General features: G+C 50.4%; 1 protein-coding gene across 1 annotated transcript; it reads right to left on the bottom strand.

Annotated features, from left to right (window-relative positions):
• Nucleotides 1–28,723: 28,723 nt before the first annotated feature.
• On the bottom strand, nucleotides 28,724–47,369 carry LOC139832584 (uncharacterized). Its single transcript, XM_071822374.1, has 5 exons — nucleotides 47,137–47,369; nucleotides 46,836–47,058; nucleotides 45,391–45,699; nucleotides 44,831–45,099; nucleotides 28,724–29,080 (listed from the first exon to the last, which is right to left on the bottom strand). The coding sequence occupies exons 1-5, from the start codon at nucleotides 47,350–47,352 to the stop codon at nucleotides 28,724–28,726; spliced, it is 1,374 nt and encodes a 457-aa protein (XP_071678475.1). The 5' UTR covers nucleotides 47,353–47,369.
• Nucleotides 47,370–71,809: the final 24,440 nt, after the last annotated feature.

The raw sequence follows: 71,809 nt of genomic DNA, 5'->3' as shown, positions 1-71,809 counted from the left end.
CATGTGTGCGCACAAGGAGATTCACAAGGAATCCATGCACCTCATCGTGGTTGGTATGCTTGGGTTTGATGGTGCTGCGGTAGATGCGGTTCATGATATCATAGACAGGTAGGAGGCCCTTGGTGCTTCCACACAACATCCTCCCTCGAATGTAGAGATCGGCCATCTTCTCCTTGGCCATGGGCTTGGCTTGGAGATGAATGCGAAAGGTGTTGGAGTTGTCTTCGGGAAGCTCATAACCAATGCATCGAGCAAAGTCTTGCCATGAGGCCTCCATCACATGCTCCTTTGTCATCCACTTCAAGGAGCGATAGCCTCCTTCATCCTCAAGAAAGACAACCGTGGCATAGAACTGGCAAATCACCTCCCGGGAGAAATCGTGAGAGAAGGTCATTATAGGAATAAGGCCTTGTTCATCACATATCTCAAGTGCTTCTCCAAAATAGTCGAGGTCGGAGTTGAGCTTGTCCATGCTTATGGAGTATTGGGGGCAACACTTGAACTCTTTGGCCCCATAGACCTCAGTGTAGATCCTCTCTTGATTGATATGATGAAAATAAGAATTGGGACACTGACGAGCATTTCTTGGGACCAAATAAGGATTGGCCCCCCGCACTTCCATGAACTGCCCTTTCTTGACATCTAGCATTGATCGTTGAGGTCCCCTTGCCCCTGCTACTGCTTCTCTTTGTCTCTTGGTGGTCCTTGTAGGCATGATCTCCTCGTGCTCTTCATCGCGATGACGACGAGAGGATGGCTTGACCTTGCCACCACGGGTCTTTGGTGCTCCGGAGGACATGGCGGAGAAGAGGTTGGGGAAGCTTCTCCACGGAGGAGATTTGGCCGGTGGCGGCTGGAAAAGGAGATCGGGGCTGATCTCCTCGAGGTCTTGAGCTTGGGGAGGCCTTTTGACTTGAGGTGGAAGAGGAGAAGTGGGGATTTGGGGAAGACCCGACCCCAACCGGTACCTCTTGTCAAAAGGAGCAAGCGGTAGTACCGCTCCTAAAAGCGGTAGTACCGCTTACCGGTACTTGCCCGGTACTTAGAGCGGTAGTACCGTTCTGGGGATAACTGTTCAGTTTCATCAGAGAACTGCCCCAGAGCGGCAGTACCACCCCAAGAAGCGGTAGTACCGTCCTCCAAATTCAAAGACTTTAGATTTTGGTGTAGACTTGTGCTTTTAGACTGAGTTGGCTTAAGAGATAGATGATGTATTAGGATTAGATTACTGAACTGTTAAGGTACTACCCAACCAAGCTTGCAAGAATCAAAGCTAGATAAGCCAAGCTTGGGTGAATCTCCCGAGAAGAAACAAAGAGAAAAGAAGAAACGACAAACAAAAACAAGAAGAGAAAAGAAAAAGAAAACAAAAAGAACAAAAACTCCTCGAGGAGGAGGTTTGGTGGCCGAAGCCACCGTGTAAGAGTTTGGTAGTGTGAGGTCGCGTAGAGATCTAGGACTCACGACTACAACTCAACATGAAGCTCATAGTCACTTGATTGATGAATGGCATATGCTTTGGGTTTCTTTGTGCATCATGGGGGGAGGGATAGCTCAATAATTTAAACCGCACTCCCCCTATGTTCATGCGTGCTTTACATCTAGACATAAGGCACACAAGAGTGGTATAGGAATCCACTCATGACACAATGTCTGTAACACCCCTCTTTTAGCTAAACCTAATTAGGGTTTGATTGTGCATCATGAGCATCATGATTATTTTTCCTAAGAAAATTGCATAAGGAAATGATTTTGAAAACCCTAATGTTGGTTTGAATCTATCTCAAATTCAAATTCTCCAAAGTGTTTCCAAAAGTTTTCAAACAAAATACATGGCCATAAGTTTATTTTGAAGGCCATGGATAGTTTCCAAATTTTAAAGAAGTTTGAAACTTCAAACAGTTTTCAAATACCAAAAAGAGTTTGGAAACAAAAATAGAAACAAATTTTGGAAAAAAGAGAGAGAAACCCTCTCTCCCTTCCCTGGGCCGCAGCCCAACTCTTCCCCCTCTCTCCCCTCCCTACACAGCCCAGTAGGCCGGCCCAGCTCCACCTCTTTTGGCCCAACCCCACCCCTAGGGGGGTATTTTGCAAAACACCCCATCGTCTTCAACCCCACGATGGGGGAAGCAGCTCGGTGGTAGCACCTCCGCTGCCGGCCGGCGTCAAGATCCTCGCCGCCGCCCCCTAGCGCCTATAAAGACCCCTCTGCCGCCGCAACGAACTCTAGGAACCCCCTTTTCCCTTTCTCCCTCGGTTTCTTTCCCGAAATAGAAACCCTAGCCCTCGCAGTAGGTCCGGCCGACGTCTATCGCCGCCGCTACGGCCACCCCCGAGCTCCGCCGTGATGCCTGGGAGCTCCACCTCACCGCCCCGACCCTCCTGGCCGAAGGAATCAGCCCGGGAGGCCCCCAATCGACGGGGACATCCCCGTCTTCCCCGTCACCGGCCGCCTCCTCCACCGAAGCTCGCCGTCGCTCCGGTCATCCCCGGCCACCGGCGACCTCTCCAACGCGCCTAGGGTGAGCTTCTGCTTCTCCCCATGCCCTCGCCTCGCCCCCTAACCCTCTCTAGCTCCACCCCACGTGCACCTGCCCCCGGCCGCCGCTCGAGCTCGCCGCCGGCCGGGCTCCGGCGACCAAAGGCGGGCGGCGCCACCACCAATCGCTTGCCCGCGTCGAGGCGCTCCTTTTCCCCCCTACCCGCGCATGCAATCGCGGGCTAAATCGCTCGATTGAGCTCAGCCCGAGCTCAATTTTGAGCTCATGGCCGGCTGACGTCAGCATGACGTCATGCTGACGCCATATTTCTTTTTCTTATTTTCTTATATTAATTTATGTATTTCTTTAAATAGGAAATCTTATGACAGGTGGACCCCATTTGTCAGGATTTTAATAATTAAGAAATAATTTAGAAAAGAATAAAATTATGACATGTGGGTCCAAATTGTTAAACTTTTTATGATTTTGTATAATTTTCAGAAATTGATTTAAAATGATTTAAACTTGGGAAATTCATAACTAATTCTTTTTAAATCAGAAAAATATGTATAATATATCAAAAATTTCAGAAAAATGAGATCTACATTTTGGTAGCAAAATCATGCATTGTTAAACAACTTTAAACCCTAGTTGCTTTAGAAGAACCTAATCAACCCCTCTGAGGTTTTCGGAACTGCTAACCCTAGTTCGCCGAAACCCAGTTAAATTGATGATGTCTTAGGGTTATTTCAGTACCTAATTAACATGTCATGTCATCATCCTTGTATGCGCATTGCATTATGCCATGTGTTGATTGTGATTCTACCTTTCCGGTATTTGCTTCTTCGCGATCGATAGAGCAAGTGCCCGACACGATGAAGATCGACAACGACGAAGATCAATACTTGTCCATCGACAAAAAAGTCAAGCATGGGATCATCGAAGATCCACATTGGTTTGTCAGGGACAAAGGCAAGCCCTAGCCTGGTTCATATTATGATTTCGAAATGCTTTTACTTCTGGTTACTACATATTGCACTCGTTTCCAATATGTTTTATCGGCAGGTATAGTTATCCTATGTGTGTTGCATTTACCATCCTTGTAGCCGAAATACTCTGATCCACTGCTCCCAGCAAGACTAGGTTTGAGCTTGTGTGCATCGCTAGAGCCGTTGTATCGAATATGCTTAGCCATGCTTAGTTGATGAATTCTGATCCATCCGGTTGATGAATCAGAGCTGCGATTGAACCTAGTATGGCAGGATGACGTGGTAAGATCAGTGATGATAATTAAACATGCTTAAAGGCTTGGATGTGCCGCCACATGGGGATGTGGTGATTTGACTCGTTCTCGCCGATACTAGGACCTGATGTTCTCGCCTTCGGAACCAAGACTGAGCGTACAGCCACACGGGGCCCATGGGAACCCCTTGGCCCGAACTTGCCTAGCTTACCCATGAGTCAATTAGTTTGCGAGTTCCATTTGGCATTCTGCATGGCGAAGGCGTGGAAAAGGTTTTCAAAGGTGCATCATACAGGGATGTGGCTAGGGTGAAGGATGCTGGAGGCATTGAACTGGATCCCCTGCGCACAATGACCGGGACCGCCTCGGAGAATGGCTACCTACGATGACGGAGCTCCCCAGTTAGATTGACTCATGGAATAGGCGAAGCAAGGGAAAGGTTTTGGTCGACCACCCTCTGCCGGCACACCAAGGAAGTGTGTAACGTACGGCGCTAAGAGTCGGTCGGCGCGTGTGGGTAAAGTTGTACACCCCTGCAGGGTAAATCTTTTCGAAAAGCCGTGTCCACGGTTACGGATGACTTGGTGATGGATTCTGTGATCATAGACAACTTGAACCTAATCGTAAAACTTGGAATCAATGTGTGATAAGGATCCCTCCTCAGGGTATCGAGGGGGTGCTCCTAGTTGATAGGTTCAGCTGATGATGAAGATTCGGTGGATTCAATATGATGATCAGTAGAACTAGTGATATCGCTCTCTTATCCCCTTTTAAAATGATCTGAATAGACGAGCTTCTGCTCCCTCTTGTTTATAAAGGAAAACTGGCTTTCCGCAAAATAAGCTCCACATAAAGCCTCGCATACCAGCTTTGCTAAAAGGCTGTACTAAGTCTTGCTGAGTCCCTATACTCAGCTTTTCATGCTTTGTTTCAGACGAAGACTCTCCAACAAATGGTGTTTTCTAGGTCGACATCGACGAGTAGCTTGGGATTCCCAGGTGGCAGCCTGGAATCTATGGGCTGGGACATCGCTGTTATGCTCCTGGCCTCTTAGGCCTTCTGCTATCTTGCTATTTAGAATAGCATAACTTCGCTTTCGTTGATTGATGAAATGTCAGGTCAGTGACCTCTGCTTGTAATACTTTGGGTCTTTCGCTCACTTATGAGCATGTATTACTCTTTGAGTCGTAGAGTCACTGTTGTGTTACCGATTCTCACCCTGTAGGCCTCAGAGATCTAGGTTAGGCTTATGCCAGATGGTGATCTGGGTTTGTCTAGCCCTGACCTCCGGGGTCGCCACAGGTTTTGGTATCAGAGCAGGACTGCCTGTAGGAAAACCCTTTCTATTGGTCGATGTTGAGTCTAGTGGTTGTGAAAACTATTTGAAAGCTAAAAGTATTTGCAAAAATCTTATTAGGATTCTTTTTACTCCTTATCCGGTATCGCTCTAATTCAGAGTCACACCTTACCTTGTGTTGATTTGAATAAGTTTTAATATATCTTCTGGTCTTTCAAAACTTAGGTGCTTCAATAGCAGGTCGTTTCTTAACTAGTTGACCTAGTGTTGAGTTCTCTAAAATCGTGTGTATTCTTTGTTCTCTCTTTGTTGTGTTTCAATCGAGAGATTACTTTCCATCATGATCTCTCTAATTTGTGGGTTCCACATAATTCTGTTCTAGGCTTCGAGGTTTCCTTTCACCTCGGATGTCTCCCTTCCTTTTTCTGGAATATTTTTGAAGCTAGCTATGGCTTCTTGAAGTTACACCATGATTACTACCTAGTAGTGTCCTCTGTGTCACTCAGATAGTAGTTACTCCTTCCTCTATCTTTTAAACCTTGGACTTGAACCGAAGGTCCCGGATTGTGTTGGGTTCTTTTGAACCTCAGTACATGATGCTGACCTTTAACCCAAGATCCATTCCATTGACACCTGTTGTCCATGGTCAAACCATTCATCAGGATGGCTAACTTCAAATCCACCTAGCCCTCAAGTCTTTGGTCATTGTCGTGATTGAATTACGGCAACAAAAGATCTTTCCTATCGTTAGCTATGGCAGAGGTTATTTTATGGAACCAAATGGATCACGACAAGAGTGCTCTTTGTGAGTCTCACATATATGTCTGTGACTCTTCCACACCTCCCTTTTTAGCATGAGTTTTATAAGAGTGCAATCTTGTGCATCTACATCTCAGGATTTCTGATCTTGATCATGTTCCCTCTCTTAGTTCATTTCCGACCTTTGTCTGCTAGTTAGCAACCAAGTTGTAATTGTACATTGGAATTTTCTAGTGCATGTTACACTTGTGGTCTTCCAAGACATTTCACTCCGATGTCGGGAGAAACAAAGTCCAGTACCTTGTCCATTTCTAGGACTCAGTCAAAGTGTTGAAATCGGCAAAATGTGAGGTTTATGCACTTCCTGTTTTGTTCTACCTTAGAGTATCACACCCTTCTATATAATGAGGCTATGTTGAGTCTCATGGGCTTATCGATGAAATGATGCTCTTACATATCTTTACTCGCCCTTCCTCCGAGCTGTTCGTGCTTGGGAATGTTGGGGTGTTTGTATTGATGTGGCCATCTGAGATTCGTAGTAATTCTTATTGCTTTGGAATCCAAGGACAGTTGTGTCATTCTTAGCATGACTGGTTAACTGTCAACACCCGGATTTTTAAGTCCAGATGCCTATTATGTCATACATCGCAATCCCAGGAATATTGTTGTTGCAAGGCATAATAGTTAAGTATCACAGTCATCATTCATTACAAACCATAAGTCTTACAAATTTGGAATCACATGATCCATATTACACGAATAGTTGATCTATTGATCAACGAACAAACACAAGTTCATAGTTCATAGCGGAAGCGTAAGATACAAGGACTCTCGAGTCCACAGGCCAACGCTTGACGTTGGAAGACTCCTAGTTGTCGTAGGCGTCCTGCTGGTCGTCTCCTTGTTCATCTTCATACTCTGGCCATTTGAATAGCCAGGGACAAAGCCGTGAGTACGTTGAGTACTCGCAAACTAATACTAAAGTAAGTGCTAGACATTCTAGTATGGTTCGCTAAGCTCTAGTTTATTTGCATAAAGCTAGTTTTAGTTCACAATATTTGAGAAAAGCTTATTCAAGTGCTAACTAACTCAAGTGGGAACATTAGTGTCATTCCCACCATTCAAGTGGTGATTTCAATTCAATTCACCACAAGTCATTTCACCATCATCCTTTTCAAAATTATTTTCAAAGATATGACCTCGGAAACTGTATGGCCTTTCCAACCGTCCGTAACCGTGGACGCGGCTATTCGAATAGGTTTACACTCTGCAGAGGTTGCACACTTGTGCCACAACATTTGATTTCATCCGTCGGGATTACCCCGAATCATCGTAACACAGTACGCGGATCATCAACCATAACCTTTCACTTACGAATCCTAGTATGAGCACCTCTCCCCATGAGCTTGGCCTCCCAGTGAAGACCAACTGTCAACCTGGGAACTGCACAGGGCTTGGCCGTACAATTCACCTCAATTTCACATCATTTCTCAACAACGGAGGCAGCCTCAAGCGTAACCCCTATGACGTGTGTTCAGAGGGAACCCATACTAAGACACATAAACTTCCAGTTAAGCCCTACCCATAATCAGGTATTGTGGGGGTACTTAATAATTGGAAAGGTATCGCATTCAAACCAACATCATTGTTTATCAAAAATCACCATCTTCTCTTGTTCATATTCACCTTCAAAAATCATTCAATGGAATGCATCATCATTCCAAGGTTTCAAATTCATTTCAAATTCACATTGTTCCCATCTAGAGTAGTCAAGTTTTATTCATTAGCACTAGCTCTAAATCATGAGGGGTGCTACCTTGCTTTGCTTGGTTGAGACCAACTTCACTACTCTAGTAACCAACTTGTACTTTGACCAAAGTTAACTATAAAAGTAACTCATTGAGAAAACAAGTAAAAACTTGTAATGTAAAAACTTGGGATAGGCTTATGTAAGAAGAGGTAAGAATCATGGTGCCTTGCCCCAAGGGGCTTTGCACTTTGCAAGAATATTAGCTTGCCTTGGTAGTTCTCAAACTGTTCCTCCTCCTCCTCTTGGTAGCAACCTTCTTCTTCGGCGTACTCTCCGGTGCTACCGTCTAAATTTGAATACGAGTATAATTACTCACTAATTCAATGGTTATTCCATACATCACATATAAACACACAAACTATTCTATGCACACAAATAACTTAACTAGGGTGCATGGGTTGTGTTACTTAAATAGAATTCACTTCTTTTTATTTCATAGGTAAATGATAGTTTCCATAGGGTTCTTGAGAAATAAATTCCTCTCATTGAAATCTTCTTAAGATTTAATTTCTCAGACAATCATGTATGAACTCATATTGACCTAAGTCAAATGTTCATCATCATCATTTGAGAAAAGGATTTAGATGAGGTAGAACACCTCATACCATTTTAATAACCCTACATATGATTTAAATCTCAAGCAATTCATATAAGAGAGTTTGAGACCAGGGGTCCAAACATCCCATGAATTCATATGAGACAAGTTTAAGTGAAGTATAAGACTTCACATGATTTACTTTAATAGTTTTGGACAATATCAACTAGTTAAACTAGCCATAATATCCATTCATTAAACTAGGGCATGATCATGCAAAGTGACCACACCATTTTATTGCATAAACAATTAGTGTAAGTCAAATGTGAGCTATTAGAGTTGGAATTAACTTAATATCTATTTTGGTTGATTTTTAAGAATTATTTGAATAGGGAAAAGTCCCTGTCTTGTTATTTTTATCACATTTATTCTACAAAGAATCTGGCCATGGGGCCAGTGGCATGTGGTAGATAATTTCTCTAGCTTTCCAACAATATAAAGTTCATCAAATTTGGTTTAGCCAATTTAACTCTATTGAATTTCAAAGTGGCAGCAGTATTGAAATTCATTTGTAAATATTTAAACTGGATTTGAATTAACAGGCCGGCGGGAAAGCTAGTTGGGCTAAAAGATTTGAAAACGGCCCAAACCAACCCAGTCCAGCCCAACCACGGTCCACAGACGCGCGGCGCGCTGACAGGGTGGGGTCCGCGCGTCAGTGACTCAGCGTCACCGAAGCGGTCCGTTTTAAAGTGGATCGTTGGATTAGAACGAGATCAAACGGCTGTGGTTCATCGTCCCGCCGGCGAGAGAGGAGTTCACCGGCGGCTCAGGTAGGGGGTCGGAGGGCTTACGGTGGCTCCAGCTAGGGTTGGCAGTGTGCTCGGGGAAGTGGTGGACGACGGCGAGGCGGCTGGTAGCAGTGGCGGAGCTCGAGGTGGTCTGGTTCGCCGTCGATTTCTGCAGGGCTTCCGCGGCGGCGATCTTGCAATTGGCCCTCCTCCGGCGACGATTGAGTGAGTGGAGTGGTGGTGGAGAAGCAGTGAGAGGTGGAGAGCAAGGTGGTGTGCTTGGTTCTGTCCAGGGAACTCCCTATTTATAGGATTGAGCAAGGGTTGCGGGGCAGTGAGGTGGTCGACATGGGCGCGGCGTCTCCGGCGGCTGGTCGAGCTAGGCGAGGCTATGGCGATGCTCTACGGGTCCAGGCGATGCTACTGGCAGCGACAGCGTGGTCGGGGAGCGTCGGAATCGCTCGCGTTGCTTCCGTGTCTGGCGGCGGTGCTCGCGGGATCTTCTTCCCCGTCCACGGCGGCGGCGGTCTAGGGTCTGGTCGAGCTGTTGTCTGGCGGCTTCCAGGTGGCGAGTGGAGGCTCAACACGTTGAGAGCGGGTCCAGGGCGTGAGCGAGTTGATGGCGCGGCGCGTGTACTGTGACGTCCGCGCGCATGTCCACGCGCGACGTCACCGACATGGTGAGCGCGTCCAGGGCGCGTGTCGGCCGGCGTGTGTCGTCCTCGAGCGTGACAATGGCGATGCTAGGGTGGCGTAGGAGGTGCGTTGGCGCACGGTGGCGAGGTGGCCATGGCAGGGAAGCAAGGGGAGAGAGGGGAGGGCGTCGGGCTCGGCGACATGGTCGGCATGGCCATGCCCTAGCTTGCTCTCTCCTCTCCTTAGCTTCACTATGCATCCATTAGGGTTTAAGGGGACCAGGGGACACAATGTGGTAGGTTAGGGTAGTTTAGGTGTAATAGAATCACTATTTGCAATAGTTGCAAATAGTGCCCGATTTTGCAAATTGCAAAAATCTCCAAATTTGAAATAATTCAAAAGGTGAAAGTTCTTGAAAAGTGAGTGATGATATAAGTTGTAATTGACCAGAGAGGATTTGAGGTGGTGGTGGAAATTTAGAATTTCATGAATTGGCCAAAATGGCTAAGTGTAGAATGTTGCATATGTGAAAAAGTTGTGACTTTGGATGAGCCTTGCTCATGATCCAAGATGATTTTGGCATGATGATCTTCACCAAAGTTGTTCACCTTGATGTTGACTTTGAAATGGTGCAAAGAGTTAGCAAGAGTTGGTTTGGGAAAATTGAATGGCAAGGGCTCAAAGTGGTGATCAGACTAGAATTGTCAAAATTGACCATTATCATATGTGAGCTAGATTTGTGTTTGAATTTCCTTTGAATTGTGAATCTTTGATTCCAAAAGTTGTAATAAGTGTTTAGTAACACCATTCAATTAATGGTGAAGACCAAATAGGTCTAGGGTCAAAATTTATAAAAATGCCATAGGGCATATGTGAGGGTTTTTTAGGGTTTTGCTTTTTATGGATTTTCTTCCTCTTTGATTTATTTGGTTGGTGATCTTAATATGATCACATTAGGGTTTTAGAGCACCTCAGATACAAGTAATAACAATCATCATGGCATATCACTCAAATGCACAAGTCCTATGCATGGTACTATATGCAAATTAAAAAGTTTTTGTTGGTTTGAAATTTTGCCTTTTTCTGGAATTCTCTAACTTTCTTTTTATTGAAATTTGGGGTGTTACAAACCCTTCCCCCTTACAAAAGATCTCGTCCCGAGATCGAAAAGAAAGTTAGGTACTAAAGAGATCTGGGTACTCCTTCTTCATGAAGTCTTCGCGTTCCCATGTGGCTTCATCCTCGGTATGATTGCTCCATTGGATCTTCAGAAACTTGATGCTTCGGGTGCGGGTGGTTCGGTAGGCTTCTTCCAGGATGCGAATCGGCACTTCGCAGTAAGTCAGATCCTTGTTGATATCCACCGATCGGTGATCGATGTTCTTGAACACTTCGGTCTTCTCAGGAACTTCAAGGCACTTCCGGAGGAGTGATATGTGAAACACGTCGTGCACAGCCGACATTTCTTCAGGCAACTCCAGTTGATAAGATACTTCACCTTGGCGGCTGAGGACTTTGAAGGGTCCGACATAGCGGGGTGAAAGCTTTCCTTTTAGTTGAAACCTTTGCATCCTTTCAAGGGGGATACCTTGAGATAGACGAAGTCTCCGATCTCGAAGGTCATCTCCCGACGTCTCTTGTCGGCGTAGCTCTTCTGTCTGGATTGCGCCATCTTGAGGTACTCGCGGATCTTGTGTACTTTCTCTTCGGCTTCACGAAGAACATCTGGGCCAAAAACTTGGCTCTCTCCGACTTCTGACCAGTTTAGGGGGGTACGGCACTTCCTTCCGTACAAGGCTTCAAAGGGGGCCATCTGTAGGCTGGCTTGATAGCTATTGTTGTAAGAGAATTCTGCGTAAGGTAGGCAGTCTTCCCACTTGGATCCGTATTCCAGTACGCATGCTCTAAGCATGTCTTCCAGTATCTGGTTTACTCTCTCAGTCTGTCCGTCGGTCTGAGGGTGATAGGCGGTGCTGAAGTTTAGGCGAGTGCCTAGTCCTTCATGCACTTTCTGCCAGAACCTTGAGGTGAACTGTGATCCTCTATCTGACACTATCAATTTGGGGGTTCCGTGCAGAGCGACTATTCTGTAGATGTAAAGTTCAGCTAGCTTTGGGCCTTGATAGGTGGTTTTGACGGCGATGAAATGGGCGACTTTGGTCAATCTATCGACCACTACCCATATGGAATCATTGCCTTTGCTGGATTTGGGCAGTCCGGTGATAAAGTCCATTCCTACGGAGTCCCATTTCCATTCTGGAATCTGGAGGGGTTGTAACAGTCCGGCGGGTCGTTGATGTTCTGCCTTGACTCTCTGACAGATGTCACACTTGGAGATATAGCTACCGATCTCTCTCTTCATTCCGTGCCACCAGAATTGTTCTTTTAGGTCTTGGTACATCTTGGTACCTCCGGGGTGGATTGAGTAAAGGGTGTCATGGGCTTCTTGCAGGATGACTTGTTTCAAGTCAGAGTCCGATGGTACGCAGAGACGTTCTTTGTACCAAAGAACTCCGGCTTCGTCTATGGTGAATCCGGGGGCTTTTCCTGCGGCTATCTGTTTCTTGATTCCGTCAATGCTAGCATTGTCCTTCTGGGCTTCCTTGATCTGACCAACCAAGGTGGGTTGCAGTTCTATGCTGGCTAGGAATCCTTCACTCACAAGTTCAAGTCTGAACTGTTCAAACTCTTGATGCAAGCTGGGCTGTTCGGTTGCGAGCATGGAGTTCAACTGGCACGGCAGTCGACTCAAAGCATCCGCTACCACATTGGCCTTGCCGGGGTGGTAGTGAATCTCCATGTCGTAATCCTTGATCAATTCGATCCATCGGCGTTGTCTCATGTTCAACTCTTTCTGGGTGAATATGTATTTGAGGCTTTTGTGGTCGGAGTAGATTTCACATCGATTACCCATGAGGTAATGATGCCAAACTTTCAAGGCTAAGACCACGGCTGCAAGCTCGAGGTCATGGGTTGGGTAGTTCTGTTCATGTCGCTTGAGTTGTCTTGAAAGGTAGGATACAACCTTGACTTCTTGCATAAGCACGCATCCAAGTCCAGTCTTGGAGGCGTCGCAATATACGTCAAAGGGCTTTGCGATATCTGGCATGATCAGGATTGGGGCTGTTGTCACTCTACTCTTGAGCTGTTGAAAGCTCTCTTCGCATTTGTCGGTCCACTCAAACTTTCTGTCCTTTTTTAGCAGTTGGGTCATTGGTCGAGCGATGCTCGAAAAACCTTCTACAAATCTGTGGTAGTATCCGGCTAATCCAAGAAAAGCGCGGACCTCGGTTTGTGTGGTTGGGGCTTGCCATTCCATAACAGTTTTGATTTTGGCGGGATCTACGACAATTCCTCCTGCAGACAAGATGTGTCCCAGGAATCCAACTTCTTCCAGCCAAAACTCACACTTGCTAAACTTGGCATACAACTTGTGTTGTCTAAGGGTTTCTAGGACAATCTCCAAATGCTGTTCATGTTCCTCTTCGGACTTGGAGTAGACGAGGATGTCGTCGATGAAGACAATGACAAACTTGTCCAAAAAGTTCATGAAGATCTTATTCATGAGATTCATGAAATAAGCGGGGGCATTGGTCAGTCCAAACGACATGACGTTGTACTCATACAACCCATATCTGGTGGTAAAGGCAGTTTTTGGTATGTCGGTGGCTCGGATCTTTAGTTGGTGGTATCCAGTTCTAAGGTCGATCTTGGAGAAAACTTTGGATCCGGTGAGTTGATCGAACAAGTCTTCTATCTTGGGTAGGGGGTATTTGTTTTTGATGGTGACATCGTTAAGCTTACGATAGTCCGTGCATAAACGATTTGCACCATCTTTCTTGTCGACAAACAAGACGGGGGATCTCCAGGGGGATGCACTTGGTCTAATCAAACCTTTGGCTAACATGTCATCTATTTGCTTCTTCAGTTCCACGAGCTCGGTTGCGTTCATGCTGTAGGCTCTCTGGGCTATGGGTCCAGTTCCGGGGATTAGCTCGATGATAAACTCGATATCCCTATCCGGGGGCATACCGGGTAGATCATCCGGAAACACATCAGGGTAGCGACAAACGACCCTGATTTGATCTAGAGTTGGCTTGGATACGCTTTGGTTGCAGGTAAATTTCCTGGGTAGTTTTTCAGAGACGTGCTCAACTACGATACCGGTGCTGCTAGTCATGGTTATGGCTTTCTTGGCACAGTCTATCAATCCGTTGTGCTTGGACATCCAGTCCATTCCTAGGACAACTTCCAAACCCTTGGTTCCAAGTATGATTAGATTTGCAAAGAAATCTACATCATGGATTTTGATTGGCACATTTTTGCAAAATTTTCTGGCTTTGGTGGTTGATCCGGGGATTTGAACTATCATAACATGCTTCAAACTGAGAGGTTGAATTTTACTTGTTGATGCAAAGTCTTCGGTGACAAAAAAATGAGATGCTCCGGAATCAAACAACACTCTGGCAGGGATGTGGTTGACAGAAAACATACCCAGTACAACATCTGGTGCTTCCTGGGCTTCTTCAGCGTTCATGTGGTAGAGGCGGCCGTTGCGGTTGTTGGGGTTGTTGGGGGCGAACTTCTTGCCGGTGGAGACACGGCGTTGCTGCTGAGCAGGTGCAGCGGTGTTGCCGGCGAGCTTGGCAAGACGCTTGGGACACTCGTTGGAGTAGTGCCCCACTACACCACACTCATAGCAAGTGATAGTGGTCTTGTCCTGCTTGTTCGCAACGGGAACGGCATTGCTTCCGGTTCTGGGGGCGGTGTTGGTGTTGTTGTTGTTGTTGTTGTTAGGGGCTCGGGGTGGAGCGCGGTTGTAGTTGTTGTTGTTGTTGTAGTTGTTGTTGTAGCCCCCTGGCTTGGAGTTTCCTCCACTCCGGTTCTGATAACCGGGGCGAGAGTTCTGCATCTGGGTTTGTTGTTTCTCGGAGTGAAACCTCCGCTTGAGCTAGGGCGAAACTTCTGGGGGTGGCTTGATCCACTTTGATTCGCCATGCGGCGCTTGCGGTTCTCATTGACTTGGTTTAACTTGCCCTCCATCTGGATGGCGGAGTCAACAAGGGCTTCGAGGTCGGCGAAGGGGATGTTGACGAGGACAGTCTGCATCTCATCATGCAGTCCGTTCAGGAATCTCTCCTTCCTCTTCTCAACGGTGTCGGTCTCATCAGGGGCATACCTCGACAATGTGAGAAACTTGTCGCGGTATTCAACCACCGTCATGCGACCTTGTTTCAGTTTACGGAACTCATCCCTCATCTTCTTGATAAGACCCGGGGGTACATGGTACTTGCTGAACTTGAGTTTGAAATCCTCCCAAGTCATGAATTGACCTCCGTTCATGGCACGGGTGCTTGTCCACCAAGCGCGGGCTGGTCCAGCGAGATAGTGGGTGGCGAACAAAACCTTCTCGTTGGCTTCCACTCCGGCTACCTCAAGATTGTTCTCCATAGTCTGGAGCCAATCGTCGGCGTCGAGGGGCTCCTCGGTCTTGCTAAACACCGGGGGATTGGTGTTCTGGAAGTTCTTGAGCTTGGATCCAGGGTGGTCATGATTTCCATGGCCCTGGTTGGCGATGTTCTGCAAGGCGATGAGGTTGGCTTGGCGTTCGGCTCTTTCGGTTTCCCGGTCGGCAAGCATGGTTTGCAGCAGTTGCAGCATCGCGTCGTTGGTGCGATTCGGAGGGGCCATCTGAAGATATAGAAGATCATGAGATGAGAGGGAACATTCTAGGGTTCATTTTGGTTAAGTTTGAAAAACATTTGAAAACTTGTAATCTTTTCATGACAAACATAACATTCATTCATTCATGCAACACATAGTACAAACTACACACATACTCCAATGGTTTTAAGAACCATTCTCATGCTACGATACAAAGGACGGGATACAACTCACACCTACTATAAGTGGAACTAGTGCAACTACTCTTCATCATCGACATCGATCGGGACGTAGTCGTCGGGTCCTGCCTCCAGGAACTCGTAGTCCTCCTCCTCGGTGTTCTCGTCCTCCTCAAAGTCGTTGTCGTCGTTCAGGAAGGCGTCTCCTCCCTGAATGTCGATGCCCCCATCGTCATCCTCCAGCTAACGAATCTGATCCTCCTGGGCCTTGACAGTGGCCTCAAGTGACGCGATCCGGGCGCGAAGGCAACGAATCGTAGCGTCCTTCTTGGCACGCTGCTGGCGAAGGCTCTTGCGGTCGTTGTTGAGTAGCTTGATCGCCTCACCCTGCTCGGTGATGTGAGCATGGGTCTGGTTCGCGTACGCGCGAGTGGCGTCGAGGTCCCTCTGAGTCTGGTAGAGCATGAAGTCCAGGTGCTCAGCATGGTGCCTCAACTCCGGGTGCGGCTGCAGCTCCATGGGCACTCCCGCAGCATCACGCCTCACAAGGTGGGCGTAGCGAGAGGCGAGGATGCGCACCACGTTCTGTCCACAGAGACGCGCAAGTGCCTCCTGAAGGCCACGTGCGAGTCCGTCGAGCCAGTTGCTCTCGCGGAAGGAGAAGAGGATCCTCTCCGAGGTGGGAGGCTCCATCTTGCCCCTCAAGTCGGCAGTGATCACCCACTGCAACTCTCCTCCGGGCGTGTCGTCCAGCTGAACCCCGTGAAACTCGGGGTGTGGGCGCCCAAGGAAGTCAGAGACGGCGTTGAGGTCGTGCTCGAAGATCAAGCTCCCTCCGTTCCCAAGCTGATAAAACTTGGTGTTGATGGGTTCATTCGGCTCCATCTGAAAGAGAATTGGATGAGTAAGTTAGAGAGTGCAAAGTGTGGCAAACTTTTAAGTTGATTCAAATAACATGATTCATCAAATTTTGGCAAAGTCTCAAAGACAAGAGTGTAGTAAATTTTCACAAATATTTCCTTTCATTTGATTTCAAAGTTAAGTTTTTCAGAACGCCCATTCTAACTAAGGTCTTCTAAGGTCAAACAATGGCTCTGATACCAACTTGTCAACACCCGGATTTTTAAGTCCGGATGCCTATTATGTCATACATCGCAATCCCAGGAATATTGTTGTTGCGAGGCATAATAGTTAAGTATCACAGTCATCATTCATTACAAACCATAAGTGTTACAAATTTGGAATCACATGATCCATATTACACGAATAGTTGATCTATTGATCAACGAACAAACACAAGTTCATAGTTCATAGCAGAAGCGTAAGATACAAGGACTCTCGAGTCCACAGGCCAACGCTTGACGTTGGAAGACTCCTAGTTGTCGTAGGCGTCCTGCTGGTCGTCTCCTTGTTCATCTTCATACTCTGGCCATTTGAATAGCCAGGGACAAAGCCGTGAGTACGTTGAGTACTCGCAAACTAATACTAAAGTAAGTGCTAGACATTCTAGTATGGTTCGCTAAGCTCTAGTTTATTTGCATAAAGCTAGTTTTAGTTCACAATATTTGAGAAAAGCTTATTCAAGTGCTAACTAACTCAAGTGGGAACATTAGTGTCATTCCCACCATTCAAGTGGTGATTTCAATTCAATTCACCACAAGTCATTTCACCATCATCCTTTTCAAAATTATTTTCAAAGATATGACCTCGGAAACTGTATGGCCTTTCCAACCGTCCGTAACCGTGGACGCGGCTATTCGAATAGGTTTACACTCTGCAGAGGTTGCACACTTGTGCCACAACATTTGATTTCATCCGTCGGGATTACCCCGAATCATCGTAACACAGTACGCGGATCATCAACCATAACCTTTCACTTACGAATCCTAGTATGAGCACCTCTCCCCATGAGCTTGGCCTCCCAGTGAAGACCAACTGTCAACACAGGAACTGCACAGGGCTTGGCCGTACAATTCACCTCAATTTCACATCATTTCTCAACAACGGAGGCAGCCTCAAGCGTAACCCCTATGACGTGTGTTCAGAGGGAACCCATACTAAGACACATAAACTTCCAGTTAAGCCCTACCCATAATCAGGTATTGTGGGGGTACTTAATAATTGGAAAGGTATCGCATTCAAACCAACATCATTGTTTATCAAAAATCACCATCTTCTCTTGTTCATATTCACCTTCAAAAATCATTCAATGGAATGCATCATCATTCCAAGGTTTCAAATTCATTTCAAATTCACATTGTTCCCATCTAGAGTAGTCAAGTTTTATTCATTAGCACTAGCTCTAAATCATGAGGGGTGCTACCTTGCTTTGCTTGGTTGAGACCAACTTCACTACTCTAGTAACCAACTTGTACTTTGACCGAAGTTAACTATAAAAGTAACTCATTGAGAAAACAAGTAAAAACTTGTAATGTAAAAACTTGGGATAGGCTTATGTAAGAAGAGGTAAGAATCATGGTGCCTTGCCCCAAGGGGCTTTGCACTTTGCAAGAATATTAGCTTGCCTTGGTAGTTCTCAAACTGTTCCTCCTCCTCCTCTTGGTAGCAACCTTCTTCTTCGGCGTACTCTCCGGTGCTACCGTCTAAATTTGAATACGAGTATAATTACTCACTAATTCAATGGTTATTCCATACATCACATATAAACACACAAACTATTCTATGCACACAAATAACTTAACTAGGGTGCATGGGTTGTGTTACTTAAATAGAATTCACTTCTTTTTATTTCATAGGTAAATGATAGTTTCCATAGGGTTCTTGAGAAATAAATTCCTCTCATTGAAATCTTCTTAAGATTTAATTTCTCAGACAATCATGTATGAACTCATATTGACCTAAGTCAAATGTTCATCATCATCATTTGAGAAAAGGATTTAGATGAGGTAGAACACCTCATACCATTTTAATAACCCTACATATGATTTAAATCTCAAGCAATTCATATAAGAGAGTTTGAGACCAGGGGTCCAAACATCCCATGAATTCATATGAGACAAGTTTAAGTGAAGTATAAGACTTCACATGATTTACTTTAATAGTTTTGGACAATATCAACTAGTTAAACTAGCCATAATATCCATTCATTAAACTAGGGCATGATCATGCAAAGTGACCACACCATTTTATTGCATAAAAAATTAGTGTAAGTCAAATGTGAGCTATTAGAGTTGGAATTAACTTAATATCTATTTTGGTTGATTTTTAAGAATTATTTGAATAGGGAAAAGTCCTTGTCTTGTTATTTTTATCACATTTATTCTACAAAGAATCTGGCCATGGGGCCAGTGGCATGTGGTAGATAATTTCTCTAGCTTTCCAACAATATAAAGTTCATCAAATTTGGTTTATCCAATTTAACTCTATTGAATTTCAAAGTGGCAGCAGTATTGAAATTCATTTGTAAATATTTAAACTGGATTTGAAATAACAGGCCGGCGGGAAAGCTAGTTGGGCTAAAAGATTTGAAAACGGCCCAAACCAACCCAGTCCAGCCCAACCACGGTCCACAGACGCGCGGCGCGCTGACAGGGTGGGGTCCGCGCGTCAGTGACTCAGCGTCACCGAAGCGGTACGTTTTAAAGTGGATCGTTGGATTAGAACGAGATCAAACGGCTGTGGTTCATCGTCCCGCCGGCGAGAGAGGAGTTCACCGGCGGCTCAGGTAGGGGGTCGGAGGGCTTACGGTGGCTCCAGCTAGCGTTGGCCTGTGGACTCGAGAGTCCTTATATCTTATGCTTCCGCTATGAACTATGAACTTGTGTTTGTTCGTTGATCAATAGATCAACTATTTGTGTAATATGGATCATGTGATTCTAAATTTGTAAGACTTATGGTTTGTAATGAATGATGACTGTGATACTTAACTATTATGCCTCGCAACAACAATATTCCTGGGATTGCGATGTATGACATAATAGGCATCCGGACTTAAAAATCCAGGTGTTGACATTAACCGATCACCAAGCAAAGTCTGACTGTGCTGCCAAGTCTGTTTGTTCATGTGCACCTTCTTTGTTCAAAGAGTTAGGTCCGTGTCGAAGCTCTCAAGACCACATCGTTTTCCTTGCAAAGCAAATTCCTCTCTCCAACTCAGTGATATATCGGTGTTACGTTATATTCTGGATATCTTTCTAGAAGTATCGCCATGTTCCACATGACCGTGTTGTCAAGTTCGTGAGTTAGTTGGTTCTTTGAATCACTACTTCTCCAAGAAACCCTACATGACATCCTGGACTAGTTGGTTGAGCTTAAACAACAACTTGGAGAGTTGAAAGACAAGAGCTCTACTGGACTTGATTCTTATTAAAGGGATGTCTAGTTTTGTTCGTGTTGAAGTTAGGAAGTATCTCCTTTATGGATATGCTATCTTCCCCATATTTGATTTGATTTTGGGCTATCGTCAAATCAAATTTAGTTCTGAGGACTATCTTGATGATGTTTATACTAATGCATTTCGCCTGAATCTTCATGTCCTTTGGTCTGACCAATATTTTTGCCTCGTTCGTTCAACATATGAGACCATCTCATTGGAGTATCTTGATAAGTTTGTTGTTGAGCCCATCGACGACATTTTTATTTTTCTCCATATCTAAAGAGGTTCATATTGAACAAGTTGGCACTAATGTTGGAAACTTTTCAGAACCATCTTTGTGTTATCACGAAGTATGTGTTCTGGATGCTGGAAGAGACCTTCTCTGGTCCATGTGCATTTGCTGAAATATGTCGTCGTGGATCCGAGTAGAGTTCCCTTTCCTTTTCTCGGGAATCATCGCAAGTTGGTCATGCATGTGCGGAATATTCTTGAGATGTAAGGTTGTTACCTCCCTTCCTTGAAACATTCATCTATGCACACTAAGACACTGCCTGGTTTGTTCAAGAAAGAGAAGAAGCTTAATAACTTCATTATCTTGTTTGATGTCCCCACAAGGACTCAATTGCCTTACATCGCAAGTTCATATGTACGCAGTTGCCATTGGCAGTCGCAACCACATGTATTATGCAATCTAGCTCAATCTTTTGGAGCTTGACATTGTAGTCCATGTCTTGAGAATCTAGTACCTTTACCTTGATGGTAACCGTTGCAAATTTCTATTTGGACATGCTAAGTCTCAAAAATCCTTACACCTAACCTAAGCTGAATCTCAAGTAGCAACGATGGTTAGTGTTTCTCAAGGATTCATGACATAGGTCCCTTTGTAATTCCGGAAAGATTGATGTGGTTAACACAATTAGTCGGAAGGTCTAGTGTCATAATCTCTTGAAACAACAAGAACAACCACTCTCCATGAGGATCTTGAGCAATTTATTCTAGAAGTTTCCCTTATGATGTCTTTCCAATTCCAAGCAGCGTTGCTAAATGTCTCTCGGTCAATCCCTTGAAACCATTCCTCCCGTGACAACAACTCCGTTAGGACAAAGTTTCACTCCCTGGTGATCTTTGCTACGTTGTTCGACAATGCTTTTGCCCTTTCTTTGGATTTTACTTGAAGTTCTCTTTAATTCACACGTTGTGTGAATTCGTCAGCCCTCTAGGCCCCCAACCTTTTGAGTAGACAACAATCGTTTCATGTATCCTACCCGAAGAGTGACTATAATTTTGAAATCCAAAGTTGCTCTCGTTGGATAATCATTCGTGCTTCTACGAGTCACCCTCTCTAATAGTGCTTCGTTATGGTATCAAAGGCAGTTCAACTCTTCACTACCTTGTCCCTTCGTATCCTTGTTAAGCGTGGAGCCAATACCTACCAAAATTTGAAACTTCTTCAGTCTCCTTCGTTACCTTGACGTGTTTCATGTTTGTCAGCTCAAGAGTTGTTTCTAAGCACTCCTTCCATGAGTTGACCATGAGATGCTCGATCTTCTGAAAATCCACCATCCAGTGTCATTCCCTCTTTTCTTTAGAGTGAAGAAAGCAAAATGAAGAGCTCTTCTTAGTGTTAAGGATCAACTTCTTCATGGTGTTGTGGATCAACTTCTTCATGAAGTGGTGAATCAACCTATTCAAGAAACAAGATTGTCATGGTACCAAAAATATCGTTGAAGACCGATGTATTCCTTGTTACCTTCTCTATTCCTACCTTGGAATCTCGGGACGAGATTCTTTTAAGGGGGATAATGTCCGGATGAAAAACACAAAGGTAGAGAAGCAAACCTTGACGATACACGATAGAGAGTGAGTCCATTGTCTTGTTGGGCACATTTGGGAAGAATAGATCCTTGGGATCACTATACCGTTGGATCCCATCACATCTTGCTCTTGAGAATGTCTTGTGCTTTGCTTGGATTATGAAGGAGTCTTGACGCATTAGCACCCCGGCGAGAGAAGATCAAAACGATAGGTTCGTGTGAGGTTCCTTGATCATCATCAAGATTTGGGTCCTCGCCTTGACGTCATTGTTGTTGATGCCGCACTTGAGGTTGTGAAAGAGGTGAGCTAGCACTTGGTTGTCCAAAGGAAAAGACTTGGCCTTGTGGTGTAGATGGCTCCACATAGGTGGAACTTCGTCCTTCCCCGGTACTCATAGAAGGTAGCTTTTGATATTGGCGAATGCCATGACTCATCCTTCCTATGGTAATCGGGGGAATTGCATCTCCTTTCTCACAAGAAGCACTTCCTCTCCTCCAAAGAACTATCATATCCATTGAGATGTCGCATCACATCATACCACAAACCTCACAATAGACTCATATTCCATCATCATGCTTGAGTGTCTCCTTGGGTTTGTTTCTCACTTCCGGCAACCCTTTGAGATTAGGGTAAGAGTATGGCTAGGAGCAAAAGGATTCCTTCTTTGCCAATGAAGATATCCAAGATCTTGAGCACAACTCTGTTCCATTGTGGCTTCTTCTTGCAAGGATTATGTCATAGAGCTTGTATTGAAAATGTTTGAGAAACTTCATCATGGTTCACTTCTTTCAACACAATTCCTACAAAACACAATCTCTACACAAAGAAGCAAATTCCATTAGTCCTAGGCCGTGGCCTCTTGAAGAGACTAGCTCCACAAGAGGACCACTACATGTTCATAATAGTAGGTACAAAGACCCAAGAGTGTAGAACAATGAACAAGGAGTACATAAGTAGAAGTCTTGACAAGGTAGGACTTGATCACCACCTTGTCAAGGCTCCAATACCTTTAAGCTTACTTGTGTCGTCATAAGAGAGATAGATATAAGAACTTGATGACGACAACGAATTCCTTGCTTCCGGACAAAAGACTTGTGGCTTCAAGATAACCACCCAATAAGCATCTCCGAAAGCAAGGCCCTTCATGGATCAAGAGTTTGAAATAGGAGCCCATTTTTCAATGGGCCCTATCTTCATATTCTTTGCTTCATTGATCCTTCTTCCTCTCTCAATCTTCTTTGGCATAATTGCCACTTCTCCTTCATTGCATAAGTCCTCGTGGGTTTCAATGACTCCTTCCAAGAATTGGATTTGAATTTGGAGACTCTCAATCTCGGACCTCAAGTCATTAGCTTCATCTTCTCGATCCACTAGAGCTTCCTCAAGAAGAGAATTCCTTCTCAAGAGTGAATGCGTGTGTCTCTCCAAATTGGCAATGTCGTCCTCATGATTACGACAAATGTAATCCTTGCTTCAGCGTTTGTATTCCTCTATGGCTTCATCTTGCATAAGCTTGATCACCATAAGTTTGTCCTTGCTCCTCTTGAGATAAGCAATTTCATCCTCATGGTTACAACAAGTGACTTTTTCTTTGCTCAAATGGATCCATTCCAACAAGGATTCGTTTTGCCTCTCATTTACTTCGACTAGCTTGGCCTTGTGTTTCTTTAGAGTGGCAATCTCTTCTTCATGATCACAACATTGCACCTTCTCTTTACTCAAGCGATAGTATTCATCTAAGGCCTCCTCTTGAGTTGAGATGACATCCAAGAGTTTTGCATTGTGTTTTCTCAAGAAGCATACTTCGTCAAGGAGCTTGTCACAACACGAATTAGGACCTTCATCTTCTTTCTTCTTGGCAAAGGTTGCGACATCCTCAATTGACCATTCATGATCTTCTTCAAGATAGTCCTTCTTTGTCTTGAGCTTGTCCAACCAACCAAGAGTATGATCTTGATCCGTGATGAGTTGAGAGATGATAGAATTGTTGTAGTCTTCACGAATAAGAGCACTAGCTTCAAGAGTCATACGCATTCACACTTCTTCCTCATAAGCTTGGGTGAGAGAGATAAGCTCCAAATCCTTCTTATTTTCAAGCCCTTCATTTTCTACCATATGATCTTCGTCTTCAAGCATGTTAGTCCTAGGCTTTTCGGTGGAGGAGATCTTGGTGACATCGTTGTTGAGGGATGGCTTGGAGAGCCCTTTGGGAAGAGGTCTAAACTTGCTCTTGCAAATGAGCTTTCCATCATGTTCATCTCTTCTCTCATAGATACATTCCACAACAAGATGCCTTTTTTCACCACAAGTGTAGCAAGATGATCTTGAGCTTCGTCTCTTGATTCCATCCCAATAACTCTTGGTGATAGGAGCCATGTGTTCACGATACGATGCAAAATTGAGCTTGCGGGTATAGTGGGGATGAGCATCATGGTCTTCCGCATTCTTCTTAGATATGACCAATGACTTCGTCATGGCCATGTTGTCCACTTCATTTAAGCAAGAGCTATGGATGTTTACATGTTCGAGGAAGAGCATGTCAAGTGTGTCCCAAGCTTCCTTGGCGGTCTTGAGCGAGCGGATATGAGCGTGATCCTTGGGAGTACTGGCCAAGTGGATCATGTTGATGGCGATGGCGTTGAGTTGATTGTCCACCACTTCCCTTCTTGTCAAGTTCATTCGGTCTTGTGGTGAATAGCCTTCCTCAATGATACGCCAAAGCTCGGTAGAAGCACTGCGCACATGAGAACGCATTAAGAATTTCCAATCACCAAACCGATTATAATCAAGTAGTAGAGGTGGAGAACCATGAGGCAAAATGCATGGCATGGGTATTGGGAAATTTAAGGCACAATCACTTGGTGAGAACACCGCATGAATGTTTATCAATTGTCCCGCAACCGGAGATCCGTCCTTCCCTTTTGATGAGGTGTCAACATTCTCAAGATCCTTTTCCCGATGTGAATTTGTTGATTGCTCAACAACCTCAACACAAGGAAAAGAGTTAACTTGTGGTGAGGAAACGTTGACACCACACTTAGAATCTATGATGGGGTTTGGTTTTGGAGTAATCAACTCCATCATCATAGCCTTCAATTGAGATACAATGGATGACTCCAATTTCTTGAGATCATCCAAAGTAGCCGGAGTACTATCGGCACTTGATGATGGAGATGATTGCTCTCGGGGAAGGACTCCATTCACAACCACTTCTTGTTCGGCCATTTCTTAGGCGGTAAAGCCCGAGCAAGAAAACCTTGCTCTGATACCACTTGAATGGATCGTAGCGAACAAGAGGGGGGTGAATGGCGTTACGGCAAGTTTTAACCTTTTTCAATTTTAGCGCAACGGAAGGTAAAGGTGTTAACTTTTGCAATAGCGGTGTTCATACAATGATGCTAGGACATGTGCAACAAGTAAAGGAATCAACAAGATAGTAAGAGTAAGGAGCGAGACAACCGGAGGGCGCGGAGGCGAGGCGAGGTTTGTTTACCGCAGTTCCTTCCATAATAGGAAGTACGTCTGTGTTGAGGAGGTGCTAGTCTCACACAAGAGACTAGATGGCCACACCACGAAGGAAGGCCTCACCTTCTTCCTCGAGAGAGCTCCACGGAGGTGCTCTCCCTCTTCCACTAAGGCACCGGTCGAGGCGGTGATTCCTTCACAAGGTTGGGGCGAGCTCCACACACAAGGATGCTCCCAACACCCTATGGAGCTAGTACATCACCAAGATAGACTCCATAGCTGCACATCTCCAATGCTCCACCATAGGAACCCATCTCCAATGCTCCACCGAGAAGCTCTTCCAGTGCTCCACCAAGAAGCTCTTCCAGTGCTCCACCAAGAGGCTCTTCCAGTGCTCCACCAAGAAGCTCTTCCACCAAGGAACCCTAACACCAAGATCCACTAAGGACTACCACGAATTGGTGAACTTTCTCTCGGTAGAATGATAGATCGGGGTCTCCTCCACCACCTCTCAAAGTATGAGCAAGATTGGTTGGGTGGATGAGGAGATCCCCTCAATTTTGAGCTCGGAAACAATGGAGGAGAGAGAGAGAAGAGCTAGGGCTGGCTGGAGAAGAAGGGGCCTTTATATAGGTCCCTCCAAATCCAACCGTTACCAGCCATTTTTGCCTAAGCGGTACTACCGCTTCTGAAAGTGGTACTACCGCTCTGAGTTCGAATCCCCACTGAACTTGTCCACGTGGACACATTGCGGTACTACCGCTCGCGGTACCACTTGAGGTACCGCAATAGGGTCCAGACCATACTGGATCCCAAGCGGTACCCGAGCGGTACCAGAGCGGCACTACCGTAACGTGTTACGGTACTTGAGCGGTACCGTGGGCGGTACTACCGCTGTCAAGCGGTACTACCGCTCATGGTACCGTAAAGGTACCGTAACGAGTACTGTGGGACTATCTCATGCGAAAACCTCCGAGCGGTATCTCAGAGCGGTACCAGTAGGGGTAGCGGTACTACCGCTCCTGGTACCGGTAGTACCGCTATGGCTAAAACAGCTTTTCCTCTTTTCCTCTCCTACCATGTTACCTCGCGACACACACAAAACCAGAAACCCTAAGTACTACGCTTCGGTCTTCTGATCATAATGCATTCAGCGAGGGTACCGTACATACTGCAAACCTATCAATGACAAACTTTGTGCACGGTTAGAATTGTTCGAGTGTTGTTACCAAACACACAAAACACGGGATATGGATCTTGCTCTTACAAACTCCATAATCTACAAGAGATTACAATCATAACCTATGCCAAGTACTACATGATGCACACACTGTAAATATTACATCATGGAGGAGGAATAGACTACTTTAATAACATCACTAGAGTAGCACATAGATGATATTCAACTAGATCACAAAGAGAGAGATGAACCACATAGCTACGGTAGAGCCCTCAGCCCCGGGGGAGAACTACTCCCTCCTCATCATGGAGACAATGATGCGATGAAGATGGCGGTGGTGTCGATGGAGATGCCTTCCGGGGGCACTTCCCCGTCCCGGTAGGGTGCCGGAACAGAGACTTCTGTCCCCCGAATTGGAGTTTCGCGATGGCGGCGGCATCCCTGGAGTCTTTCTGGAGTTTCTTCAATCCGTGTCAAAGTTTTAGGTCACGAGGGGTTAAATAGGCGAAGAGGCGGAGTCGGAAGGGCGCCAGGGCTCCCTCCCCATAGGCCGGCGCGGCCAGGGTGGAGCCCGCGCGGCCCTATGGTGTGGGGCCCCCCTAGCCCATCTCCGTCTCCCCTTCGGACTTCTGGAACCTTCCCGGAAAAATAAGATATTTGGTCTTTGTTTCGTCGAATTCTGAGAATATTGCCCGAACAGCCTTTCTGGAACCAAAAACAGCAGAAAACAGGAACTGGCACTGTGGCATCTTGTTAATAGGTTAGTTCCGGAAAATGCATAATAATGACATAAAGTGTGTATAAAACATGTGAGTATCATCATAAAAGTAGCATGGAACATAAGAAATTATAAATACGTTTGAGACGTATCAGGCGGCTTCGCCTAACTCGCATTCGTGAGCTTTCTTGTAGTCTCCGGATATGGTGATCATACCATTGGGACCTGGAATCTTGAGCTTGTTGTAGATGTAGCACGCTCTTGCGTGAAACTTGTGGTAGGTGGGCCTGCCGAAGATGACGTGGTAGGAGCTCTTGAAGGGCACGACCTCAAACGTGATCATCTCTTCGCAGAAATTATTAACATCGCCGAAGGCCACGGGAAGTCTGATGCTTCCCAGGGGGTTTGCTTTCTTACCCGGAACCACGCCGTGGAACTCGGTGTTGCTGTGCTTGAGTTGTTCCTTGGTAAGCTGCATTCTCTCCAGAGTCTCCAGGTACATGGTGTTCAAGCTGGCTCCGCCGTCCATGAGGCACTTGGAGAAATCATACCCGTCTATGCGGGGACTTACAACCAAGGCATAGCACTCTTTCGGAATGATGGTGGGGTGATCCGACCTATCAAACGTACACGGAGTTTCAAACCACCTGACATACTGCGGCACAGTCGGAACTGTGGCATTCAGGATCCTGAGCGATGACTTGCTGGCGCGGATTGTCGGGGTTCCGAGAAAGATGTGGTATGCACGAGAACTCTTTTTGACGAAGGGGTTGGATTTGTTAGCTACGGAACCCTCCTTGGGATCCGGCGAAGCGTCATCCTCATCCATCGCCTCGGAACTGTCCTCGTCCTTTTCCTTGTTTTTGCCCTTGCCTCCTTTGCCGCGTGGGCGGTGCTTCCGGGCTCGCTTGTAGCATGCTTCTGGGTCGACCTTTTAAGTCATTGACCCACTTGCAGTTGCGGTTGGTGTGTGAGGATTTGCCGGTAGCCGGATCCATATGGGCCAGGCACGGCATGTCCCTGTATTCTTCGTAGGTTTGGGGAGCGCGGAACCCAGCAGCTGTGACCTCGTAAGCGCGCTGTTGGCCCCTGCCGGCTCCGCCCCCATGTCCGTGGCCTCTTCCGCCTCCTTGACCTCCGCGTTGGAACTCTATGGTGACCATGTCGGATCCGCCGCTCCTCTGGTCATCGGGGGGATTCTTCCGCTTGTTGTTGTTGCTAGTGCCGCCATTATCGCGGTTTTTCTTCTGCTGATGAAGGGGTAAGGCTATAGCGGCAAGTTCTCCACCAGCGTCGTCGTCAGCGGCGGTGTGATTACTTGCGATGCCGATCATGTCATCCAACGTAAGATTGTTTTCATTGATCAGGTAGGTGAGCTTGTGCCGGAGCAATCCTCCTCTCCGCAATCCACCGATGAAGGCGTGCATAGCTGTGCGATTATCCACGTTTTCGCACTCTGTCGTGGTATCGTCACGGCATATGCCATAGGGTGGCTAAAGAGAGTGGTTCCTAGTACGGTCTACGGTGGTATCCGGATGTGGGTATGGGCACAAGCGACACGGCGACGTACCCAGGTTCAAGGCCCTCCTGTGGAGGTAACACCTCTACTCCTGCTCTGAGTGTATATGCTATATCACAGTACAATGGTGCTCCTGGAGCTGTATCCGGCTGCGAGGGGAGGCTAGAGGTAGACAAAGGTTTCTCTCCCCGAGCGGAGCTAAGTGTAAAACTGAGAAGTGTTTGATCGTCCCCGCGTGTAGGAGGGGTTGGCCAGCTTATATAGACGCTGGCATTTTACATAGAAGTCCCTATGACCTACTGGCCGGCTCCGCCGACTCTGACTTTGCCGCTCCTTCCCGAGGCGCTATCGTCGTCGCCGTAGTGGCCTGCCCATCCTTCCTGCTGAAGTAAGCGGCGATAGGGCATGTCAGGCGTCGTGGAGGAGGTGTCCCTGTCGATTCGGTAGCATGTAGCTGTACGACGTAACCTAGGCCACGATGACCTGTCAGGCACGGGGCACTGTTGCTCCACAGTGCCCCTTACTTTACGGGAGATGAGATCAGCGTGGACTTCTGCACCCGGATCGCCTTTCCAGTTCCTTCTCCTGCAAGGCTCACCACCCGGGAGCCGGGTCAGGGAGAGGCAGACCAAGCTGGACATGGCTTGTAGAAGCTGGCCCAGCCACAGCGCAGATGGCTATGGCTAGACCAGTGTAGGGCTGGGGTTAGCCGGCCTGCGTGCAGCCGGCCACGGCGCTAGCCGGTAGCGCCTCAGCCGGCCTTTGCCGCGGACCTGCCGGCCTCAAACCAACAGTTCCCAGTCCTTTGCCATACCCGGGGTCTTCCGCCCCCCCCCCCCCCCCGACATTATCCCCTGAAGCTAGCGAGGTCCTGCGTAGAGAAGGACCTGGGCAGGTTACCCTGGCTGCATAGTCGTTGATCCCATAGCTTTTATTCGAGAAGCACTGTAGCGGCCGGCTAGGGATTTTCCTCCAGCCGGCTGCGCCCTTTTCCGGCTTGTCCGTCCGGCTGTCGCTCGAGCCGGACGCCACTTTGTTTTTGCGGATTTGATTTTTACAAGTGTTGGAGATGTTTCCGGCTTGTCGAGAAGTCGTGGGCCGGTTCTAGATGATCACGTCCGGCTGCAACATGGGCGCGCCGGAGTCTCCGCCACCTCGAGTCTTGCGCCACGACTTGACCGGCTCTGAAGGAATCTTTCTGTCACGTCGCTTCGCCTGGTCACATGAATGTCCCCCCAAGATCTTCTGCGGATGTGGGTGATACGTCTCAAACGTATCTATAATTTCTTATGTTCCATCCTAGTTTTATGACAATACTCACATGTTTTATATACACTTTATATCATTTTGATGCATTTTCCGGCACTAACCTATTAACAAGATGCCGAAGCATCAGTTCCTGTTTTCTGCTGTTTATGGTTTTAGAAATCCTACACAGGAAATATTCTCGGAATTGGATGAAACAAAAGCCCGCGGTCTTATTTTCCACGGAGCCTTTCAGAAGTCCGAAGAGGAGACGAAGAGGGGCGACGAGGCGGCCACACCATAGGGGGGCGCGGCCCCACCCCTGGCCGCGCCGCCTTATGGGGTGGGCCCCTCGAGCGTCCCCCAACTCTGCCCCTTTGCCTATAAAATCTCTCCATCGCGAAAACCCTAGTACCGAGAGCCACGATACGAGAAAACATACTGGGACGCCGCCGCCGTCAATCCCATCTCGGGGGATTCTGAAGATCGCCTCCGGCACCCTGCCGGAGAGGGGAATCATCACCGGAGGGCTCTACATCACCATGCCCGCCTCCGGACTGATACGTGAGTAGTTCATCCTTGGACTATGGGTCCATAGCAGTAGCTAGATGGTTGTCTTCTCCTCTTGTGCCATCATGTTTAGATCTTGTGAGCTACCTATCATGATCATGATCATCTATTTGTAATGCTACATGTTGTGTTTGTTGGGATCCGATGAATATGGAATATTATGTCAAGTTGATTATTGATCTATCATATCTGTGTTGTTTATGATCTTGCATGCTCTCCGTTGCTAGTAGAGGCTCTAGCCAAGTTGATACTTGTAACTCCAAGAGGGAGTATTTATGATCGATAGTGGGTTCATGCCTCCATTGAATCTGAGACAGTGACAGAAAGTTCTAAGGTTATGGATGTATTGTTGCCACTAGGGATAAAACATCAATGCTTTGTCTAAGGATATTTGTATTGTTTACATTACGCACAGTACTTAATGCAATTGTCTGTTGTTTGCAACTTAATACTGGAAGGGGTGCGGATGCTAACCCGAAGGTGGACTTTTTAGGCATAGATGCATGATGGATAGCGGTCTATGTTCTTTGTCGTAATGCCCTAAGTAAATATCATATTAGTCATCATGATATGTATGTGCATTGTTATGCCCTCTCTATTTGTCAATTGCCCAACTGTAATTTGTTCACCCAGCATGCTATTTATCTTATTGGAGAGACACCACTAGTGAACTCTGGACCCCGGTCCATTCTTTTACATCTGAAATACAATCTACTGCAATCACTGTTCTCTGTTGTTCTTTGCAAACAAGCATAATTTTCCACACCATACGTTTAATCATTTGTTTTCAGCAAGCCGGTGAGATTGACAACCTCACTGTTAAGTTGGGGCAAAGTATTTTGATTGTGTTGTGCAGGTTCCACGTTGGCGCCGGAATCCCTGGTGTTGCGCTGCACTACACTCCTTCACCAACAACCTTCACGTGGCCTTCATCTCCTACTGGTTCGATAACCTTGGTTTCTTACTGAGGGAAAACTTGCTGCTGTACGCATCACACCTTCCTCTTGGGGTTCCCAACGGACGTGTGCTTTACCGTCACAAGCAACTCTTTTTCTGGCGCCGTTGTCGGGGAGATCAAGACACGCTGCAAGGGGAGTCTCTCACATCCAATCTCTTTACTTTGTTTATTGTCTTGCTTTACTTTATTTTATTTTCTGTTTTGTTTGCTTTCTTTATATCAAAAACACAAAAAAATAGTTACTTGTTTTACTTTACTTAATTTCGTTTGCTTTACTTATTATTATTATTATTGTTAAAATGAATACTCCTGAGAACACTAAGTTGTGCGACTTCACTAGCACAAATAATAATGATTTCATATGCACTCCTATTGCTCCACCTGCCTCTACAGCAGAATTTTATGAAATTAAACCTGCTTTACTAAATCTTGTTATGAGAGAGCAATTTTCTGGTGTTAGTACTGATGATGCTGCTGCCCATCTTAATAATTTTGTTGAACTTTGTGAAATGCAAAAGTATAAGGATGTAGATGGGGACATTATAAAACTGAAATTGTTCCCTTTCTCCTTAAGAGGAAGAGCTAAAGATTGGTTGCTATCTTTGCCTAAGAATAGTATTGATTCATGGACTAAATGTAAAGATGCTTTCATTGGAAGATATTATCCTCCTGCTAAAATTATATCTTTGAGAAGTAGCATTATGAATTTTAAGCAATTGGATAATGAACATGTTGTCCAAGCATGGGAAAGAATGAAATCTTTGGTAAAGAATTGCCCTACCCATGGACTAACTACTTGGATGATCATCCAAACCTTTTATGCAGGATTAAATTTTTCTTCGAGGAACCTATTGGATTCAGCTGCTGGAGGTACTTTTATGTCCATCACTTTGGGTGCTGCAACAAAGCTTCTTAATGATATGATGATCAATTACTCTGAATGGCACACTGAAAGGACTCCTCAAGGTAAGAAGGTAAATTATGTTGAAGAAACCACCTCCTTGAGTGATAAGATTGATGTTATTATGTCTATGCTTGTTAATGGTAGATCTAATGTTGATCCTAATAATGTTCCTTTAGCTTCATTGGTTGCTCAAGAACAGCATGTTGATGTGAACTTCATTAAAAATAGTAATTTCAACAACAATGCTTATAGGAATAATTTTGGTAACAACAACTATATGCCATATCCTTCTAATAGTGGTAATTCTTATGGTAGATCTGTTTTGCCTAGTGAGGAAAATATGATAGAAATTGAAAGAGCTACTAAGAGCTTTATGCAATCAAAGTATGAGCAAAATCAATTGTTTACTAAAACTATGAATGAACAATCTGCCTTGTTGAAAAATATAGGGAATCAACTTGAAAATTTGAGGAAATTTCTGGTTTGCAAACTAAACTTTCAAATGCTGAAAACCGAATCTCATACATGTCTGAGTCACAAGCTTCTTTAATTAATAAAATGGCTACTAAACCTGAGGATAATTATAACAAAATTCTTACTACAGCAAACGCTATACAAGTTCGAATTAATGACAATATTAGAATGATGGCTGAATTGCATGCTAGGTGGGAAAGAGAAGAAAATCTTGCTAAAGAGAATAATATAGCTAAAGTTTGGACTATTACCACCACTAGTAATGTTGATACTTCACATGTTGCTAAACCTCCTACTATCAATGGTAAAATAATTGGTGTTGGCCATAATTCTACTTCTAATACAAGCATGCAAAACTGCCTGAAACTGCTGAAACTGTTTGTGATAAAAGTGCTGAAATTTTTCAGAGTATTGGGGACAATGGTCCCATTGCTTTAGATCATAATGGTTTTGATTTTGATAATTGTAATATCTCTGAAGTTATCAAGTTCTTGCAAAAACTTTCTAGAAGTCCTAATGCTAGTTCTATAAACTTGGCCTTTACAAAACATATTACAAATGCTCTCATTAAAGCTAGAGAAGAGGAATTAAAACTTGAAGCTTCTATTCCTAGGAAGTTAGAAGATGGTTGGGAGCCCATCATTAAGATGAAGGTCAATGATTTTGATTGTAATGCTTTATGTGATCTTGGTGCAAGTATTTCTGTTATGCCTAAGAAACTCTATGATATGCTTGACTTGCCACCATTGAAATATTATTATTTGGATGTTAATCTTGCTGATAATTCTATAAAGAAACCTTTGGGGAGGATTGACAATGTTCACATTACGGTTAACAATAACCTTGTCCCCGTTGATTTTGTTGTCTTGGATATTGAATGCAATGCATCTTGTCCTATTATCTTGGGAAGACCCTTTCTTCGAACTGTTGGTGCTATTATTGATATGAAAGAAGGAAATATTAAATATCAATTCCCTCTTAAGAAAGGTATGGAACACTTCCCTAGAAAGAGAATGAAGTTGCCTTTTGATTCTATTATTAGAACAAATTATGATGTTGATGCTTCTTCTCTAGATGTTACTTGATTTACACTTTCCGCGCCTAGATGAAAGGCGTTAAAGAAAAGCGCTTATGGGAGACAACCCATTATTTTATTTATGCAATTTTTGTTTTATATTTGAGCCAAGGTGCTCGTTACTACTGTATCAATACCTTCGTATCTTTACTTTATTGCATTGTTGTGCCAAGTAAAGTCTTTGATAGTTGATACTAGATTTGGATTTCTGCGCAGAAACAGATTTCTAGCTGTCACGAATTTGAGTATATCTATCTGTAGGGGAGTCTAAAAAATCTGCGAAAATTCATGAGTAATCCTCAGATATGTATGCAACTTTCATTCAATTTGAGCTTCTTCATATGAGCATGTTAAGTGCCTCGAAAAAATTTGTCTTTACAGACTGTTCTGTTTTGACAGATTCTGCCTTTTATTTCACATTGCCTCCTTTACTGTGTTTGAGTGGATTTCTTTGCTCCATTAAATTTCAGTAGCGTTGGGTAATGTCCAGAAGTGTTGGGAATGATTGTGTCCTCTCTGAACATGTGAATTTTTGATTATGCACTAACCCTCTAATGAGATTGTTTTGAGTTTGGTGTGGAGGAAGTTTTCAAGGATCAAGAGAGGAGGATGATATAATATGATCAAGAAGAGTGAAAAGTCTAAGCTTGGGGATGCCCCCGTGTGGTTCATCCCTGCATATTTCAAGAAGACTCAAGCATCTAAGCTTGGGGATGCCCAAGGCATCCTCTTCTTCATCAACCACATATCAGGTCACCTCTAGTGAAACTATATTTTTATTCCGTCACATCTTATGTCCTTTACTTGGAGCGTCTGTATGTTTTTATTTTTGTTTGTGTTTGAATAAATTCGGATCCTAGCATTCATTGTATGGGATAAATACACGCTCCACTTTTTCATATTGAACACTGGTGTTCTTAGTACTTTTAATGTTCATGGCGAAGGTTGAAAGCCGCTTCATTCATTGCTATTTGGTTGGAAACAGAAAATGCTTCATGTGGTAATTGGTATATGGTCTTGAATAATTTGATACTTGGCAATTGTTTTGAGCTCTCAAATAGATCATGTTTAAGCTCTTGCATCATGTAGATTAAACCTATTAGTGGAGAACTACCGTAGAGCTTGTTGAAATTTGGTTTGCATGATTGGTCTCTCTAAAGTCTAGATATTTTCTAATAAAAGTGTTTGAACAACAAGGAAGACAGTGTAGAGTCTTATAATTCTTGCAATATGTTATTATGTAAGTTTTGCTGTATCGGTTCATACTTGTGTTTGCTTCAAACAACCTTGCTAGCCAAAGCCTTGTACTGAGAGGGAATGCTTCTCGTGCATCCAAAACCTTGAGCCAAAACTTATGCCATTTGTGTCCACCATAACTACCTACTATGTGGTATTTTTCTGCCATTTCAGAGTAAATTGCTTGCGTGCTACCTTTAAAAATTTCATTCCTTGTCTTTGCAATACATAGCTCATGGGAAAGTATCCTAAAAACTATTGTGGTAAAGAATATGTCGCTTATGTATCTTATTTCTTATAAGTTGCTTGTTGAGCGGTAACCATGTTTCTGGGGACGCCATCAACTGTTACACCTTTGTTGAATATCATGTGAGTTGCTATGCATGTTCGTCTTGTCTAAAGTAAGGGATATTTGCCATGAGTTGAATGGTTTGAGTATGCATATTGTTAGAGAAGAACATTGGGCCGCTAACCAAAGCCATGTATCATGGTGGAAGTTTCAGCTTGGACATTAATCCTGAAATCTCTTATGAGAACATTATCTGTTGTTGAATGCTTAAAGTATTAAAGAGGAGTCCATTATTTGTTTTCTATGTTGTCCCGGTATGGATGTCCTCAAGTTGAGATTTATCAAAATCGAGATATCAAATGCGATTTATCTCCTTAGACCTTTGTACAGGTGGCATAGAGGTACCCCTTTGTGACACTTGGTTGAAACATATGTAATGCAATAATAATCCATGGAAATCCGAGCTAATTAGGACAAGGTGCGAGCACTATTGGTATTCGATGCATGAGGCTTGCAACTTATAGGATGTTTTATGCATAGCACATATGAATTATTACTACCGTTGACAAAATTGTTTCCATTTTTTCAAAATAAAAAGCTCTAGCACATGAGTAATCCCTGCTTCCCTCTGCGAAGGGCCTTTCTTTTACTTTATGTTGAGTCAGTTTACCTACTTCTTTCTATCTTAGAAGCAAACACTTGTGTCAACTGTGTGCATTGATTCTTACATACTTGCTTATTTGCACTCATCATATTACTTTGTGTTGACAATTATCCATGAGATATACATGTTGAAGTTGAAAGCAACTGCTGAAACTTATATCTTCCTTTGTGTTGCTTCAAAACCTTCTTTTAAGAATCTATTGCTTTATGAGTTAACTCTTATGCAAGACTTGTTGATGCTTGTCTTGAAAGTACTATTCATGAAAACTCTTTGCTATATGATTCAGTTGTTTAGTCATTATCTTTACCATTGCTTTGAATCACTTCATTCATCTCATATGCTTTACAATAGTATTGATCAAGATTATGATAGTAGCATGTCACTTCAGAAATTATCCTTGTTATCGTTTACCTACTCGAGGGCGAGTAGGAACTAAGCTTGGGGATGCTTGATACGTCTCAAACGTATCTATAATTTCTTATGTTCCATGCTAGTTTTATGACAATACTCACATGTTTTATATACACTTTATATCATTTTGATGCATTTTCCAGCACTAACCTATTAACAAGATGCCGAAGCGCCAGTTCCTGTTTTCTGCTGTTTTTGGTTTTAGAAATCCTACACAGGAAATATTCTCGGAATTGGACGAAACAAAAGCCGACGGTCTTATTTTCCACGGAGCCTTCCAGAAGTCCAAAGAGGAGACGAAGAGGGGCGACGAGGCGGCCACACCATAGGGGGGCGCGGCCCCACCTGATGGGGATATGCCCATAGGGGGTGGGTCGCCAGTCCCAGTCGCCATGAAGATAGAGGCTTGGGTGGATCGCCAGTCGCCTAAGCGACTGGGCCCTAAGGCGACTGGGCCGTGATCCCAAGGAGGAGGTCCACACGGCTGGACAAGAAGATTACTTGCGAGAGGGATAGCGGATCCCGGATTAGTAGCAACTGATATGATTCGGAGTTATCTCCATGTAACCCTAGGCCGGGGGTGCTTATATAAACCCCCGAGCTTAAACCCTAGAGGACACCTTACTCGAGATCCAATCTCCCCCTGTAAGCTCTCGGCGTAGCCGCCGACTGAGCCCCCCCATTGTAATTCTCCACTGAGCAATAAAGATCTAGCAGGACGTAGGCCTTTTACTCTCCGGAGGGGCTGAACCTGGGTAAAACCCTTGCGTCTCTTGCACCTCGACCCGTAGATGGCAATGTTCCCTTCCCCTCGCATCAATGAAGTGCTACCCCCTGTAGCATCTGCCGTGGTTACATCCACGACAGTGGCGCCCACCGTGGGGCATGGGACATCAAGCCTTCGAGCTACGGCGAGGCCCTACTCGCCAGTTCGGCGGCCGGTTGCTTCCGGCAGGATGATCGCCACCGGCAATTTCTTCCACATCCAGCCAAGCACCTACCGGCCCGCCTCGTCACCTCTCACACACGCCTGGATGGTGCCGATCGGCTCCATCAACCTCTTCGTTGGGCTCGCCGGCGTCAGCGATCCCTCTGAGCCTCGCCCCAGTCGCTCACACGACCCCTTCGCGCCCGGGCAGCTCCTCACCGCTACTCGCCCGGTCACCGGCGAGGTATACGCGGAGGCTGAGGCGGCCCTGGGAGACGATGCCGAGTCGGCGGTCGTGGCACCGACCGCTAACTCCACCGTTGCCTCGGCAGCCACCGACTCCGCCGACACCGCTCCAGTCGCCGATTCCGCCGACACCATCCCGGCCATCAAATCCATCATCGCTGCGATCGACGCCGACTTCACCGACATCATCGCTACAACGTCGGTTGCGGGATCCACCGCTGCGTCCCCGACTGCCCGCTCCATCGCCACGGCATCGACCAAGGACTCTATCTCCCTGGTCTCCCACCCGAGCGACTTCGAAGGTGGCTTCGAGGACGACTCCATCCTCTCCCTCTTCGGCAGCGATTACGACTCGGACTGCCGAGGCCCCGCGTTACCGCTACCCGACCGCAGTCTTCATGGCAGGGGGTGAAGGAGAGATCCCGATCGACGCCTTCACCACTCCCCTCCCCGCACCCGCCACCGCGACCGAGATCGAGGCGCACCGGGCGGCCCTCGAGGAGCGAGAGGAAAAAGGAGCTCGCCGAAAGGCAGAAATTCCGCCTCGAGCAAGATGAAGTAAGGGCCGTGTCCCACTATCGTCAGCAGCGAAACCGCCGGCGCATGGAGCGCGCCCGCGCGAGCGACTTTCCCAGCGCACGCCTTAACTTCGACGACCCAGACGGAGAAATCCGGGTCGCCGAGTCCAAACCCTGACATCCCGGAAGGAAGTCGGGCTGCTGCAGATAGAACAGCGCGCGGAGCACCACCGCCACCCCCACCACCACCACCCGAAGTTCCTCGGGCAGAGGTCGACGCCAACGGCCTACCACTGCACTCGTCTCCAGCCGACAACGTGGCAGCAGCGCAGCCCGTCCTCGCAAGAATCCCGAAACGGGAGACGGCGCGATCCTCGTCCAGCACGCCAAGGCTTTGGTAGCCAAGGCATTGGAGCAGCAGCACGCCGCAGCCGACTCGCAGGGGCGACTCTATTCGCGCACATCCGCCAGTCGCGCGGCGTCGTCAGACGCGGCAAACCGCGCAATCGTCAACGCCAACAACGGCCCGCCGCCAGCACCGCGCGCGGCCCACTCGTCTAACAACCGAGTCGAGCCGCGCCCCGCGCGGGTGATGGTCGCCGCTAACGGGCAGCCAGTCGACGCCCGAACCCACATCGTCAACGACCAAGAATGGCGGGCGCGCAATCGATTGAACGACCGCCACGCCGATGAAGCCCCGCGCCAGAGCGCGTTCACCCGAATCGGCCCCGCTTGCTTCGGGCCGATGATTAGAGGCGAGCCGTACCCTGTGGGGTTCAAAGGACCCCGCGACATCGAGAAGTACGATACAAGCATTGACCCCACTGTCTGGATCGACTCGTACGCCATGGCAATAGGGATCCAGGGCCACTCCGAGTTACTCGCAGCGCGATACCTGCCCCTCATGATGGACGGCGTCAATCGCCATTGGTTCAACACCCTCACCGTCAACAGCATCGACTCCTGGGAAGAAGCCCGCGCCGCGTTCATCCAGCACTTCGCCAGCGCATACACCCGTGCCACAACCATAGAAGACCTAGATCGCTGCGTCCAAGGCCCGCGCGAGTCGACCCGCCCGGTGGGTGCAGCGCTGGCAGGACATGTGGACGACCTCCGGCGGCATCGGCACGGACACGGCAATCTACTGCTTCCGACGCTGCTGCCGGTGCGAACCACTAAGCGCCAAGCTCCGTCGCGTCGGCGAGGACAATATCTCAATCTCCGAGCTCTTCGACATCGCCACCCGCTACGCCGATGAAGACCCTACGCCGACTCGGACGACGAGTACGGTCAACGACGCAATCGCCGCCCTGCGCACACGGAGCCTCGGCGTGGCGACTACCGTTTCGCCGGCCGGTCCAACAACGGCAAGCGCCGCGGAGAGGGAGGACACAACGAGCTAGTTGCTACCACCGATTACGAGCAGCGCGAGCCAAAATCGTTTCGGCGCGACACTCGTCCACCTCGGGAGGATCGGCCTCAGCCCAAGCGCTTCGACGCCCGCAGCCTCCTAGACGCACCATGCATCTATCACAGCAAGGAGGGCAAGCCCGCCAACCACACGACGGGAAATTGCTACTCCCTGAAGCAGATAGAAAGAGCTCGCCGCGCCAAGGAAAACGACGGCGGCAACCAGCACAAGGAGCGCGCCAAGGACCAAGACCAGCACAAGGGAGAGGGCTTCGGTCGCAGCGCCGGCTCGCTCCACACCTTCACCGGGGTCGGCGACAGGCGGGACAGAAGGTCCTCGCAAGGGCAGTGGCGGTACACGCAGTCATACTTTCCGACGTACCCCGGTGGCTCAACCGGTCCGAGCAAAGCATCACCTGGAGCCGCGAAGATCACGCCCCCGCATCGAGTACCCGGGCGAGTGGCGCTAGTCGTCGGGCCCAAGGTCGCCGACTACGGCTACCAAAACCCTGATGGACGGGGAAGCTCCATCAACATCATGTACTACGACACCTTCCAGCGGCTTGGCCTGCCGGACTCACGCCTTGAGAACACCAAGGTCACGTTCCACGGCATCGTCCCCGGGCGGAAGGCCTGCCCGAGCGGCCCGGTGACGCTGCCCGTCACCTTCGGCACGCCCGTGAACTACCGTACCGAGCGGATAACGTTCGAGGTGGTGAACTTCAAAAGCTCTTACCATTGCGTACTCGGCCGACAAGCGTTCGCCCGCTTCATGGCGACCCCACACTACGCGTACAACATGATGAAGATGCCAGGGCCTCGAGGCGTCATCACCGTCCATGGCGACCCGGAGATGGCATTGGAATGTGAGGACGACAGCGCCAAGCTCGCCGACGCCGTCATCGCCGACGAACAAGACAACTCCGCCGAGCTCGCCAAGTACCCAGTCGACCGCAACGACCCCGCCATCCTGGAGAAGCCAACCGAGCTCGACTCGTCCGCAGCAACCTTCAAGGCCGCAGCAGGCACCCGCCAAGTAGATCTTGTAGAAAACGATCCAAGTAGGCAAGTTACCATTGGGACGGGCCTGTCCGCCCAATAGGAAAGCGCGCTCATCAAGTTCCTCCGTGAGAATCGAGATATCTTTGCATGGAAACCATCTGACATGCCAGGTGTCCCGAGAGAACTTGCTGAGCACAAATTACATGTCGATCCCACCGCGCGACCCGTTAGGCAGGCAATGCGCCCTGTGGGAGAAGAACGGCGACGCGCAATCGCCGAAGAAGTAAACCGGCTGCTCGCTGCCGGCTTCATCATAGAAATCAAGCACCCGAAATGGCTGGCAAACCCAGTCCTAGTGCTAAAGAAGAACAAGACGTGGCGAATGTGTATCGATTACACAAGCCTCAACAGCGCGTGCCCCAAGGACCCATTCGTCCTACCGCGAATCGACCAGATTATCGACGCGGTCGCCGGGTCCGAGTCGCTATGCTTCCTTGATGCATACTCCGGGTACAATCAAATAAAGATGGCCAAGGAAGACCAAGAGAAGACTGCATTCATCACACCCCTAGGCGCCTACTGCTACACGTCCATGACCTTCGGCCTCAAGAACGCCGGAGCAACGTACCAGCGGTGCATGAACAGCTGCTTAGAAAGCCAGATCGGCCGCAACGTGCATGTCTACATCGACGATGTGGTGGTCAAATCGACTCGACAGACCGACCTCGTCAGCGACCTCGCCGAAACATTCGCCAACTTACGGCGGTGCAAGATCAAGCTCAACCCTTTGAAGTGCACCTTCGGGGTTCCATCAGGACAGCTGCTAGGCTACGTCGTCTCCAAGCGAGGCATCGAACCTAACCCGGAGAAGACACTGGCGGTCATGCGCACCAAGCAGCCAGCATGCCTAGTCGACGCGCAAAAACTCGCCGGTCGAGTCGCCGCCCTCAGTCGCTTCATACCCCGGCTCGGAGACAAGGCCATGCCACTATACCGCTTGCTCAAGAAGTCGGAATCATTCCGGTGGACAGACGAGGCGCAGCGGGCCCTAGAGGAACTCCAGCACGCCCTCTCGAATGCCCCTATCCTCGCGGCCCCGCTGCCAAAAGAAACCATGCTCCTATACGTCGCCGCGTCGAACCGCGCTATAAGTGCAGTCATGGTCGTCGAACGGAAGGAGGAAGGAAGGGAGCAAGCGGTACAACGCCCGGTCTACTACATCGGCGAAGCCTTAATCGAATCCAAGCAACGGTATCCACACTACCAGAAGCTGGTGTACGCCGTCCTCGGGGCCCAGCCGGCGGCGGCCCCTTACTTCCACGAGCACCCCATCAAGGTAGTCGCCTCAACACCACTCGCCGACATCATCCGCAACCGCGACGCAACTGGCCGGATCGCCAAGTGGGCAGTCGAGCTCGGCGTCCACAACATCACCTACGAGTCACGCCACGCCATCAAATCTCAAGCACTCGCCGACTTCCTCGCCGACTGGGAAGAGGCCCAGCAGCCAAGCTCCCCCGCGGACCTCAAACATTGGACGTTGCACTTCGACGGTTCTAAAAACCTCGAAGGAGCAGGCGCGGGAGTCGTCCTCACATCACCAAAGGGCGACACAGTGAAGTACGTCCTGCAACTCAGATTCGAGCCATGCACCAACAACCTGGCCGAGTACGAAGGCGCTCTGCACGGCATGCGAGTCGCAAACGAGATGGGCGCAACACGGCTGCGCTGCCTCGGCGATTCCGACCTAGTCGCCAGCCAAACTTCCGGCACCTGCGACGCCACAGACGCCAACATGATCGCATACAAACGCGCCGTCGACCAAGCCGGCGCTAGCTTCGCCGGTCACGTCGTCGAGTGGGTTGACAGCGCAGAACGAAGAAGCCGACGCGCTAGCCAGAATCGGGTCCAAGCGACTTCAACCTCCTCCGGGCGTCGTCCTGGACATCCTCAGCCACCCCTCGGTGCGCGCACCGCGCGAGCTGGACATTGCCGAGCCACCTGCTCCCGACTCCGCCTTAGTCGCACTCGCCGTCGACAGCACCGATTGGACCGAGCCATACATAAGCTACCTCGAGAGCCGGAGCACTGCCGATGGATGAAACCAAAGCACGCGCCATCGTGCGCAGATGCAAGTCCTTCACCATCATCAACAATGAGCTATACAAGCGCAGTGTCTCGGGAGTGTTCCAACGATGCGTCACCACGGCGGAAGGGCGCAACATTCTGCGCGACATCCACGCAGGGGACTGCGGCCACCACGCAGGCGCGCGGTCAATCGTCGCCAAGGCCTTTCGTCACGGCTTCTACTGGCCAACAGCCCACGAAGACGCAATCGCCCTTGTCCGTTCATGCGCCGGGTGCCAAAAGCATGCAAGCCAGTCGCACATGCCAGGATCGGCATTGAAGACCATCCCCCTCACCTTGCCCTTCGCCGTATGGGGCATGGACATGGTGGGAAAATTCAAAACGGCCCCCGGCGGATATACTCACCTCCTGGTAGCGGTGGACAAGTTCACCAAATGGGTAGAAGCAAAGCCCATAAAGAAGTGCGACGGGAAGACGGCCACAAAGTTCCTACGCGAGCTCATCTATCGGTACGGCTACCCTCACAGGATCATAACCGACAACGGCCCCAACTTCGCCAAAGGGGAGATGGCTGACTTTTGCGAAGAAAAGGGCATCCGACTCGATCTCGCCTCGATCGCCCACCCCGAGTCGAACGGCCAAGCAGAAAGGGCAAACCAGAGCATCCTGCACGGACTCAAACCACGCCTGGTCGTGCCCCTAGAGCGCGCAGCCGGCTGCTGGGCAGAGGAGCTCTCTTCAGTACTATGGGGCATCCGCACAACGCCTAACAGGTCAACCGGCTTCACGCCTTTCTTCCTGGTATATGGCGCCGAAGCCGTCATGCCCACGGACATCGCCTACGACTCACCTCGGGTCGCCAATTACGCCGAAGAAGACAACGAGCGAGCTCGCCAAGATGACATCGATCTCCTCGACGAGGCCAGAGACCTCGCACTCTCCGTAACCGCCATTTACCAGCAGGACCTCCGTCGCTACCACCCTCGCCGCGTTCGGAGTCGCTCCTTCCAAGTCGGCGATCTGGTACTCCGGCTAATCCAGGACAAGAAAGGGATGCACAAGCTGTCCCCGCCCTGGGAAGGACCATTCGCCGTCAGCCGCGTACTCGGCAACGACTCCTACTACCTCATCGACGTCCGCAAGGACGACAAAGGCGAGCCGCTCACTAAAGAGGTGGAGCGCCCTGGAACATCAACCTCCTCCGGCGGTTCTATACCTAAGGGAAAAATGTAATCCGAAAATTCAGAGGGTAATAAAAATCGCCGACCATTTTTTGATCTCAAGCTCCGACTACCTCTCCTTCACCCGCCAAATATCGTCATCTCTCATCCCGGGACATACCGGCTTAGTCGCCGCGACAAGCGACTAGGAACCGAGAGACCTCCGGTCGCCGCTGCCGGAAGAGAGAAGTCCCACGATCGGCCAAGTAGCCGGGCTAACACGGGATGGCGGCGTGACCGAGGCGCAACACCAGGCCCGGTCACCCACCATCTCTCACGCCATCGGGTGAAAACGGCGACTGGAACCCACAGCAGGGCCGCACGCTCGGCCAGCCCCACGGGCCTCGGCGACCGCCTTGTGCTGCGTTATAAAGCACACCAATGCCCTCCTCTACCTTAGGTTGGCGAATTGCGTGGCTAAGTACTTCGACTAGGGACCCCGCAAAACGGACCCGCGGCTCGCCAAGGAAAATACGCCCGCAATGATCCCCTTTGGAGTCGCCTAGCGACTGGCTCACCGAGCCACGACGAGTGGCGCGCTACATCCGAACAGCGCAAACTACACCACACCACTACTCCACCCATGAGGCTGCTATTCGTACTATAATGACTACGTACTGCGACTGGGGACGCCCAGCTCGAAAAGGAAAACAGTCAAGTCGATAGCCTTCATTGGGGTCGCAAGGCGACTGACACAGAAGGCCATGGATAGTCGGAACCAACTCCAATGCATCGCCGTCTCAAATAATGCAAAAGCAACCACCGAATCACATTTAAGCAAAAGTCATCATTCTATTTACAACTAACACCCGCTCGCGGGAAATCTAGCTACTTCTTACACAGGTACTCAGAAACTACGAGGACGACCCCGGAGCCCCTCTACGACAGGCTCGACGCCGTCATCGCCGTGACGAAATTTCGGCGTGTACACCACGACCGGATATGTAGATGCGAGCCGGCGGCAGCGGCATGGAAGAGGCGCTCCGCGGGGTAGTCCACCGGGCCCGGCTCCTTCTCCGCGTCACCGGGAGCCGCTTGGCTGGGGATATGAGTCTCCAAGTCCGCGGTCGCCAGTGCTCGGTCGGCGAAGGGGCGCACCGCATCCATCGGCCGCAGCCTTCGGCAACATCGAACTCCCCGGTCTCCGAGGGAAGCCAGCGGTGACCTCCTCCACGTCGAACCCTTCGAGTAATGCGCCGCACCATGCTCGAGCCATGGTAATGCCAACGCGGCAGGAAGAGCGACGAAGCCAGTCAACAACAGCCGGAATGTTGGACACGGCCTTGAAGACGGATGGCGTGTCCCGCGGAATCACCTCCCGCGGGCTCAGGTACTGGAGCGCGGCAAGTATCTCCCCCGCGCAGGCGATGATACGCGCGGTCGCGGTCGACAGGCATTCCCGTGGAGTCGCCGTCTCCACGAAGTCGCACGTACCTGCAGTCAACAACACAAGGAAAAGGGAAAAATGAGAACTTCCCCTTCAACGCCGACTCGCCACGCTCGGGGACTGGCCCCCGAGGCCGACTCGCCACGCTCGGGGACTGGCCCCCGAGGCCGACTCGCCACGCTCGGGGACTGGCCCCCGAGACCGACTCGCCACGCTCAGGGACTGGCCCCCGAGGCCAACTCGCCACGCTCGGGGACTGACCCCCGAGGCCGACTCGCCGTGTTCAGATACTCAAACCCCCGGCAAATAAAACAAGAAGTGCGACAACAAGAACTTACCAAGAATCTGCCGCGACATCTCCCTGACGAAAGCCTCGAAGTTGGTCTTCTCGGCCTGCACCGCCAGGACGATGCCCTCGGACGCCTCCTTCTCCGCAGCAAGTTCTTTGGCGTGCTGCTGCTTCAAGGCCGCCACCTCCTCCCGCAGAGACGCGGCAGCCCCACGTGCAGAGTCCCGCGCATCAGTCGCGGCCTCCAGCTTCACCTTGTATTCGGTGATGACGTCCTCCAGCTCCCGGCCCTTCTGCTCCAGGACCTTCGTCAATTCCGCCACCTCCGCTTTCGCCCTTTTCCGGGCCTCTTCGGCTGCTGCGCCCGGAACTCGGCTTCACGGTAGAAGGACTCCTTGACGAACCCTTCCCGAGCCTCGGCAAGAGCCTTTGCCTGCGCCTCTGCTACAAGAAAAGGAAACGGTGAGAACGAACGCCCGGGCCAGTGACACTGAATGAGGACGGCGAGTGGGCATGACTTACTGCCCAGGGCAATCAGCTTCCGGTTCTTCTGCGCCGCCTCCTCCACAAGCGCGGTCAGCCGCTTAATCTCCGCCTACGGAAACCAAACAAAAATGCCAAGGTCAACAAACAAAAAGCAAATAGAGACTCGACTCGCCCTTTCAGACCAAGTCGACCCTCGGGGACTGGGGGTGACTAGGCCACGTGTTCAGCGACACTTACCACATGCGCCTCGCCAAGCGCCGTGTGGAGCTCGGTGAAGGTCAATGAAGACGGCGGCGGATGACGCGACTCGGTCGCCCCGTCCGCTCGCATCACCGCCTCAGTCGACGGAACCTCGCCCGTCCGCGTGTCGGTGTCATGGGCGGGGCGCGGTCCCCGGCGGCCTTGGACCGGCGCTCTTTCGGTGGCTCCGACAGGCCGCCCTCCTCGACGATGTCCTCTTCAACTTCGGGTGCCTTACGCCCTCGGTCGATCCAATGTCAGTCGACTCCTCCTCCACCACAGGCGGAGCAACGTCCGGACCCGTCGCCGCACTCGCCATGCCCCCGCGAGCCATGCTGGGTAGAGGAAAAACGTTGGCGGTGGGCTCGACGTGGCTAATGCTCTCCTTCTCCGCTTGACTCCCGGCGGCGGGCTCTTCTGGAGCCGACCCCGCACCCCCAAGGTCGGACGGCGCCGCCTTCCTCTCCGCGGCTTTCTTCTTTGCCTCGGCCGCCCTCGTGGCCGCCACCCCGGCCGCGGGCGGCTTCGCCAAGGTCTTCTTCTTGGACCTACAGAGAGGCGAGGTGAGTCGACACTCAGTCCGATCGCGGGAAGGATAAATTCGACAAGAAATACTTACTTCACCGTGGGAATCGCTTTACGCCCGGACCGGCCCGAGCTCCCGCATCGATCGCGTCCTTCAAGGGACGCTGAAGCCTCATGGACCCTTCCAGAGAGTGGGGCGAGTCGCTTCGATAGCGGCTCGGCCCCTTCCTTGGAGGGCTCCGCCTTGTCCTCCGGACGGGAGGTCGCCTCCTCTTCGGCCCGCGCCCTGGGACGAGGACTCGGCACCCCTCTTCGACCCGCGCGGGAGTCTGATGAAGTCCCGCGCCTCCGAGTCCGACTCGGTGCGCTCCTCCTCCTCGTCGACCTCTTCCTCCTCGCCTTCGGTCATCTCCGGTGGTTCCTTTCCGGCGAGAGGAGGGAGGTGGTCTGCGATCTTCTGCCAACGCTGCAATCGAATCAAAGGAACAAGTCAGAAAGGAAGAAGCGCGGCTAAGCCGTGCGAAGTCGCCATGCGAAGCATTACCTGAGGCGCTGGGGTGTCTTCGGTGTAGGGCTGCAAGCCGTCCTCGAAGGAAGTAAAGGTGGCAGTGGTGATCTTAGCGAGCGCCTTCCGGTACTCGCCCTCGTCCCACTCGGTCGCCGTCGACCGGGTGCGGTCGTTCTGTCCCCGGTACTCCCACATGGGGTGAGCTCGGCACCGCAGGGGGATCAGCCGCCGGCCAAGCCAACAGTTGTACATGTCGACCGCCGTCAGGCCGTCATCTTTAGCGCACAGGTCGCTTGGCGCATATCCTTCACCACCTTCTCCTGCTCGCGCGGCAGCGACCGGACATTGAGGCGCCGCGGGACGCTCGGCTCGGGACTGTATTGGGGAATGCATACCTCGCCCGGGGGAGTGTACTCCTTGGCGTAGAACCAGAAACGACGCCACAGCGACTGCGCCTTCTTGGGGAGCGCCATGTCGATGAAGCTTTCCCCGGACTTCACCTGGAAGGTGATCCCCCCGTTCGGGATGAGTGCTTCGCTGTTCTTGCTGGCCCGAGTCGCCCGCCCGTGGAAGATGGACACCCACAGCGGGAAGTAGGGCGGACAGCCCAAGTAGCATTCGCACAGCGCCACGAACAGAGAAATCTGCTGGACGCTGTGCGGCCCGAGGTCGGAAACCTTGATGCTGTAGAAGGCCAGCAACTGCCGGAGGAAATCGGAGGTGGGGAGAGCGAACCCGCGATCGAGGAAGCTCATGAAGATCACGAACTCCCCGGGCCGTGGGAGGGGCTCCGTCTCGTTCGCCGGCGGAACCCGCCATCGCTCCTGGTTGAACTCCGGGATGACTCCGGAGGCGACGTACGGGAGGAGAGACTCCCGCGTGACCTTCGACTTGCCCCAACCCTTCGCCGCCATGGATGCGTGTGGAGTGTGGAATGAAGATGAGATAAAGAGAAGATGGGGGATGAATGCGGAGGAGTGTTGAACCCTAATCCTAGGGGCGACCCTTTATACCGCCCCGCAATCAACGGTCGAGATCTGCGCCGTCACCGGCTGAATAGCCGTTAAACTAGCCGTTAGCGGTCACGTCGAGCCCAACGGTCAACAACATGCAGACGGTGTGCGCCTCGGTCAACGTGAAATCTAGCCGTTGGCCTCTCCACGTGTCTCTATGGTGACTACGCGTCGACTGGCAAACGGCGACTGGCTAGAGCCGACTGTCACACGCCGACTGACTGATCAAATTATGGCGACTGAGACTGCCACCGCACCCGCGACTTTATCTTTGGAAGCCCGGCGGCGACTCATCTTGATCCATCACCGCGCCTCTCCAAGACTTGTTCCAGATCCGCGCTTCTTCACCACCGCGCTTGGGGACTACTGATGGGGATATGCCCATAGGGGTGGGTCGCAGTCCCGATCGCCATGAAGATAGAGGCTTGGGTGGATCGCCAGTCGCCTAAGCGACTGGGCCCTAAGGCGACTGGGCCGTGATCCCAAGGAGGAGGTCCACACGGCTGGACAAGAAGATTACTTGCGAGAGGGATAGCGGATCCCGGATTAGTAGCAACTGATATGATTCGGAGTTATCTCCATGTAACCCTAGGCCGGGGGTGCTTATATAAACCCCCGAGCTTAAACCCTAGAGGACACCTTACTCGAGATCCAATCTCCCCCTGTAAGCTCTCGGCGTAGCCGCCGACTGAGCCCCCCCATTGTAATTCTCCACTGAGCAATAAAGATCTAGCAGGACGTAGGCCTTTTACTCTCCGGAGGGGCTGAACCTGGGTAAAACCCTTGCGTCTCTTGCACCTCGACCCGTAGATGGCAATGTTCCCTTCCCCTCGCATCAATGAAGTGCTACCCCCTGTAGCATCTGCCGTGGTTACATCCACGACACCACCCCTGGCCGCACCGCCTTATGGGGTGGGTCCCTCGAGCGTCCACCGACTCTGCCCCTTCGCCTATATAATCTCTCCGTCGCGAAAACCCTAGTACCGAGAGCCACGATACGAGAAAACATACTGGGACACCGCCGCCGTCAATCCCATCTCGGGGGATTCTGAAGATCGCCTCCGGCACCCTGCCGGAGAGGGGAATCATCACCGAAGGGCTCTACATCACCATGCCCGCCTCCGGACTGATACGTGAGTAGTTCATCCTTGGACTATGGGTCCATAGTAGTAGCTAGATGGTTGCCTTCTCCTCTTGTGCTATCATGTTTAGATCTTGTGAGCTGCCTATCATGACCAGGATCATCTATTTGTAATGCTACATGTTGTGTTTGTTGGGATCCGATGAATATGGAATATTATGTCAAGTTGATTATTGATCTATCATATATGTGTTGTTTATGATCTTGCATGCTCTCCGTTGCTAGTAGAGGCTCTAGCCAAGTTGATACTTGTAACTCCAAGAGGGAGTATTTATGCTCGATAGTGGGTTCATGCCTCCATTGAATCTGAGACAGTGACAGAACCTGATAAGGTTATGGCTGTGTTGTTGCCACAAGGGATAAAACATAAATTATTTGTCTAAGGATATTTGTATTGTTTACATTACGCACAGTACTTAATGCAATTGTCTGTTGTTTGCAACTTAATACTGGAAGGGGTGCGGATGCTAACCCGAAGGTGGACTTTTTAGGCATAGATGCATGCTGGATAGCGGTCTATGTTCTTTGTCGTAATTCCCTAAGTAAATCTCATATTAGTCATCATGATATGTATGTGCATTGTTATGCCCTCTCTATTTGTCAATTGCCCAACTGTAATTTGTTCACCCAACATGCTATTTATCTTATTGGAGAGACATCACTAGTGAACTGTGGACCCCGGTCCATTCTTTTACATCTGAAATACAATCTACTGCAATCACTGTTCTCTGTTGTTCTTTGCAAACAAACATCATTCTCCACACCATACGTTTAATCCTTTGTTTTCAGCAAGCCGGTGAGATTGACAACCTCACTTTTAAGTTGGGGCAAAGTATTTTGATTGTGTTGTGCAGGTTCCACGTTAGCGCCGGAATCCCTGGTGTTGCGCCGCATTACACTCCTTCACCAACAACCTTCACGTGGCCTTCATCTCCTACTGGTTCGATAACCTTGGTTTCTTACTGAGGGAAAACTTGCTGCTGTACGCATCACACCTTCCTCTTGGGGTTCCCAACGGACGTGTGCTTTACCGTCACAAGCAGTGGGTGACGTGGCGCAACCGTTACTAGTATCTGTCGGCGGCGTGGGGGAGATCGTGGGCGTAGTTAATCCCACGTTACCGCCCACGATCGCCACTTCCCCCTCTTGCATGTGCCTTATAAATGGGGGGTGGGGTGGCCTCGAGGTGGCCTCCCCGCACTTTTTCTTCTTCCTCTTGCTCTGAGCTTCAGCTCTCTCTGCTTCTCGCAACTCCGCGCGCGCTTGTTGATTTCGCCGACAGGACGTCAATTCTTCGCATCCGGACGCGGGCGTGCTCCTCCGCCGATCCGCCGTCGCCGCGCACCAGTTCCAGCGCCACGGGTGGCCGTCCGTCCGTGGTGCGCGCTTCTCCGCCGCGCTCTCCGCTGTCAAGTTCTTCGCCGACGTCCTCCGCCTCCTCCAACTCAGTGGAGATTGCGCTCCCGAGCGGTTCGTGGGAGGGCTCCAGCATCACCGACGCCGACATCGCCCGCCTCGTGCGCCTCCGCCGGATCCCACCACAGGTGCGGGCGCGCGCCCTGGCGAACGAGGTGGCACCGCAGCCGGAGCCCGGCAAGCGGGTGGTCTTCGGTGCTCACTTCGAGCGAGGCTTTGACTTGCCATCTTCCGCCTTCTTCAGGTTCTTCCTTAACTTCTTCGGCTTACAGCCGCACCACTTGCCGGCGAACGCCATCATCACCCTTAGCTGCTACGTGGCCTTCTGTGGGGTCTACGCCGGCTTGTGGCCGGATGTCGACTTCTGGAGTCGGCTCTTCTTCATCAAGGTGCAAACCACTGATGGCCAGCTGCGGGCATGTGGTGCCGCCTCCCTCTACTCACGCCCGTCAACGCCGCTTCCGAAGATCCCAACGGTGGACTTGGTGAAGAAGTGGCAGCCGACGTTCTTCTACGTGAAGAACGAGAACCCCGGCTTCGACTGGGTGAACCTGTCGGAGTATTCGCTGGATCCGCCTACCGCCAGGCTCAACTGGGGACACTGCCCCAAGCCGGTCGACCCGGAGGCGGAGGTGAACCAGCTTTGGTATCTGCTCTGGGACTACGTCGCCGACGAGCGGCTGGTGGCCAGCGACCTCCTCTGCTGCTATATCTCCCGCTGGGTGCTGCCGCTGCAAGCTCGCGCCCACAAGAGCTGCCATATGAGTGGCCGGTACGACCCCACTCGGATGTCGAAGGTGGAGCTCTCCAAGGCGGCGGTGGCCAAGCGGGTCAACTTCGTCTCCCAGGCCAAGTTGACGGACAACTGGGACTAGGGGATGGAGCCCTTCAACCGGGCGGAGCCGCCACCAGTGGTATGTTTTCTTCTTTTTCTTGCCGATTGTCGGCTTGCGGCTGCTTGGCCGACTTGTCTTATTTGTGCTGCTTGCAGAACTTCGCCCGGAAGCAAGCCAGAGGACGGCGACCTGGCGCTCAAGGTGTGGACGCCGGACCATGAAGATCCGGCTGACCACGCCAGCGACGACGTGAGCCCAGAGGCCGCCGACCAAGGCGCTCAGGGTCAGCCGGACGAGGGGGAGCAGGATGAGGGGGAGCAGGAGGTGGACATGCCGCCCCCAGGCACCGATTCACGCGGCCCATGTCGGTGAGGGCGCCTGCGGCTTCAGCGCCTGCGCCCAAGGGGCGGAAGCGGACCACCGCCCAGGTCGAGGCAGCGGAGAAGAAGCAGCGCCGGAAGGGCCTGAAGCCGGTTCCAGAAGCTGCCGGGTGAGTTTCTTTTTCTCCCCAGCCTTGTTTGATTGCTTTTCTTTCCTATTTTTTCGTATTCTCCTCTTGTTCGTCTGATCTAGGTCCGCCAGCAAGTTTGCCAAGGGCGCCGGCTCCGGCTCCGGCTCCGGCTCCGGCTCAGCCCCTGACATAGTGTCGCCCTTGCAGCGACGGAGAAGGGAGGCAACTCCACAGCTGCCGTCTCGGGCGCGCACGCCGCTGATCTTACCGCCGCCTGCTGTGGGTGCGGGGACGTCTTCTACGCCTCCGCCGACTGCGCCTGGATCCGTTGCCCAGGGCGAGCCGACTCGCCGCGCCGGCCAGCCCACGATAGATGACCTTTTCCCGCGCCGCCAGCCGCTGATGTCGGCCGCTGGAGCCGGTGGGGCCGTACCCGAGGTGGTTGTCCTCGACACAAGTTCTCCTGAGGCGCCGGTGCCGCTAGAGCCTGCTGCTGCCGCAGGCCCTAGGGGTCGATCAGTGCCGCCTCCGGCTTCGGAAGCGCCAAGGGAGGAGACGGCGCGCCCGTCTAGCGCGGATGCTCGCGCGCTGGTCAAGGCCAAGGCCCCAGCGAGGGAGCCGCTAGTAGGCTTGCATGTGTCCCCAGCCGCCTCGCTCTTGAATGTCGTGTCCACTCCCGACTCCAGCTTGGGCTCAGCCGGCACCATGGAGAAGGCGTGGTGCGAAGCTGACGTGCATGAAGTGACGAGCCGGGAGGGGGTCAGGGAGAACGCCTCCCTGGAGATGTTCTTTAGTGATTTCCGCGCCTTCGCCAAGGCTAGTGCCGCCGAGACTGACAGCCGCCTGACGCGGATGGAGAGGGTGAACAAGGTAGATCTTTTGTCTGCTTTCCTTTGCAATTTGGTATTGTTATTGTCCTGGCAGCCCTCCGGGGCGCAGGCGAGCTGCAAAGTAGCTGGCTTGGGCTCCGTTCCTGTTTTGACCTTCTGCCTTCTTTCCGCAGTCGGTGACCGACAAGCGGACCGCCCTGTACAACAAGCTTGTGGCTAGCTACCACAAGGTGAAAGGCGACCGCGCTGACATGGCCCGCGAGCTGGAGGTTCCCAAGGTAGGATTTCCTTCTTCTTGTGATCATCTTTTTTCTTTGTTCCAGCTGGCTGACGGCTTTGGTTTTGCTGGTTTGCAGCTGCCGCAGCCCGAGTCCCGCAGCTGGAGGCGGATCTTCGCGCCGCCCGCGCACAATGTGCCGAGAGTGAGAAGGTGTTCTAGGCTGCGGCTGCCAAGGCGCAGGAAACTGAAAAGGAGCTGGCACGCCTGCACCGGCTTGAGGCCAACTATCGCACCGAGCTCGACTCCGTCAAAAAGGTGGAGCAGGAGAAGGTGGAGGACCTCAACAAGCGGCTGAGCGATGTGGACGGGCAGTGCCGGGCGCTTCGCGAGGAGGTGGACTCCAAGTCCAAGGAGCTGTCGGCCACAACCAAACGCTGGGTGGACGAGATCAGCGCGCTCGACCGCGGTTTAGCGGGTAAGTTATTTTTCATTGTTCTTCTTCCATCCCTTGTCGGCTTCTGGCTGTCGGCTGCCTGCATGAGTTTATGATGCCAGCCGGCAGCTGGAACACCTTTGGACGTTTTCCGGCTTGTCTCCAGCCTCTTGCTTTTTTCCTTCGATATCTCCATCTTCAGGTTGGGGGCAGGCGGCGTTCTTGCGCCGGCTGCCGCCAAGCTTTTTTCCTTTAGACTTCGAAATCTCCATCTTCAGGTTGGGGGCAGGCAGCGTTCTTGCGCCGGCTGCCGCCAAGCTTTTACTTTAGGACTTCGATTCCATCTTCAGGCTGGGGGCAGGCGGCGTTCTTGCGCCGGCTGCCGCCAAGCTTTTTTTTCCTTTAGTCTTCGATATCTCCATCTTCAGGTTGGGGGCAAGCGGCGTTATTGCGCCGGCTGCCGCCAAGCTTTTACTTTTGGACTTTGATATCTCCATCTTCAGGTTGGGGGCATGCGGAGTTCTTGCGCCGGCTGCCGCCAAGCTTTTTTCCTTTAGACTTTGAAATTTTGCATTTTCCTGTCCTTTCCCCGGCTTGCGCCTGATACAGCTAGCAGGGACCTGCCGGCTGGTGTCAGTCGGACTTTCTGGTTTTTTGACATGTTTCTTTTTTTCAGCGGCTTTCCCCGAGGCTCAGCGGGCGGCGCTGGAGGCGACCGGCAGGGCGCGGGACGCCCGGAGGCAGGCCACCGGCGAGGGAAGCTCGGTGTACTTCTCCATGGATGACTACCTGGCTTCCATGGCTGCCCGCGTCGAGCCGATCACCATGTTGGGCTATGAGCTTCGGAAGGCGGCGAAGGAGCTGTTCCGGCTGCTGTGGCTAACGGAGACGCTGCTAGGCGAGCTGGCCAACCTGATCAACTGGCTCGAGTAGGCGCCCGATCGCTTCATCCACTGGAAGGATTCGGCCGCGCGTGCTGGTGCCGACATGGCCGTCTCCGTTGTGCTCTCCTGGTATGACGAGGTCAACCTTGATCAGTGATACGTCTCCAGCGTATCTATAATTTCTGATGTTCCATGCTAGTTTTATGACAATACCTACATGTTTTGCTCACACTTTATAATGATTTTATGCATTTTCCGGAACTAACCTATCAACAAGATGCCATAGTGTCAGTTCCTGTTTTCTGTTGTTTTTGGTTCCAGAAAGGCTGTTCGGCCAATATTCTCGGAATTCGACGAAACAAAAGCCCAAGGCCTTATTTTCCCCGGAATGTTCCAGAACACCGAAGGAGAGCCGGAGGGGGGCCAAGGGGGACCCACACCATAGGAAGGCGCGGGTCCCACCCTGGCCGCGCCGCCATGTGGTGAGGGAGCCCTGTTGCCCCTCCGACTCCGCCTCTTCGCCTATAAAACCTCTCGGGACCTAAAAACCCTATACCAATTGAGGAAACTCCAGATAGGCTCCAGGGACACCGCCGCCATCGCGAAACTCCGTTTTGGGGGACAGAAGTCTCTGTTCCGGCACCCTGCCGGGATGGGGAATTGCCCCCGGAGTCATCTCCATCGACACCACCGCCATCTTCATCGCCATTGCTGTCTCCTATGATGAGGAGGGAGTAGTTCTCCCCCGAGGCCGAGGGCTCTACCGGTAGCTATGTGGTTCATCTCTCTCTCCCATGGTGTGATCTTTATGTGATCATGAGCTTTGTATCACTATTAATTTATGTGCTACTCTAGTGATGTTATTAAAGTAGTCTATTCCTCCTCCATGATGTAATGTTGACAGTGTGTGCATCATGTAGTACTTGGCGTAAGTTATAATTGTAATCTCTTGTAGATTATGAAGTTAACTATTACTATGATAGTATTGATGCGATCTATTCCCCCTTTCATAGCTATTGTTGACAGTGTGTATGCTATGTTAGTACTCGGTCTAAATTGCAACGGTCTATTATGCACTCTAGAGGTTACTTAAATATGAACTCCGGATGTTGTGGAGCTTGTTTACTCCGGCTTGAGGTGTGCTTTTGTAGCCCTACACAATGAATGGTGTTTGTTATCCAACAAGAGAGTGTAGAAAGTAGCATTTATTTATTCAGTTATGTGATCAATGTTGAGAGAGTCCACTAGTGAAAATATGATCCCTAGGCCTTGTTTCTAAGCATTGAAACACCGTTTCCAACAAGTTCTGTTTGCTTGCTTCCATTTTTTATTTCAGATTGCAATTACTACTTATAGTCATCCATATTACTTGTATTTCACTATTTCTTCGCCGAACTAGTGCACCTATACATCTGACAAGTGTATTAGGTGTGTTGGGGACACAAGAGACTTCTTGTATCGTAATTGCAGGGTTGCTTGAGAGGGATATCTTTGACCTCTACCTCCCTGAGTTCGATAAACCTTGGGTGATTCACTTAAGGGAAACTTGCTGCTGTTCTACAAACCTCTGCTCTTGGAGGCCCAACACTTTCTACAGGAATAGAAGTGTGCGTAGACATCAATCAGCTGGAGGCTCGGCGATCCGGCGTAGAGGATGCACTCAGCACGGAGACCAAGTCCCATCGGCTTGCGCGAGCCTGCGCCATTGCCGACTTCATCAACAAGGGCACCTTCATTGAAGACCCGAATCTGCCTGAAGAGGAGGAGGAGGAAGCCGAGGATGAAGACATGGCGGACGCGGACGCGCCAGAGGCCGATCCGCCGGCCGGCTCCGATGCTCCCCCGGCTGGTCCTTCTCCAGCCGGTGTTTAAATTATCATGTTTGCTTATTGATTTGCTTTTGCCAAAGACAATCGTTAAATCCCCGGAATGCTGGGTGTAGTTGTAAGACAATATTACTATCTTTTTTATGAAGTCACATTTTAATGTGTTTGCTTAATCATTTTGTGCTCCGGCTTGTTTTCCCTCGGTCCGCCTGCTTTTTCTCAGCCGCCCCACTCTTTGGCTTTGCTCTCGCCGATCACACAACCAGGTTGCGGTCTGTAGCCGGATCGAGAGCGGGCCGCTGGGTGAGGCCGATAGTACTTCAGTCAAACGAGCCGAGATGAACATACCGGTGCTTTTATGAAAGTTTGGACAAGGGTCGAGTCGCTTTTGCTCTTTCCCTTAGTCGTTTTTCGCGTGCCGGCTCCTTAAGCATCTACTCCCGCCAGTCGGTCAGCCGGGTTGTGGTCTACTGCTAGTTTGGGAGCTGGCTGTCCGGAAGCCGAATCACAGTACTAATCTGGCTGAGTGAGAGGGTTCAAGCCAATCGGCGAAAGCAGTAAAGTACGCGAAAAAATCATTGGTACCAGGCACACTCGGCGCAAGCTTTTTCATTAGCAAGGATTACAAAAGGGATACAAGGGATACATACTTTCCTCTCCTTAGGCGTAAAATGGGCGGAGCAGGTTGACATTCCAGGGACGTTTAGTCTCCTCGTCAGCCCTGTCCGGCTTGTTTTTCTTGGCCTCTTGGGCATCCATGAGATAGTAGGAATCGTTTCCCACCGCCTTGATCACGATGAAGGGACCTTCCCATGGGGATGAGAGTTTATGATGTCCGGCTGTCCGTTGGATCAGTCGGAGCACTAGGTCTCCTTCTCGGAATGCTAAGGGTTGGACCTTCTGGCTGTGATAGCGTCGGAGGCTTTGCTGGTAAATGGTGGATCTAGACACGGCCAATAGCCGAGCCTCTTCGACCAGGTCGACTCCATCTTCACGAGCTTCTTTGGCTTCGGCTTCAGTGTATAATTTGATCCTTGGCGTGTCGTGCTCGATGTCGGTCGGCATGACGTCTTCGGCCCTGTATACGAGGAAGAATGGAGTGAAGCCGACGGAGCAGTTTGGCGTGGTGCGTAGGCTCCAGAGTACATGACGCAACTCCTCAATCCAGCAGTCGGCTGCTCGCTCGAGCGGCTCCACCAGCCGGGGCCGGATGCCAGCTAGGATCAAGCCGTTGGCTTTCTCCACTTGTCCATTCGACTCTGGATGCGCCACAGACGCTAAGTCCATTTGGATCCCCATTTCCTCGCAATAGCGAAAGTAGATGCCTTGGGCGAAGTTGTTGCCGTTGTCGGTGATGATGCTATGGGGGTAGCTGAATCTCACGATGATTTCCTTGAGGAATGTGACGGTTGTGGAGCCGTCCAGCTTCTTGATCGGCTTGGCCTCAATCCTCTTGGTGAATTTGGCAATCATCACCAAGAGGTGTGTCATGCCGCCTTGGGCAGTTCTGAATGGGCCCACCATATCCAAGCCCCACACGGCGAATGGCCAAGTGATGGGGATGGTTTTCAAGGTGGAAGTCGGCGAGTGCCTTTTCTTGGCGAAGCGTTGATAGCCATTGCACTTCTTCACTAGTTCTTCTACGTCTTTCAGCACAGTCGGCCAATAGAAGCCGTGACGGAAGGCTTTGCCTACTATGGCTCTTGAGAAGGCGTGGTGGCCGCACTCTCCCTGATGGATTTCCCGTAGGAGTTCAATCCCTTCAGCCGGCTCGACACACCGCTGGAACACCCCACTTACGCTACGTTTGTACGGCTGGTGGTTGATGATGGTATAGGCCTTGGCCCTTCTCTCAATCTACCTGGCTTGAACCCTATCATTGGGCAGCACACCATCTGTTAGGTAGGAGAGGAATTCTTGTGCCCATGATGGTACGCATCTTATCTCGAATACGCTAACCAACAGGGCCTCCTGCGTGAGAGCTTCCGGATTCTGCATGGTCGCCGGGTTCGGCTGTGGAGCCAGCGGGTTCGGCTGAGAAGCCCCCGAGTTTGGCTGAGAAGCCCTCGGGTTTGGCTAAGAAGCCCCCGGGTTCGGCTGTGGAGCCAGTGGGTTCGGCTGAGAAGCCCCCGACTTGGGCGATGAAGCCCCCGGGTCATCCGGCACGAATATGGAATCCGAATCCAGTGACGGTGTGATGGACGGCTTCCGCAAGTGCTCCAGGGCGACGCCTGGTGGGATTGCTTGCCGGGTTGAGCCTATCTTGGATAGGGCGCCAGCCACCTCGTTGTTTGCTCGTGGCACGTGATGGAATTAACAACCATCAAAGAAGCCGGATAGCTGCTGGACGTGGAAGCGGTATGACGCCATGTTGGCATCCTTCGCGTCCCAGTCGCCAGATGCTTGCTGTATAACCAAGTCGGAGTCGCCGAAGCAAAGGATGCGACGCACACCTATCTCCTTGGCCAGCTTGAGCCCATGAATGAGCGCCTCGTACTCTGCCACATTATTGGATGCGGCGAACTGAATTTGCAGGACGTAGTCCAACCGGTCTCCTTTGGGAGAGGTGATGATGATGCCGGCTCCCAAGCCAGTGCGCATCTTCGAGCCGTCGAAGTGCATCTTCTAGTGCGTGGAGTCAGGCACAGGCGGCATGTACTGCATCTCGGCCTAGTCGACGAAGAAGTCGGCGAGGATCTGTGACTTGATGGCCGTTCTTGGCTCATAGAGGATGGAGTGGGCCGCCAGCTCCAGGGCCCACTTGGCAACCTAGCCATTGGCGTCCTTGCTGCCAATGATTTCCGCCAAGGGCGCTGTGGCCACCACCTTGATGGGATGCTCCTGGAAATAGTGCTTGAGCTTCTTGGCCGCCATGTACACGCCGTAGGTGACCTTCTGGTAGTGGGGGTAGTTTTGCTTCGACTGGGAAAGCACCTCACTGAGGTAGTAGACTGGACACTGAACCGACTGCTCCTTGCCGGCTTCCTTGCGCTCCACCACTAGGACAACGCTAACCACTCGGTTGGTGGCTGCGATGTACAACAACATCGGCTCCGTTGAAGCGGGCGATGCCAAGACGGGTGCGGTTGAGAGCACACGCTTTAGGTCGCGGAAGGCTTCGTCCGCCTGTGGCGACCAGACAAATTTGTCCGATTTCGTGAGCAACTGGTACAGGGGCAGTGCCTTCTCCCCCAGCCGGCTGACAAAGCGGCTCAAGGAGGATAGGCAACCAGTGAACTTCTGGATGTCCTTGAGGCACTGCGGCAGCTCCATCTTCTCCAGGGCACTGATCTTCTCCGGGTTGGCTTCGATCCCTCGCTGAGAGACGAGGTAGCCAAGGAGTTGGTCGGCTGGCACGCCGAAGGTGCACTTGGCTGGGTTGAGCTTCATCCGGAATGTCCGCAGATTGGTGAAGGTCTCTTTCAGGTCATCAAGGAGGGTGTGCTTCTCCTTTGTTTTCACAACGACATCATCCACATATGCGTGAACATTTCTGCCGATTTGCTCTTACAAGCATTTCTGCATGCACCTTTGGTAGGTGGCGCCTGCATTTTTCAAGCCGAATGGCATAGTCGTGTAGCAATAAGCCCCGTACGGGGTAATGAACGAAGTCTTTATTTGATTCATCCGGATTCAAAGGAATCTTTTGATAACCCGGGTGCAGTACTTCCATGATGAAGTCGGCTACAAGCGGCCGGGCGATTTCTTCACCGATGGCCTTCCTTCTTTCTTCGGCGAAGCGGCGAAGGGGGTTGCTTCACCGGCCTGGCCTCTAGCCTGACGTGGAGGTGGTGCTCAGCCAACTCCCTCGTTACACCCGGCATGTCCTTTGGGGACCATGCAAAGATGTCTCGATTCTCACGGAGGAAGCTGGTGAGCTCGCTTTCCTATTTGCTGTTCAAGTCGGCACCGATGGTCACGAACTTGTCCAGCTGCGCCGGGTCCAACAGGATCTTCTTGGTGTCGTTGGCCGGCTGGAAGTGAGTCACCCCAGCCGGGTTGCCGACAGCCGACATGTCCGTCTTCGCGGCCTTGGCCATGGCGACGACGTCGTGGATGAGCTGCTTCTCGGCAGCGATGACTAGCGTCTGAGCCATCTTGGAGCTCTGCGTGGCACACTCCATGGAGCGGCGATAGTCGCCGGCTACGGTGATGACCCCTTTTGGGCCCGGCAGCTTCATCTTCAGGTACCCATAGTGGGGCACTACCATGAACTTGGTCAGGGCCGGCCTGCCCAGGAGCGCGTGGTAGGGGCTGACAAGGTCCACCACCTCGAACTCGACCTTCTCGGTGCGGAAGTGGTCCGGCTTACCGAACATGACCTCCAGCGTGATTCGGCCAATCGGCTGGCAGCAATGGCCTGTCACTATGCCGTGGAAGACAGTAGGGGTGGGACGCAGCTCGCTCTCCTGGATGCCCAGCTTGCGGGCGGTGTCGCGGTAGAGGATGTTGATGTTGCTGCCCCCATCGATGAGGACGCGCGAGAAGCGCACGCTGCGCCGGCTTGTGCCAATGGTTGGGTCTAGGACTATGGCATAGTTTCCCGGCTTCGGCAGGACAGCCGGTGTGTCGCGGCGATCAAATGTGATGGCCTGCTCTGACCAGTTTAGGTACTGGGGGACCGGCGGTAGGACCGCGTTTACCTCGAGGGAACGACTCTGCTGGCTCGTTTTGTCCTCGGGCTCAGAGGTGAAGACAATGTAGGCGGCGTCCTCGGCCAAGTATCGGCCATGCTACACTTGGTTAGCCTCGTGGTGCTCGAGGTTGGCGTTCTCTGCGCCGGCTGCGCCACCCGGCCTGCCGGCTGGTGGAGCCGGGGGTGGAGGAGGCAGCGGTTCACCGTTTATTAGCCGCTTGGTGAAGTGGCACTCACGGGTGGTGTGGTTGGAGGGGTTCTTGCCGCTGTGGTACTTGCACGACACATCGAGCATCTGCTTAAAGGTGGACTTCAGCTTCCAGGGCCGGTCCTGTTTCTGGCACCGGCTGGCGCCAGCCGCCGCGGGATCCACGGCTGCCACATGGGAAGAGCCGTAGCGGCGATCCGGCTGGTCGTTTTGCCTCTTGCCGCGGTAGTTGTCCCGCCGGCTGTCATGGGAAGCCCCTTCGGCCGGCTTGTTCTCACCCGGCTTGTTGTGGTCGCGCCGGGTCGGAGCCGGCGACACGTCAGCCGGAGCCTTGCCGGCTTCCTCATCCAGCGCGTACTTGTCCGCGATGGCCATTAGGGCCGCCATGGTCTTGGGGTCCCTGCGGCGCAGTTTGTGCCACAACATTGTGTTGGGCCGGCAGCAGGCCATGAAGAAGCTGATGGCCTGGATCTCGTGCACAGCAGCACGTACTCGCAGGAGTTGCGCATTTCGCACCAGCGCGTCAGGTACGCGCGATACGTCTCGTCCGGGCCCTGCTTGCACATCTCCAGCTGCTGGGGGCGACCCGGACGGCAATAGATGCCGGTGAAGTTGCTGACGAAGGCTTCTTCGAAGTCCAGCCAGCAGTTGATGCTGCCGGCTGGGAGGTTATTGAGCCAGGTGCGGGCGGAGCCGACCAGCATCAGGGGGAGTAGCGTATCGCCCAACGCTTGTTGCCCCTGACAATGCCGACTGCGGTGGAGTAGTCTAGCAACCAGTCCTTCGGCTTGGCGGTGCCGTCGTACTTGGGGGTATCGCGGGGGAGCACGAAGCCGTCGATCATGGGCTCGCCCAGGATCCGGGGGACGAAGCACTTGGGGCCGGCTGGTCCTTCTTCTTCCGCAATGCGGCATTCCACGAGCCGGTCGACGCAGTCTCGGGCATCAACCGGCTCGACGCGTGGGCCCAGCCGAGAACGGGCCGGCTGGCGAGCGCCGCTTGCCTCGGGAGCCGGTCGGCGCTGGCGCCTGTCCTCCGGCTGCTCGTAGTCGTAGTCGTCGCGCCGGCTAGGCGGTGGGCGGCTTCGACCGCTTCCGCCGCTCTGCTACCGGCTCTGCCGGATTGGGCTGTCGTGCGTGGCCTGGGAGTCCCTGCGCCGGCTTGGCGCAGGCGAGGACGACTCCGTCGTGTCTCCGGGGCCGCCTCGGGTGTTGTCGGCTGCACTAGGGGCAGGAGAAGCGCTAGGGGCATTACCAGCGTACCTGGGGTTCTTGCCGGTTGCGTCCTGCTGTGCGTTAGCGATGTTGAGCAACTCGATTACCCGCCGGGTTTGGCGGCGCAGCTCCTCACCCTCCAGGTGTTGTAGCTCCTCTGCGGCGGCTTGGGCCGCGAGCATGTTCTTCTCGGGGGTGTTGTAGATGGGTAGCTCCGTGGATGGAGCCGGCGATTCCGCGCCATCGCGCTCGATCTCCGCGCCTAGGCCGCCTCCCCTGCGGCGGATCATGCCGACTCTGCTGGGGTCATTGCCGGTTGGCGTGTAGCCATGGGCGCGGTTGAACTCAGGCTGGGTGATGTCCAGCCGGCGCTTGGCGGCAGCTACCTCCTCCGCTTGCTTCACCAGGAGTTGGCGATGCGCCTCGAGGTCAGCCTCGATGGTGGTGCGGTCTGCGCCGGCCGTGAGCGGGGTGCTCAGCTTGGCCCGGACTTGCTCCACCCGGGAGGGTGGTGGTGGCGCTTTGGGGCCGGAGACGAAGGCGTCGCCGTCGACGTTGCGCTCCAGGTTCGGGCCACGGGTGCGCATGGTTTTGGTGGCGTGCTCATCGCTGGTTGCCATGACCTTCTGCACGACGCAGGGGCTGGCGAGGATGTTGCTGGCGCCGGCTCCTAGGGGAGGGCTTGCACAGCGCAGCACTTGCTGCGGGTAGCGCGGTGGCGCGACGGTTGCGACGTAGATGTCGTGTCCGCCGAAGGAGATGACGCTGCCGCCGCCAGGGAAGGGCCTGTCGGCGAAGCAGCTAGCGTTATCGCAGACGCAGTCGAAGGAGCCGAATCTCCAGATCAAGCCTGAAGCGACTCGCTCGCCGGTGGTGATGGTGAGGCCCGTCCGGATGAAGACACCAACCGCAGACGCTGAAGGCCCTGGTGGGCGCCAAATGTCGTGGTATCGTCACGGCATATGCCATAGGGTGGCTAAAGAGAGTGGTTCCTAGTATGGTCTATGGTGGTATCCGGATGCGGGTATGGGCACGAGCGACACGGCGACGTACCCATGTTCGAGGCCCTCCCGTGGAGGTAACACCTCTACTCCTGCTCTGAGTGTATATGAGTATATCACAGTACAATGGTGCTCCTGGAGCTGTATCCGGCTGCGAGGGGAGGCTACAGGTAGACGAAGGTCTCTCCCCTCGAGCGGTGCTAAGTGTAAAACTGAGAAGTGTTCGATCGTCCCCGCGCGTAGGAGGGGTTAGCCATCTTATATAGACGCTGGCATTTTACATAGAAGTCCCTATGACCTACTGGCCGGCTCCGCCGACTCCGGCTTTGCCGCTCCTTCCCGAGGCGTTGTCGTCAGCGTCGTAGTGGCCTGCCCATCCTTCCTGCTGAAGTCAGCGGCGACAGGACATGTCAGGCGTCGTGGAGGAGGTGTCCCTGTAGATTCAGTAGCCTGTAGCCGTACGGCGTAGCCTAGGCCACGATGTCCTGTCAGGCACGGGGCACTGTTGCTCCACAGTGCCCCTTACTTTACGGGAGATGAGATCAGCGTGGACTTCTGCACCTGGATCGCCTTTCCAGTTCCTTCTCCTGCAAGGCTCACCAGCCGGGAGCCGGGTCAGGGAGAGGCAGACCAAGCCGTACATAGCTCGTAGAAGCCGGCCCAGCCACAGCGCAGACGGCTATGGCTAGACCAGCGTAGGGCTGGGGTTAGCCGGCTTGCGGGCCAGCCGGCCACGACGCCATCCGGCCGCGCCTCAGCCGGCCTTTGCCGCGGACCTACCGGCCTCAAACCAACTGTTTCCAGTCCTTTTCCATACCCAGGGTCTTCCCCCCGACACACTCGTTCCTGGTTGCCAACCATCGTGTGAGGAAGTTTCGTAATGTTTCGTCTTTCTTCTGAATACATGCTTGCAGGTCGCTTGTTGTGGCAGGCCTCTTGTAGGTACCCCTAAAGTGCTTCTCGAAGGCAATCTTCAAGTCCAACCAGCAAAAGATGGTGTTCTCCGGGAGGTCACCAAGCCAGGTACGAGCTAGACCAATAAGGTACAGCTGAAGCATGCGGCAGGCTATCCTTTGATTCCCTCCGGCGAAATTTACTACATTGAAGTAATCCTGATCCAGGTATCGAGTCTTTCACTGCCATCATAGTGCTTCAGATTTCCAGGTAGCTTAAGGTTCAAGCCCTCTGGATAAGGCTCCTCCCAAATAATCCTGCCGAAGCATTTTGGGCCGATGTATTCAGATCTGTACTCATTGAGACGTTCCCTTGCATCGCGTGAGCCGTTGCGAGGGGATTTCGAGCGGGAGCGGGATCTCCGGCCTCTGCCTCCACCTCCACCTCCTCCACTAGGTGGTGGGGAGGGAGATCTGCGAGGGGACCTGTTAGACCTCTTGCTTCCGCCTTCGGATTCTCCACGACCTTCCCGATGCTAGCTCTGGCTTCGATGGCTGCCTTTGCCATGGTGGCGGTCGCCGCCGTCATTCCGGCTCCTGCGGGGTTTCGGCTCGCGGTCTTTGTTCCGACCCCGACGGGGCTCTGGCGCGCGCTCTGTATTCCTGTTTCTTTTAGGTGCCACGTCGTCGCGGATGTTAATTCCACCAGGACCATGGGGCCTAGTGTTTCCGACTAGACTACGACGACGAGGAGGCGGAGGAGGCGGTTGGGACCGCCGCAGAGGTGATGGGTTTCGGTACTTGTCCCTCCCAGTATACATCGTATCCTTTCCCTTCCTTGGGTCTGTCGGAGGTGTCTTCGAGGGAACTGGGATTGGATTTGGATGTTCTCTAGTTTTCCTTCTGCGTTGTGGAGACACAATGTTCCAGGTTGGATTCCAACCGGCGCGAAGTGTCTGCCTTGCTCCGTTGCTTCATTGCTGATGCTACCAGAGTGCGGAGGTGTGCGATATCGACTTCTTTGTCATTTTTCGCCAAGAGTTCCGTAGCCTTCATGTTGTCCTTGGGAGTGCCGAGTGGCTGCTGGTTTGAGGGAGTTGCGAAGTTGATCTTTCGAGGGGGAATAGCCTCTCGTCGGATTCTATCTGGCTCTTTATCAGCGCTTGCCATCAGGGTTTCCTATTGTGCTCGGAGTTTCTTAGCTTCTTCCAAGTATTTAGTGGCTTCGCTTTCTCTCTTGAAGAAAGTTTCCATTAGCTCGCTTGCTTCTTGCCGTTCCTCCAGCATGGCTGCTGCAGTGTTGGCAATTACTTTGGCGGTGCTCAACATCTCCTTTCTGGTTGCTTCTAAAGCTTCGGGATCTGCGGCGTCGTTCGGAGTTATTGGTTTGTTGAGGATTTCCGAGTGTGCGATAGCACCTTGGCCTGCCTGTTCAATGAGCTCTTCCGGAGTTAGGTAGTGCTGGCTCCCGGAATTGTTTTCTTCTCCGGAATCCGGCGCAGTGCGGCAACGAGGTCACGCGGGCGGAGTCTCTGAAGTGGACGGTCCCAGGAGTGCGACGCTAGTTGGAGTCTCTTCTTCGCCAGTGTCCTGGTCTAGCCCAGTTATGGTCGCTAGGACCTGCTTAGGCGTAGAGGATTCCGCTTCTGCCTCCTCTTCACCCTCTAACTCCTTCAGAGCTTTGTTGAATTCCTCCGTTTTCATGGTTGAAACATCGTCGGAAGTTGGACTTAGATTGCCCAGGATTGATTCTTCTATGTCTCCGGCAACCTCTTGCTGTTTCGGGGCTTCGCTTTCTCCGGCAACCTCTTGCTGATCCGGGGCATCGCTGTCTCCGGTAGCTTCAACCCGCATGGGTTCAGATCCTTCCAGGGGAGGGGCGATCGCTACGGTATGTGCGAGTAAGTGCACGAAGTGACACCTTTGCTTCTCTAACTCCTGGGAAACCCAAGCGGATCTGCATTGGTCTTCCACCGTAGTTTCCTGCTCAGGGGTGGACTGGGTGGGCTTTGAGTTTCCCAGATCTAAGGCGGAATCTTCCTTAGGAAGCTCCTGCATCTCAGATTAGATCTTCGCGACTGCGTCTAGCTCAGCGGCAGTCGCGTCATCGTTACTTACCAGGGCGTTTCCATCGGAATCGACGGTCTCGCCGATGAAGATGTGAATGCCGCCAATTGGGACGATGGAGAGCTTGATGGGGTTGGTCCTGGCCGGAATCCAACACTCGTCCTGCGGGACGATCGGAAAGTTCCCGGCGTAAAGAACATGCCCCACAGCGATGGTCTCGTCGTAGCTTCCCATGGCGGAACCCTCCCTGTTCCGGCCTCCTGACTCCGCAGGCCCCACGGTGGGTGCCAACTGTCGTTGCCTAATCGACGGTACCTCGGAGGAGGGATCCTCACGAGGGGGAGAAGAAGTAGGGGCCATAGGGCGGAGAGTCCTCGGGACGGTGGTACGCGATTTACCAAACTTCGGAACACCTGCTCGAAGACAGGGCCTACTGCTGCTTGTCTGGAATTATCTGGGCGCTTTCGCGTTGTTACAATGAGTTGTGGTTGTGCCTCTAGGGCTCCCAGGATCCGGCTTATAAAGGCGCACGGATCTAGGGTTTACATTGGAGAGTCCTAGCCGAAATACAAGTTACCTAACTATGGTACAATATCTCGCCGTGTACGTCAAGGATCCGCCTTCCATCAAGGCCGTACTGGATCCGGATACTTCATGGGCCTTCACGGATCCGGCCTCCTTCGTAGGTCGGTTAGATCCGACTCCTTGCTCCTAGGCTGGACTTCATCAGTCGTGATCTACAACAACTGAGCCGCCCGATGGGCCACATGCCACATCACCATCTGTGGACCACCCAGGCTTGCCGAATCTAGGCCATGCCGTCGATATACCCATAAAGTATACCCACAACACAGGGACAACTCCCCTGAGGATGAGCCCCACACCGAAGAAGGTATATTTTTCAATGCTTATAGTTTCATGCTCTATTATATAGTTATATAATTTAAAGATATATACATATATCTACCTTGATAGCTTGATGTAATGCTTAACTTTGTAGTTGCACCATGATCAAGAAAATCGAGGGGCCCAACAGTAGGGAAAATGCTCGTAGCTAAGCTTGTTGGGATGTAATCAAGATTTCGCCATTCATCTATCGTAGGTGGCAGAAGGCCATTGGATCCAGAAGAATCTTGTAAATTAGCATCGGAGGTAGGAATTTTCGTCAGGAATGAAATTCCTATCTTCGCTACATGGAAAGAGCACGTAGACACCTCTAAGCATTTTGAAAAATTAGTGCACACTTTACACGTAAGTTATCTTTCTCCTGGTAATGTTACTCATACCAGTATACCACATTGGCATGTCTCATTTCTTCTAGCTTGTTGTTGGCTCTATGTATATCACACCAACGGTTTATATTGTTTTGAACAGTTAAGGTTCGAGTTGATGAGGACTAAGAGGAAGTAAAGCGTGTTCTCAACAGTCTATTCTCAGACTTTCTGCGCCAGTATCGCAGTAGGCTAAAGAAGAAATACTTCACTGGAAAGATTACTAGGAGTGTTCCAACTAGATCTCCTCTTAAGCAAATGACTGACAACTAGTGGGGAGATCTTGTGAAGCACTGGTTTGATACAATGAATATGGTATGATTTGTAAGACTGGACCATATCACATATTGAATTCTTATTTACATCAGTGTCTCACTAGTATCTTTTTTTTTGCAGAATTTGGCTAAATAGAATCAGAAAAACCGCGCTAAGTACTTTTACCTAGCCGTACGAGATCTCGTAACTTGATTGTGCACATTTGACAAAAAGTAAGGACATGTTGTTTTATACTTCTATTTAGAAATATTTTAGTAAAAAATGATGTAGAGTGTACATTAGTGTGCAACTTATATTATGATCCTCCATTTGAACCACATTATTCGATTTATAAATGGTAGTACCAAAATGCAGATGTTACATAATGCAAGTAAAAGGTAACTAAACAAAGAGATGACTCTGCTAGAGATTTTTGAAGCATGCCAGAAGAAAAAACTATAAGTGATTGAGGAAGTCGCACAAAGTGTTCTTGCAAGTCTTCTCAACGATTGAAATTTTGTGACGGCTCACATCCCAATTTGTAGGAGTAGTAAAGTACATGTCAATATGATATTATAGATGTTTATTAAAATTCATGTGATGTGAATCATACATGCCAAATTGTAGGAATAAAAGTAGCACATACACCTGATAAATCTACTGTCAGCAAGTTTCTCTGTAGTGACTATCATGTTTACACATGTCTACGAACTGATTTTTTTTCAGGAAGACATGAAATTATAGATGGAAAAACCCGGTAAAACGGCCTGGAAAAAACCGATTAAGAATGTGTGAAGGCATTTTCCATGGAAATAGAAAAGAAAGGTATTGCCAAAAATACTTTCTTGTGGAATGCTGGACTATTGAAGTGCAAGTCCATGTCAAAGTCGAAGTCAAAGTATTTGCATGCTCAAGTTCTGGAGGAGCAAATCCAAGTAGAACGAGCTGCATCACCTGAGCTAAGACTAGAAGTCGACAATTTTAGATAGATAGCAGAAGAGAAGTAGGCCCTACTGGAGCAAGTTAGGAAAGCTAGTAAGAAGAGTATGTGCTAGATAATTGGAGATGAATAGGGACAGTGACAGGTCAGTACCTTGATCCAGTAAAATGGTACCTTATTGTAAGCATATTTCGTAGGTGCATTTATATGTAATTGCTATGATCTTGGTGGTCTTTTCCTTGTTGTGATGTGGATTTGATAGGACCTATTCTTTTGTGTACTAGCTACTGTATGAATCAACTCGATGTAGTGATAACCCTGCTGATTTTTTTGAACGGAAACCCTGCTGATTGTTGATATGTATAGGTGGATTGCCTAGCCCTTTCCATCAGTTCAGACTTCTGGTTGCGTTTGTCTTGTGCATGAAGCTTGACATGGTATCAGAGCCCAGAGTCTCAAGTTCGAGTCCTGGCTTTGGCAAACCTTCTGTTCTCTTCTCCCAGGGGTGTTGAAATGTATAAATGGATTGTCTAGCCCTTTCCGTCAGTTTGAACTTTTTGTTGCGTTGGCTAGTGTATGAAGCTTGACACTGATGATTTTGTGTGTGATCCATTGATTTTTATTTCTACATATAGCCCAGGTCTAGAATCTTGTCAACTGGTTTGGTTCATTCATCGATGTATTGAGTACAATGAACAAAACAATGGCTTCTCCTTTGTGTTGGTGCTGCAACTCAACAACTGTACCTGCTTGTGTAGAGGCCAATTGTAAACATAGATACTTCTACATGGTACCAAATTTTGACTCCATATAATTATTACCTTAACAGCATTTAAATTCAAAATCTAAATACTGTAGCATTACCTCCTGCCTATCAAATACAATTATTTCACACACTGAAATATTTTTTACGCGTTTTGAATTGGAGAACATGGGAACCGATTTTGGTTGTGATTATGACTTGATGTGACCCTAGGCCCTGGATTCCTGAGCAGAGGCACTGTGCCAGTCTACCATTTTTTCTATTACTAGCAGAATGTATGTGTTAAAATAAAGAGATTACAAAGTGCTAATTCCCTTTTTTGTAAGTCCTGATGGCATTGACACTCCTTTCTTACTTGCTAATTTATTTTTTGGGTGTGTATATATAATAGAGAATTACCAGGTTGTTATCTAACCCGTTAGATTTTGGGCAATGATTGTTAAGTGGCTGATTCTTAATTAAAGTTTATCCTGTCATGTAGATGGATTTGTGAAAGCTGCTGCGGGTCATTCTTCAGATCATCTACATGTATGCTCATGGTTTCATGGAGTACTTCAGCTCATAGCAGCCACATACGATCCTGCAAGATTTGCATTCAATGTATCGATATTGCGCGTCCGTGAGGACTCTAGAAATATTTTCGCCAGACTCGTTTTGGCACGCGCAGTTCCTGAGTGAATCCAAGGAACTTTGACCGTTGGATCAAGTGTTGGGGAACTGATGTGATAAAATCCAACAGACAATAATTGCTTATGCATCATGGTGATGGATTATCTGAGTTCAAAAACTGAGGTATTTATATAGTGGATAGATGGATAGATATAGATAAATATAGATAATTGCTTCGACTATAGCCACACTCAAAATCAAAATCAGTCGAGCTACAAAACCACTAGCCAATTATGTCCGAAATATTTCAGAGGACATTGGTGTAACTGATTTTGTTTGTGATGATGGCTTGATGTGACCGCTGGCCATGAATACCTGAGCAGAGCTACTTCGCGTGGTCTATCGTTTTTATATTAGTATTATATTTTCTCGATGTACTTGGACCGGCTACTTGGCTATTTTTGGGAATAAATAACAAACGGTGGGGGTTTCCCCTCCGCCCACCTCCAAAAAAATTAGTATTATATTACTTCGACCATAGCCATAATCAAATCAAAATTCAGTCGGGCGACAAAATCTCCGGCCAATCCTGAAATATTTCAGACGCGTTTTCAATGGGTTTTTGAAGATAGATCATGATCATGGTAACCGATATTCAGCGTGATGACGATTTGATGTATAACTCGGCCTTGAATAGAGGAACCAATACGGTCTTACAATTTTTTGTTGTCATACTTGGTCCTTAGCTGAATTCAATATCTCATTCCCGCGGTAAAACTTCCCGCCAACTAAATACAAATGTTTCACATGCTTCCTAATTCTCATTCTACACTTCGTAAAGATGACATCAATGTTCATCTATAAGTCGGTTGGTGGGGGGTCTGCCCGTCATTTTTTCGATCACCACCTCCCTAGCCCAGGAAACCCTCCGAAAAAATTCATTTCCCTCAGTCTCTCCTCTGAGACCACCCACCGAAACTTCCCAAGTCCCTCTATCTCCCACCTCCACGACCACCGCACTGGAACATCCCCGCCGGACTTCCCTGGCCTACCCAAGGTCGTGCGATCCTCCTCATTCGACCGTCTGTTGGAGCCGCTTCATCGACGTCATCATCAACCAGACCGGATCATCTGCGCCGAACCTCGAAACCATATACTCATCCAGCAGTCTACCACAGTTGCTTCAGCTGCGGTATCGTCCACCCCACTGGAGCCCATTTTCCGATCAGTCATCCACCGCATCGGATCTAGCTCGCCGACTCCCTCCTCCACCACACCTGATCGTCTTCACCGACAACGTTGTGCATGAACATAATCTGCTTCACCGGCGCCGTGCATGATCCACACCTATCTAAACTCTTCTACTGTCGCTTTTCTATTGCTTCCTGCAAGTTCTTGTTTAATATCGGGGGAATCTTTTTGTGCTAATGAGGTGCCATTACGTTTTGCAGATGAGATGAGTAAGCATGAAGTGTAATGGCTGTCTCTCCAACCCAAATTAGCAGATGTAGTGTACTTCATCACCGGATCTACCAATCCCAAGAAGAGATGCATTGACTCCCACAAAATGATTCTCCAAATGTAAGTCCCTTGTTTTAGCACCATGTTCTAAGTTCAGGTGCTTGTTTCTCTGAACCTCTTTAAGTTCAATCCTAGCTATGAAACCCTCCTATTTTTTAGTTCATTGCTAATTTAAGTGATTGAATAATTTTGGTTTACATTCCCTGCTCTGTAGATGTTTCCATCATAACTTCTATCTTGCCCAGTCATTGTTACAAAAATTATAGCCTGCTACTATGTTC

The sequence above is a fragment of the Lolium perenne genome, chromosome 1 (assembly GCF_019359855.2).
Source record: "Lolium perenne isolate Kyuss_39 chromosome 1, Kyuss_2.0, whole genome shotgun sequence".
NCBI classification, from domain to species: domain Eukaryota; kingdom Viridiplantae; phylum Streptophyta; class Magnoliopsida; order Poales; family Poaceae; genus Lolium; species Lolium perenne.
Note: the sequence above shows the minus strand (reverse complement) of the source record. Positions and strands in the feature narration are given on the sequence as shown.

What these genes read in the sequence shown, in the direction of transcription:
- LOC139832584 (XM_071822374.1), bottom strand. Translation starts at nt 47,352, where the DNA reads ATGTACAACTGTTGGCTTGGCCGGCGGCTGATCCCCCTGCGGTGCCGA. An exon ending in AAGACACCCCAGCGCCTCAG is followed by an intron (nt 47,059 to 47,136) that starts GTAATGCTTCGC and finishes ATTCGATTGCAG; the next exon opens with CGTTGGCAGAAGATCGCAGA. An exon ending in CCTCCCGTCCGGAGGACAAG is followed by an intron (nt 45,700 to 46,835) that starts GCGGAGCCCTCC and finishes TTCCGGGCGCAG; the next exon opens with CAGCCGAAGAGGCCCGGAAA.